General features: G+C 36.8%; 1 protein-coding gene across 2 annotated transcripts; it reads left to right on the forward strand.

The window, feature by feature from the left end:
- Positions 1–27,629: 27,629 nt before the first annotated feature.
- ETAA1 (ETAA1 activator of ATR kinase) lies at positions 27,630–46,335 on the forward strand. Of its 2 annotated transcripts, none has more exons than XM_043468916.1 (6): positions 27,630–27,972; positions 29,153–29,281; positions 29,549–29,625; positions 37,922–38,034; positions 38,296–40,331; positions 45,389–46,335. In XM_043468916.1, the coding sequence occupies exons 1-6, from the start codon at positions 27,750–27,752 to the stop codon at positions 45,514–45,516; spliced, it is 2,706 nt and encodes a 901-aa protein (XP_043324851.1). In that variant the 5' UTR covers positions 27,630–27,749; the 3' UTR covers positions 45,517–46,335. The 2 variants fall into 2 exon arrangements, with proteins under 2 accessions (XP_043324851.1, XP_043324853.1); XM_043468918.1 differs by having other exon boundaries at positions 27,630–27,960.
- The last annotated feature ends 25,754 nt before the right edge of the window (positions 46,336–72,089 follow it).

The following is a 72,089-nucleotide window of genomic DNA, read 5'->3' on the forward strand; positions in this document are numbered from 1 at the left end:
ATCTCTTTGGAAGAGTGTGGTGGACAGACTTAAAAATGGCCCTCATAACCCCTGCCTCCTGGTATCGGTGCTTTGACTGAATCCCTTCCCTTGAATACGGTGGGATCTGTGACCTGCTTCTCACCAACGATCTGCAGCAAAAGTGACTCCATGTAGACCGTTAAACAGTATAGCACCCATCTTGCCATAGTCTTTCTTTCTCCTGTTAGAGACTCTCTTTCTCTTTCCCTTTCTCTCTCTTCTTCCTGGGTTTGAAGAGGCAGGTTGCCATGAATCCTTTAGCCCCCAGGTACCAGACACTTCCAACAACCTTGGAAGTTAGTAAATGGACATTCTCTAACTGACTCACAGCCCTGGCTGACACCTTGATTGCAGCCATGTAAGACCCTAAGCAAAGGACCCAAATAAACAGCCCTGATTTCTGACTTAGAGAAATTATGGGCTAATAAGTATGTGTTGTTTTAAGCCACTAATGTTGCAGTGATTTATTATGCAGTATAGAACACTAATACAAAAAAACAAATGTCAAGTCTACTTTATTGTTTTTTTCTCTTGAAATCATACATAAGAAATCTTTACCTAACTCAAAGTCACAAACATTTCCTCTTGTGTTTTCTTAAAGATGTTTTAGAGGTTCAGTTCCTACATTTAAATGTATAAGGGTCTAAGCTTATTTTTTGAAATGTGTGAATATCCAGTTGTCAATAATATCTAGTTTGCAACAAATGATTGTGAAGAATCTCTTTTCCTCCATTAAAAAGCTTTGGCACTTTTGTTGAAAATCAATTAATTATAAATTTAGGAGTTTATTCCTATTTTGTTGATTCATTTTCTTGTCCTTACCCAATACTCCACTGTCTTGATTACCATAGGTTTATAATGAGTTTTATAATCAGGTATTCTAAGTCCTCCAAATTTGTTCTTCATTTTAAAATTTTCATTGGTTACTTTGTGTTTCCATAAAATTTTATAAGTATCTTGTCAGTTTCTACAAAAAAATAAAGTCTTCTGGGATTTTGATAGAGATTTGCTTGAATCTAAGAATTACCATCTTATCAATATTGAGGCTTGCAGTCTAGAACATAAAATGTCTCTCCATTTACTTCAATTTTCATTTCTCAGCAGTCCCTTGCAGGTTTCTGTAAATAAGATTTTCCTTTTGTTACATTTACTCTAAATATATTTTTCTTCTTGACGCTCTCAGTAATGGACTTTCATGTTCCAATTCTTCATTGACAGAATACAAAAAAATAATTATTTTGGCATATTTATCTTGAATACTGTGATCTTGAACTCATCTATTATTAGTCCTAATATTTTATTTTAATATTTCTTAGGAGTTTCTACATTCAGGATCATGTTGTCCTCAGAAAACATAGTTTCGCTTCTTCCTTTTGCTTTTTTATGTGCTTTTAATTTCTTTGTCTTTTACTGTACTGTCTAGAGTCTCCAGTACAATGGTGAACAGAACTGGTGAGAGTGGATGTCTTTGCCTTACTCTTCATCTTAAAGACAAAGCAATTTAGTATAATGTTAGCTGTGGATTTCTGTACGTGCCCTTTTTCACATAGAAAAACTTCCCTGCTATTGCCAACTTGAGAGTTTTTATCGTTCATGGGAACTGAATATTTTTCAAAAAATTTTATCTGTTTTTCTTGAGATGATCATGTAGTTTTTAATCCCCTTTTTTTATTAATATGGTATGGTGCATGCATGCATGCTATGTCACTTCAGTCATATCTGACTCTTTGCGACACTATGAACTATAGCTCGCCAGGCTCCTCTGTCCATAGGAATCTCCAAGCAAGAATACCAGAGTGGGTTGCCATCCCCCTCTCCAGGGGATCTTCCCAACCCAGGGATCAAACCAGCAGTTCCTGCACTGCAGGCAAATTCTTTACCACTGAGCCACTGGGAAAGCCTAATATGGTATGGTACATTGATTTATTTTCAGATGTTAAAACAACCTTGTATTTCTGTGATAAGTAGATCTGTTAGTCATGTTATACCTTTTTTATATGCTGTTGGATTTCATTTGTTAGGTTTTAGAGGGGAGGGCGTTTGAGAATTTTCCATCTATATTCACATTAGATATTGATCTATAGTTTTATTTTCTCTTGAGATATCTTTATATGGCTTTGGTATCAGGATAATACTAGCCTCATAGCACTGGAAAGTACCCCCTTTTCCTCTAATTTCTGAATATCTATTTTTCTGGCAGAATTTGTAAAGTGTTTATATTATTTCTTTTCTTGAGCTTTTATTTATTTTTAGCACATATTTTATTGAAGTAAGTTGACTTACAATGTTTCAGGTGCACAGCAAGGTGATCCGATATATTATTTTTCAGTTTATATTCTTTTTCACATATATTATTTTTCAGATTAGTTTCCATTATAGGTTAGTACAAGATATTGACTAGAGTTCCCTGAGCTCTACAGTAAACTTTTGCTGCTTGTTGCATATATATATATTTTTAATTAGAATTTAAAAATTTAACAGAGTTCACTAGAGAAGGTATCTAGGCCTAGACTTTTCTTTGAGGATTTTTAATTACTAACTCAATTTCTTTACCTGTCATTCTGTTCAGATCTTCTACAGCTTCTTTAGTTTGTTTTAGTAGTTTGTGTCTTTCTGGGAAATTTTCTGCTTTATCTAAGTTTTCTAATTCTTTTGACATAATACTGTTGACAGGGTATCCTTACAATTCTTTTAATTTGTGTCATCTTTCTTTATCTTGGTTAAACTAGATCAGGAGTCAATATAGTATATATGGCTTAGGAGTGAGTTGATGATTGGCCCGTTATTTCATTCAAACACCTAGGGTCAGTCTGGCTGACACCCTGCTCAGTGATCTGTTTGTGGGTTAGGAGTAAATCCAGATTTCAATCATTTGGCATCTTTGATGTTACCTTTACACTTGGTCATGCTCTTTCAAGTATTCTCCATGTAAATGTGTGCCCTCCTGGTCAGCCAGTGATGTCTGAGGACCTTTGTTAGCTCTTCCAGAGCTGTCTTATTTTTTTGGAATCCGCTGCTAAATTTCTGGTTAGTTTGTAGGTCTGCCACTCACTCCAACCAGGGTCACAACCTCAGGCTTGGATTACAAGGTTGTGGCCTAGATCATTTTCTTCCTATCCAGGCTACTACTATCAGTGGCATAACTTTACTGTGTATGAGTTGTTTTGCCCTTCCCTCCAAGTCAAATCAGCCCTTCAACAGGAAAGCTGCTGCCTTCATGGCTTGCCCAACCTGGTACAAAGTGAAGTAAAGTGAAGTCACTCAGTCATGTCCAACTCTTTGTGACCCCATGGACTGTAGCCTACCATGCTCCTCTGTCCATGGGATTTTCCAGGCAAGAGTACTGGAGTGGGTTGCCATTTCCTTCTCCAGAGGACCTTCCCAACCCAGGGATTGAACCCAGGTCTCCCACATTGTAGGCAGACACTTTACCATCTGAGCTACCAGGGAAGTCAACCTGGTACAAACACCATGCCAAATGAACTAAAGGATGGGATGGGAATAGTTCCAGGCAAGAATGGAACAGACTTCCATTGCTGTTACCTGAAATTCAACAATTTTTTTTTTAGTAATAAATAATTCTCAATTTGTTGTTTGCCTTTGATTTTCAGAACCCTCAAATTTCTTTGGGAAAAAAATTGATGAGTTTTACAGTTATTTTGAGGGCTTCCCTGGTGGCTCAGCAGTAAGACCTGAGTTCGATCCCCGGGTCAGGAAGATTCCTTGGAGAAGGGCATGGCAAGCCACTCTAGTACTCTTGCCTAGAGAATCCCATGGACAGAGAAGCCTAGCAGGCTGCAGTCCGTAGGGTCACACAAAGTCAGACGCAACTAAACAGCATAGTTATTTTGAGGAAGATAGGATTTACCAGCCTTATTCAGTTCAGTTCAGTTCAGTTCAGTCACTCAGTCGTGTCCGACTCCCAGCCTTATTACTTTCCCATAATTGGAAATTCTTGCCCAGACCACCTGGCGTCCCAGATATCTGTTCATTTTCACTTATTTAGTTTTTCCCTATATGTATTGCTAATTGTCCATACACTGCCAATAGTCAGAAACCTTTCACCAGAAAGAAATCTCCCCTTTTGATCTTTTATTTTCGGAAACCTCCATTCTGAAAATTTTCATTCTAATTTCGTCTAGAGTAAATATTAATTGCACCATTAATATCACTTTTTAATTATCATAGGGATTCCCTTTACTCATCTCCTGATTTAGTTTATCTATCTAAACAGAATTAAAAGTCTGTCAGAATCTTAAGGTTATCTCTTTTTTGGTTTTTTCTCTTGCTTTGGTGGAACATGACTTCCCATAGAGCATTTTCTTTTTTTTTTTTTTTCCCTGTTAAAAATATTACTCTTTTATAAAGAATGGTGATGGCACTCCTCAACATGCTTGCTTCTGTTGTAACATTGCTTTAAGCTATACTCCCTCAGACTATTGTTTAGTTGGGTGGAATTTTTATTGTTGTTTTGCTTAGTGGGCAATTCAATTTGAAATAAATAGCCTAACTGTTAGTGAAAATAGAGAGAGGGGAAAGGAGAAAAACACCCAGAAATAGAGTCCTTTTTTTTGCCAGTGATTTTTAAAATTAAAGTTACATTCTTTTGTATAAAAAAAAAATTCACTTATTCTGGCCTCAAGGTGATTTCAAGACCAAAGCAAAGAGTACCCAAGGAAACACGTTACATTCTCATTAGAGAAACATGAGGATTAAAAGATATTAATAGAAACAAAAAAAATTTCCATCTTAACAACACATCAGTATAGAACCTTGCCTAAAATGGAATTCCAATATACAAAGACTAGAACTTTACCAAAACTTAGATTAGTTCTAACACATATTGTTGGTCAGCAGCATCTTCCAAATTTGCTTCACTCAAATCCCATCAAAAGAAAAGATGATTCTCACAGCTATGGAGGCCACAGTAGAGCCATATGCCCTGAAAATGATGGGACTGATTGTGTCTTGGAGAAAGGGGAACAGGATGAGGAAGTGCCATTGGCAAATAATCTTATCCACTCCAGAATTACTTGTGAATGCTTCAGAATTGCTTCTCCTGTATCCAAGGAGGACGTGGATGAATTGACAGTTATTCTCTTTAAATTCAGGATGCAATTTGATCCTGAAATCACTCAGTAGCCATCTCCTGGTTTTTACCGAGAACATCCACAATGATGTCACTCAAGAAAAATTCCTAGCTTATGAACACCTCTGAAAACTAACAGCTACCAGCAGCTTTGAAATGGTAAAAACATGTATTTGCTGAACAAAACTTCAATTGGATGGACCACCTGAGCTACTAAGATGCAGATGGAGTGCCTGCAATGATTAACAACACATTTATTTTTACATCTACAGTGAAGATGGAATTTGTACACACAGTACCAAGGGTCATTATGAGCTTCATTGGATGAACTGGCACTAAGGGGCTATATACATTCTATATGAAGATTGTCTTCTGAGATGAGAGTCATTTTATCCATGTTAGGGATAAATTTACTACTTTTTCAAGATATTTTGTCAAAAACTGAAAAGTGAGACGGTAGGTGTTGCAAGAGGGCATCAGAGAGCAGACACACTTAAACCATTATCACAGAAAACTAGCCAGTCTGATCACAGGACCACAGCCTTGTCCAACTCAATGAAACTAAGTCATGCCATGTGGAGCTACCCGAGATGGATGGGTCATGGTGGCGAGGTCTGACAAAATGTGGTCCAGTGGAGAAGGGAATGGCAAACCACTTCAGTATTCTTGCCTTGAGAATCCCATGAACAGTATGAAAAGGCAAAATGATAGGATACTGAAAGAGGAACTCCCCAGTTAGGTAGGTGCCCAATATGCTACTGGAGATCAGTGGAGAAATAACTCCAAAAAATGAAGGGATGGCGCCAAAGCAAAAACAGTACTCAGTTGTGGATGTGACTGGTGATAGAAGCAAGGTCCGATGCTGTAAAGAGCAATATTGCATAGGAACCTGGAATGTTAGGTCCATGAATCAAGGCAAATTGGAAGTGGTCAAACAGGAGATGGCAAGAGTGAATGTTGACATTCTAGGAATCAGCAAACTAAAATGGACTGGAATGGGTGAATTGAACTCAGATGACCATTATATCTACTACTGTGGGCAGGAATCCCTCAGAAGAAATGAAGTAGCCATCATGGTCAACAGAAGAGTCTGAAATGCAGTACTTGGATGCAATCTCAAAATGACAGAAATATCTGTGTTCATTTCCAAGGCAAACCATTCAATAACACGGTGATCCAAGCCTATACCCCAACCAGTAACGCTGAAGAAGCTGAAGTTGAACAGTGCTATGAAGACCTACAAGACCTTTTAGAACTAACACCCAAAAAAGATGTCCTTTTCATTATAGGGGACTGGAATTTAAAAGTAGGAAGTCAAGAAACACCTGGAGTAGCAGGCACATTTGGCCTTGGAGTATGGAACAAAGCAGGGCAAAGACTAATAGAGTTTTGCCAAGAGAACGCACTGGTCATAGCAAACACCCTCTTCCAACAACACAAGAGAAGACTCTACACATGGACATCACCAGATAGTTAACAACGAAATCAGATTGATTATATTCTTTGCAGCCAAAGATGCAGAAGTTCTATACAGTCAGCAAAAACAAGACCAGGAGCTGACTGTGGCTCAGATCATGAACTCCTTATTGCCAAATTCAGACTTAAAATTGAAGAAAGTAGGGAAAACCACTAAACCATTCATGTATCACATAAATCAAATCCCCTATGATTATACAGTGGAAGTGACAAATAGATTTAAGAGACTAGATCTGACAGACAGAGAGCCTGATGAACTATGGACTGAGGTTCCTGACATTGTACAAGAGACAGGGATCAAGACCATCTCCATGGAAAAGAAATGCAAAAAGGCAAAATGGCTGTCTGAGGAGGGCTTACAAACAGCTGTGAAAAGAAGAGAAGTAAAAAGCAAAGGAGAAAAGGAAAGGTATTCCCATTTGAATGCAGAGCTCCAAAGAATAGCAAGGAGAGATAAGAAAGCCTTCCTCAGCAATCAATGCAAAGAAATAGAGGAAAACAATAGAATGGGAAATACTAGAGATCTCTTCAAGAAAATTAGAGATACCAAGGGAACATTTCATACAAAGATGGGTTTGATAAAGGACAGAAATGGTATGGACCGAAGAGAAGCAGAAGATATTAAGAAGAGGTGGCAAGAATACACAGAAGAACTGTACAAAAAGGATCTTCAGGACCCAGATAATCACAACGGTGTGATCACTCACCTAGAGCCAGACATCCTGGAATGTGAAGTTAAGTGGGCCTTAAAAAGCATCACTATGAACAAAGCTAGTGGAGGTGATGGAATTCCAGCTGAGCTATTTCAGATCCTGAAAGATGATGCTGTGAAAGTGCTGCACTCAATATGCCAGCAAATTTGGAAAACTCAGCAGTGGCCACAGGACTGGAAAAGGTCAGTTTTCATTCCAATCCCAAAGAAAGGCAATGCCAAAGAATGCTCAAACTACTCCACAATTGCACTCATCTCACACGCTAGCAAAGTAATGGTCAAAATTCTCCAAGCCAGGCTTCAGCAATACGTGAACCGTGAACTTCCAGATGTTCAAGCTGGTTTTAGAAAAGTCAGAGGAACCAGAGATCAAATTGCCAGCATCTGCTGGATCATCGAAAAAGCAAGAGAGTTCCAGAAAAACGTCTATTTCTGCTTTATTGACTATGCCAAAGCCTTTGACTGTGTGGACCACAGAATTTTATGTGGAAAATTCTGAAAGAGATGGGAATACCAGACCACCTGACCTGCCTCTTGAGAAACCTGTATGCAGGTCAGGAAGCAACAGTTAGAACTGGACATGGAACAACAGACTGGTTCTAAATAGGAAAAGGAGGACGTCAAGGCTGTATATTGTTACCCTGCTTATTTAACTTATATGCAGAGTACATCATGAGAAACGCTGGGCTGGAAGAAGCATAAGCTAGAATCAAGATTGCCGGGAGAAATATCAGTAGCCTCAGATATGCAGATGACACCACCCTTATGGCAGAAAGTGAAGAGGAACTAAAAAGCCTCTTGATGAAAGTGAAAGAGAAGAGTGAAAAAGTTGGCTTAAAGCTTGGTATTCAGAAAACTAAGATCATGGCATCTGGTCCCATCACTTCATGGCAAATAGATGGGGAGACAGTGGAAACAGTGGCTGACTTTATTTTTTTGGGCTCCAAAATCACTGCAGATGGTGATTGCAGCCATGAAATTAAAAGACACTCCTTGGAAGGAAAGTTAAGACCAACCTAGATAGCATATTAAAAAGCAGAAACATTACTTTGCCAACAAAGGTCTATCTAGTCAAGGCTATGGTTTTTCCAGTGGTCATATATGGATGTGAGAGTTGGACTGTGAAGAAAGCTGAGTGCCAAAAAATTGATGCTTTTGAACTATGGTGTTGGAGAAGACTCTTGAGAGTCCCTTGGACTTCAAGGAGATCCAACCAGTCCATCCTAAAGGAGATCAGTCCTGGGTATTCATTGGAAGGACTGATGATGAAACTGAAACTCCAGTACTTTGGCCACCTCATGCAAAGAGTTGACTCATTGGAAAAGACCCTGATGCTGGAAGGGATTGGGGGTAGGAGGAGAAGGGGCAACAGGATGAGATGATTGGATGGCATCACCGACTCAATGGACATGGGTTTGAGTAAACTCCAGGAGTTGGTGATGGACAGGGAAGCCTGGCATTCTGCGATTCATGGGGTCTCAAAGAGTCGGACATGACTGAGCGACTGAACTGAACTGAACTGACTGAAGATATAATATTTCTTTTTTTTTTAATATTTCTTAATTACACAAAAGTTCAAAAAATAAAAAAAAAAAGTTCATTAGGTTTCACAGAAAATTCTTAAAATGCTTTTTTGAAGGCTGGACACATTTATTGATTTTGATGATGCAGTATTTGTCTGCTTTTATTTACATTTTAAAGCAAAAAACACTCTCAGAACCATCTAAAGAGAAATTTGTTTTGGTCTGGCTCATGTGGAAGATAACTTGGGGCCCTATAAATGAGGTAAACTTTTCCGTTTAAGACTAGTCGATTTGTACAGCTTTGAAGTCTTAAGCAACCTGTAAGTCAACAGGGCCCTTAACACTCACATATTTACAAAGTCTTGGATTAGGCACAAGATGGGTGGTGAAGGGACCAAAGCCTGCCTGGCCTCCATATTTAAGTCAATTTTTCCCATCTTATTCAATCTTTTAATACTATTTATCTCTTCATAATATTCACCATGATTATACCTTAACATTTTTAATGGTCCTTTTGATGGAACAACTTGACTACAATCTCCAATTATTCAATGTCAGTGGTGCTGTGGACATATTTTGTAGATGTGATTCAAGTTCATAATCAGTTAGTTGATTTAAAGTAGGGAGATTATCCTGGATGATCTGGGTGGACCTGATTCATGGAGCTGAAAGACTTGAAAAGGAAAGCTGAGGTTTCCCTATAGAAGAAGAAATTTCTATGTGTGGATAACAGCTTCAGCCCATGCCTGAGAGACCAGCCTGTTCTTTCTGAAAGCCTGCCCTACAAATTTCAGACTTGGCTTAGTAGACCACACAATCAAGTAAGCCAACTCCTTGTAAGAAATGTCTTAATATATATCTTCTACTGGTTCTATTTCTCTGGTCAAACCTTGATTCTTATAACATTGTTGTGTGATTCTTTAGAAAATATGTTTTACTTTCTGAACTATTTATTACTTGCCAGCTATGGTATTTCATGGTATGGAATAATGCCTAGGTCACAAAACTCACTCAAAAAAAAAAAACAAACTGCTGAATGAGTAATTACAGATTGATAGATTTTTGTAGTTTTAACTGAAGTATATAACCCCTAAATAGAATTGGAAGCAGGATTATATCTTCCAAATCTCTAGAAAAAATACATAGTTCATCCAGTAGGAGGTAAATAACAAAAAGAACAAGAAGCATAAACTTAGAAAAATATAAAAAATTTCAAAAGTAGATCAAAAAGATTAATTGTAACAATTAATGGATACTGATCAAAAATTCTTTATTAAGAAAAAGAAAATACTTAGATTTAGTTTTATAAAAATCCAACTAACTGTTGCTTATAAGAAAAATGTATAAAACAAAATTTTTAAAAGCTTTCAGAGACTGATACGGGCAACAACATTTCCAACTACTGTTAAAAAAAAGCAGAGGCAGTGATATTAATATTGACAAGAAAATTCTCAGAAGGAAAAAGAAAAGCATATATGGGATAAAGAGGATAAATTTACATGATTAAAAGATATAAAAATTGGGAATTATGGGTCAACTCATAAAAATATTAAAAATCCATATTGATAAAAGTAGAAAAAATGGAAATTACTTTAGTGAAATCCTTTATAAGCCATTATAAATTCATAAAACATCAGTTCAGTTCAGTCGTTCAGACATGTCCAACTCTTTGTGACCCCACAGACTGCAGCATTCCAGACTTCCCTGTCCATCACTAACTCCCGGAGCTTGTACAAAACATCAAATAGGTTTAACTGATGACAAATTAATTTAAGAAGGATACATTTTATATAACATATATTTTGATCTATGTCATATAATACTTTCTTTAAAGTGTCTTTGAAAGATATAATTTCTTCATTTTCTAGAAATAAAGGAAACTTCAAAAAATGGATATTTTCCTGGCCGCTTCCTTTAATCATGATGAAATAAGGCATAAAAAAGTACAAAACCACTAAAAATATCAAAAAATGAGACAAACATTTCTAACCCTTTGAGAATTAAAATAATTTCTCTTCAATAACCTTTGGCTAAAAAGAAAAACAAATACAAAATGAAATAGCATACAAAAAGGTACGACACTCAATCAAAAACTACATTGAAAAATAGGTAGAATCAAAAGTTTGTTTTGATTTTTTTTAATAGCAAATTAAATAGAGAAAATGCACTAATCATTTACTTTAAGTAAGTTAGTGTTAGTCACTCAGTTGTGTCCGACTGTGCAATCCCATGGACAATAGCCCACCATTCTCCTCTCTCCAGGCAAGAATACTGGATTGGGTTGCCATTCCCTTCTTCAGGGGATCTTCCTGACTAGGGATCTAATCTGGGTCTCCTGCATTACAGGCAGATTCTTTAGAAAAGGGGCTTTCCTAGTGGCTGGCTTCCCTGGTGGCTCAGATAGTAAAGCATCTGCCTGTAATGCAGAAAACCTGGATTCGATCCCTGGGTCAGGAAGATCCCCAGAAAAGGAAATGGCAACCAACACCATACTGTTGCCAGGAAAATTCCATGGACGGAGGTGCCTGGTAAGCTACAGTCAATGGGATCGCAAAGAGTCATATACGACTGAGCAACTTCACTTCTTTAGAAGAGAAACAACTACAGTAATATTTTAAGGAAACTAGAGAATAGAAATTAATGATGGTTACGTTAAGATAGTGAATTAGAAAACAACAAAAAAAGAAGATAAATAAAGGCAAGGTCTGATTTCTCTGAGAAAAACAATTATAATTCTTTAATAAATCTAATAAAAAGAGATTGTGTCAAATATGGACATAATTTGGACATATTATTGGACATATTATGCTCAATTCTACAAATAAAATTAATAATCCTTAATGACAAAGAAGAAATTGGAAATCTTAGCTTTAAGGAAAATTTTAGATATCTTCCTCCCAAAACTATAGACTCAGACAGTGGATATCTCTATTTACTTTATGGATAAATTATTTTAATCTTCTAAGAAATTAATAATTCCCACACAATGTAAACTATTCTACAACATAACAAAATATGGAAATATTTCCCCATGTATGAAATAAATTAAGAATTAGTTTGGGGAATAAGAGACTTGTAATTTCCTAGCTAGGTGATCTTCAGTGATTGCTCTCAAACGCAGTTTCCTAATAAAATGAAAATGGGCATTTCCCAGGTGGCGCAGTAGTAAAGAATCTGCCTGCCAATGCAGGAGATGCAAGAGATGTGGGTTTGATCCCTGAGTCAGGAAGATCCCCTGGAGAAGGAAATGGCAACCCATGCCAGCATTTTTGCCTGGAAATTTCCATGGACAGAGGAGTCTTGCAGGCTATAGTCCATGGGGTCACGAAGATTCGAATATGACTGAACATACAGCACACATATACATAAAATAAAAAATAGTTATGGTACAAACTTCATAAATTGTCTGTGAAATTTAAAGGGGATAATTCATGTTAGTTTCAACTTAGCAGATTCCCAGGGACACAGTGTAAACTCTATAAAGTTTTTTCAGCTAGAATAATCCTGATACAAAAACTCATTAAATATAACACTAAAGTCAACAACACACCAATTTAGTTAATGAGAAATGATGGACAAATCTAAATAAAATATATGCAATGAAATTTAATAACCTATTAGAGAATAATAGTGGATAAAGAAATGGCAACCCACTCCAGTATTCTTGCCTGGGAAATCCCATGGACAGAAGAGCCTGGCAGGCTACAGTCCATGGAGTCGAAAAGAATCAGAAACAATTCAGAGACTACCTAACAACAAGAGGATAATCGAACATAAATACAATGACAATTTAGTGTTAGGACATATGATCCTGCAATGAATCTAGCTACATTGATGCACCAAATAAGAAAAGCATATTATCACATAAAAATCCTATGCCTGATAGTATCTTACAAGGGAAGAAGGAAAATAAGATATCTAATATGATAAAAGAAAGCTGAGTGCCAAAAAATTGATGCTTTTGAACTATGGTGTTAGAGAAGACTCTTGAGAGTCCCTTGGACTGCAAGCAGATCCAACCAGTCCATCCTAAAGGAGATCAGTCCTCGATGTTCATTGGAAGGACTGATGCCGAAGCTGAAACTCCAGTACTTTGGCTACCTCACGTGAAGAGTTGACTCATTGGAAAAGACCCCAATGCTGGGAGGGATTGGGGGCAGGAGGAGAAGGGGACGACAGAGGATGAGATGGCTGGATGGCATCACCGACTCGATGGACATGAGTTTGAGTAAACTCCGGGAGTTGGTGATGGACAGGGAGGCCTGGTGTGCTGCGATTCATGGGGTCACAAAGAGTTGGACACGACTGAGCGACTGAAATGAATATGATAAAGCCAACAGCTTCTTAATGATAGAACACTAGAAACATTGCCACTGAAATCACAAAGTACACACAAAAGGCAAAGAGCCAATTTCCCAAGATATTTTGAAACCAAGGTTCTAGGCCTAGGTGGCTTAGCTCTAGACAGACTTTCAGTTCCCTATTCATTGATATTCATCAAGCCCTTACTCATTTAAACCAGTCATTCTGGGTGTGATCTCTAGAGCAGCAGCATCAGTATCACCTGTAAACTTGTTAGAAATCTGAATTCTTGGACACTTCCCCAGACCTATTGAATCAAAAACTCTGGAGGAGATGCCCAACACCAAGTTTTAACAACCCCTCTAGGGGATTTAAGCCACTGTCTTTGATGGCTGTCTTAAATTCAAATGCAATTCCAACTAAAAATACATTCTGCTGATGAGTATGCTGAGAAAATTCACTAATCTCCCAGGGAAAAAAAATTAAGTTAGATATTCACTTAGTACACAAAATTGAATTTCACATAGATTTGAGATTATATAACATCAGAAAAAAAACATATAGAGCATTATAGGTCATGAATGAGAATAATAAGCATAAGAATAGATAGCACGTTAGGACTGAAGGGTCTAGTTGTTAAGAATGGGCCCCCAAGGCATCTTACATAAAATTATATAACAGAATAAGACATTTGTGATGTTTTCAATAATTACTGTACTTAAAAAACTGCTCCATGAAATGGCTATTGTTTCTCCCCAATTTCCTTAAGTTGGAAGTTTAACCAACCAAATTTCACTCTGGACCTCACCAAGGCTTCTAAACTCATAGGCTCCTCCTATGTTTTGTGGCTTTGTGCCTTTAGAAACGTATCCAGAATAATAAATAGTCCGGGGCCTCACATAAATGGGACTCTTTTACTAAGTGAATTCAGAAACCATCTCATTCTCTCTTTGGCTATTGAGTTTCCCATCCTGCCTTATTCTCTGTCCTTTTTCAAGTGGGCATCTCCAGTTTAAGTCACCATTTACCCTCTTGTCTTTCAGTATTCAAACTTCACCTCTTTAGCTTTAATCTCTTCTGATTTGGCTTTTCCCTAGCCCAACAGAGTAGCAGGGATCAAGCCCTAAACCTTCCGTGCAAGTGGTGTTCTGGTTAATGGTTAACAACCAGCTCCTTCTGATAGATATGGCCAGAAGGCACACACTACATTTATCATAAATTTCTAATGATATGAAGGATATTTCATGTCATAATTTTGTTAAACTTTTGTATCCAAGCCAGCGTAAGATTTTGGTTGAGGAGCAAAAGGAGAGGTCTGACCTGAATGTTGATTGATATATTCCTTTACATTAATGAGAAAGTAGAACAATAAAGATCTATTTAGGAATTTCAATAGTTTCCCAATGATCTGAGTGATTTATTTGCTCCATCAGAGAATTTTTTTTAATTCTGGGAAAATATTCCCTCAATTTTTGTGCTAATCATACATTATTGGTCACAGTGAAAGCATTCTTTGAAATGCAATCTATATTTTGTCCATTACTTTCTAAGGTCTAGATGATCAACAAACAGTAAATCAAGTTTTGATTTGCAGTTTGATTATCAGTTTCTTTGGGGTGAGCTTTTCTATCATGGCTGCTTTCAAGCTGACAAGGTGACATCACAGAATGTAGAGTTGAAAAGAAAGAAATAATGATGGTAGCAGATCAGGGCATTGCATTTCCACTATATAGACACAGTGGGCACAAACAAACTCAAAAGCACAGATTAAATAATTATCAATGGTGAATTCTGACTATTAACTTTGTTTTTACTATAATTTAATAGATGTTTACATAAATTACTTTTTAATCATGGCTTTCAAAATTCCTGAAATGTTATTTTCATGAGCAAACCACTGGCTCCATTTCCCCTGCATCTCCCCAGAAAAGTGTTTTTCAGCATTATTTGTACATCCATAAAGAAGACTGAGAAACATATACATTCATTAGTAGCCTGCATATCTTTCATCTCACTAATGTGTTCATCCAAGAAGAAGACAAATACTGCAGAGCATCAGGGAAGCATCTTAGAAATTTGGATCATTGGTAGCATAAGCCCAAATCTGTTCAAGCAGCAGGCTCATTTCAGAAGCTTAGGCTTTGGCCCTCATTTTCAGCCTGCACACTTGGAAGAGGCCAGTGTTCATGAAGGGCGTCCATGGCAGGAGTTTATTGAAGGGTTGCTGAACTTCAGGCAAGGTAATCTTGGAAGCCTGGTGGTTGTGTGGAATAAGAAGCCAAAAAGACTTCTCCCCATTTTGACTGTGGCTGTACTGTTATTCTTACACATAGAACTAGATTCTGGTCAAGTAGGGACAATAGCAAAGAATAATAATTATGTAGTGAGTACTTGTTCTGTCCTAAATATCATGCTAAATGCTATATATACATCATCTTTATAACCCTTAAAACAACCTTGGGTGGTAAGAATTATTATTCCCACTTACAGCCAGAAACCTGAGAGACAGAGCAATTAAAGAATTTGTCCCAGGATCACCCAGACAAGTGATAAACTAGGATGTGAACCAGCTGTGTACCTCCAAAGCCAATGCTTTGTAAACCACCTCCTTGGGCTTCCTTGGTGGCATTCCAGGTAAAGAATCCACCTGCAACGCAGGAGATGCAGGTTCAATCTCTGGAATCAGGAAGATCCCTGGAAAAGGAAATGGCAACCCACTCCAGTATTCTTGCCTGGGAAATCCCATGGGCAGAGGAGCCCCGTGGGCTACAGTCCATAGGGTTGCAAAGAGTCAGACGCAAATTAGTAACTAGATAACAACAACCAAATCCTCAGTCTGGAGATCCAGGGCTTTTGAGACCCATTAATAACAATGCGGACACTGTTCATTCATTCTTCAACATTCCTCGTTAATCCATTAACCAGATATACTTAGTATATTCTTGTTTTCAGCTGATATTGTTAATAGCATCCATTTCCACTGACAGGGATGTCCTAACTTGGGGGTTAATTTATATGTCTCTATATATACAGAAGAACGTGTTCTGTGTACTAGTAGGAACAGAGGTTGTATCTCTGCCCTGATTCCAGTGGACCCAAGATGGCAGCAGCACAAAACCTGCCTCAGTTCTTTTCTTTTCCACCTTACCAAATTGAGTCTGCAGAGCCACCTCTCCAAGGGCCCTACACTTTCATGTGCATGTATAAAGAGAAAAAATCAAATTTTCCAAATACAATTTCAGTAATTAGAATGTGCGGTTGTGCCCCTTTGACCTCTGAGATTACCTTCACTGAATCCCACTACCTACAACTATATCATCCTAAAACTACATCATCAAATTGAATGAGCACTTCCCCTCACCCCAGCTGACTTCCTATGGAAACCTAGTTCTGACAGTCACAGATGTATTTCAGAGCAACTTTTCTCCATGTCATGCTTGAAAAACACACATTTTCACTCCTAGGAAACTCAGTGGATACCTGGGAAAGGGGCAATCCCTCAAGAGGAATAAGATTACCTAATGCTTCTGAGATATGAAGTCAACCATACCCAGCTTGGGCTTCCCTCGTGGCTCAGCTGGTAAAAGAATCCACCTGCAATGCAGGAGACCTGGGTTCAATCCCCAGGTTGGGAAGATCCCCTGGAGAAGGGAAATGCTACCCATTCCAGTATTCTGGCCTGGAGAATTCCATGGACCGTATAGTCCATGAGGTTGCAAAGACTTGGACACGACTGAGCTACTTTCACTTTCACTTTCACTTTCTTGTTCCGTTTACAACAGTGTTCTTAGATTATTAAAGATGACTCCCCCAAGGACAGAAGATGAAGTGAAATTTGGAAAACTTTCCATGGAAACATAAAAAAAAATATTGTGGAGAAGCAGGCAAAAATAAAGGTATTTTAATTAATTATTTGTAGATTAGCTGTTAACTATAGTTAAAGCATGTGTAACCTGAAGACTTCCTTTTTGTGAATGTATCAAGTGAGCCCTAAGCTTAAAAAGATATGAACACAAATAATCCACTTAAAATTTTTTTCATCCATTCATTTATTTATTTCTGGCTGTGCTGGGTGTTCACTGCTGCACAGCCTCTCCCTAGTTGAGGTGAACAGGGGCTAGTTTCTCGCTACGGCGCGCAGGGTTCTCATTGCAGCGGCTTCTCTTGCTGCGGATCACAGGCTCCAGAGCGTACGGACTTGAGTAGTTATGGCTGCTGCGCTCCAGAGCGCAAGCTCAGTCCTTGTGGTATATGGGCTTAGTTGCTCCGAGGCATGTGGTATCTTCTCGGACCAGGGATTGAACCTGTGTTTCCTGCATTGGCAGGTGTATTCTTTACCACTGAGCCAGCAGGGAAGCCCCCAAAATCCACTTTTAAATCTTGAATATTACACAATCTCTTTCTCTGTAGATGAAGAGTATCTTAAGAAAAATTATTTATCAAATTAATAACACATGTTTTCACAATTTTAAATATGTTCTGTGTAATCAATTAAATTAAGATCTTCAAACATGGGCTAGTTCTTTTGATTTAAATGAAAGAAACAATCTATACGCTATATAACAGTAAAGTTTTTTGGCCTTTACCATCAGGAAAACTACATTTTTCTGGTTTTAAAATTACTTAGTACTGATTTTTCTTATAAGGATCACACAAAAAATAAATAAATAAACCCTCCAGAAAATATCAGCCTAAATAGAAAACCCATTTCTTTCCCAACATTGCCTGGAGCAGTAACCCAGGTAAACATACTTGTGTGTGTGTGTGTGTGCGTGTGTGTGTGTGTGTGTGTGTGATATATGTTATGCTGTGGATTTTCCTGGAAGGTTTTTTCATTCCTTTCTTGCTAATACTGTTTCAATTATTAAATATTAATGAAATCAAGGAACTAATCCTTATGGATTATACCTTAAACACAGGGGATGGTTCACAATGATTTGAAGTTGCAATCTAACACTTAAAGAGACTAAAGAATACAACTATGGTCAAGTAACAAAATAGATATTGCCAAAAAATATTTAAACTACCTACTATGGCATATTTCTTTTTTGCTATCAATTGTTATTTGCATTGGGTTGTAATAAATGCAACATTTCTTTACCAGTATGGTCTTATTGAAAAATTATGGATTATATTATTTTGCCGAGTGAGGACTTGTGGTTTACTTTTACATCTTGACATCAATAGTAAAGAAAAACTTTATATAAGATTATTTGAAATCTCCTATTCTTATTAAAGTTTATTTCTAAAGTATGAAAAAAATTGTTATAAATAATATTCAGATAATTTTTCATAACTTTTCCTAAAACTATACCTCAAAATATTTTAGAACATGAGGCAGAAGGGCATATGAAATGACGTTAACAGATCACTGAATAATATTGATTGTAACCTTCCATAACTGTTAGCACTGTACCAAGAAGTGGAAGTGTTAGTCACTCAGTCGTGTCCAACTCTTTGCAACCCCACATGGCCTACCAGGCTCCTCTGTCCATGGGATTTTCCAGATAAGAATACTAGAGCATGTTGCCATTTCCTTCTCCAGGAGATCTTCCTGACCCTGGGATTGAACCCGGGTGTCCTGCACTGCAGGCAGATTCTTTACCGTCTGAGCCACCAGGGAAGCCCAGCATATAATTCTGGCCCTGCCACGACAGGGGTGGGCAAATCACTACCCATCGACCAAATGTAGCCTGGGACCTGTTTTGGTATGGTTCTCTACCTAGAATGGTTTTCAAAGAGTAAACAAGTCCCCAAAGAACATACAACTAAGATAGTATATGGCCTGCCAAAGCCTAAAATATTTACCATGTGGCCTTTTACAGGATTTTCTCTGGTCTAGAAGGTCACAAATTTGTGAGGGAAATGGGATTCACATATGTCCAATAATTACTGAGAAACATAAATTATATAGAATAGACTGAAAGGTAAATGGGAAATTCAGAGAGAAGACATTCATCATTGTGGATCAAAATTAGTAGGCAAATTCCCTACAGATAATCACCTCTGAAACGTAACTGTGATCATGAATGACCTGGGGATCTTGTCAACATGCAGATTCTGATTCAGCAGGTCTGGGGACAGGTTCTGCATTTCTAACAAGCTCCCTGGTGATACCTGGTTGCTCTTCCACACCTTATATTTTAAATAATGTGCGCTTTGAGGTCAGCAAGGGTTTGGAAAAGCCTAGTATAGCAGGTAAAGGGGCCTGCCTGTTGATGTACTTAGAAGCCATGGTAACAGGCTTAGAAAAATAGTTCAACGGCAGAATAAATGTACCTGTGTTTTCCCTAAGTTTCTTGCCTATGAGATGACAACCCCCAGGGTTCACTTTCCTCTAACACTGTTACCCAGATTATTGATACTAGACCAAAGCTACATTCATATGAAATATGCCAATCATTTTTTCCAGTAGTCTGAAAGACAGGAAAAACCCTGTTGAAAGGAAAATTTTCTTAAACTGGGAACTGAATCAACATCAGTAGAGTTAGTTTTGTAATATAGACTTCGCAATTTAACTACCTTCTTGTCTATCCTTTCACATTCAAACTGATCTAAAGGTTATTTAAAATTTTAATACGTTTTCAATATTGTAATTCCATCCCTACACAATCAAAAGCCATTTTCAGCTCTAACCAGAAGATTCTGTATAAATAACCATTCACCAAAAGAAACATTTGCATCTAGGACATTGCAAGTATCTCTAAGCATGCACTTGGCCAGACTAACTTAAACAGTGTTAACAGTAGTAAAAATATTAAGCCTTTATTTTTCATTGTGAAATAAAGAACTTTGTAATAGTCTCAGATACAGTTTAGGAGTGTTTTAAATTTATGGTGTCAGAGTGAATGATGCAGATCCCAATGCTTGAAGAAGAATGAAGGGCAGTCTTTAAAATCAGGGCATCCTCCTGGTACCCAAAAGTGTGAAAACACATGGATGGCAACTAAATTTCATTACAGCCAGGAGAAAAGAACGTTATTAACCCAGAATAAGACATTTGGGGGCAGTTCAGATTTCCCCCCCTAAGGTTTCTCTTAAAGAAATAGAGAAAAAAAAATATCATTTAAAATTACCTTTATGACACCCACAGACATTATTCCTGGGTAGATACAGACCCAGTGGGGGGCTGGTACCTGCAGTAATGGATGGGTTGAATTCAGTGACTGGTACTGCTAAGTGGTACCTGCAGAAAGCATTGTGTACAAATATAAGGCCCACTCCAGTATCTGAGTAACTTGCTCTGCTTTCTTCTACCAGTTTCCCCAGACTGACCTCCATACTGGTCACTCAGAAAGGGTCTCCTCCTCAGGTTGAGCTCCCTTACACAGCATCTTTCTAATTTCTTAGCCCTAGTAAGTTGCCCCAGGCTTTCTTTTCCTACAACATTTAAACAGCTTGGTTTCATTTTTTAAGTCTGTAACCTATGTATAAGACCCTCTGAGTCCACTTCTGAGAGCAATCACTGAATTGAGAGGCTTAAAACTGATGAAAAGTTTGAAAAAATAGGCAAGATGAGGAAGGTTACCTAAAGTGGAAAAAGGAGCACGAGACATAAGGAAGTCAGTGGTATGCTCTAACCAACTCAGAGGAGCTCTCAAGAGCTAAGTATTAAATTTTCAGGAATTTTGTGAGCTGATTGTTAAACTCAACCATTAATCACAGGTGAATTATCAATATATAAACTTATGCATTACAAACAAAAGTAATACAAAGGAGGACAGGAATCTTTTGGGGGTGATGGCTGTATTTATTATCTTCATTGTGGGGAAGATTTCAGGAAGCACGTTGAGTACTATAGAGTGATTGCTGAAACATTTATATCTTATTTATTCCATTATAAAATTTTAGGTAAGATTTATCATAAGCCCATTCTTAGTAATTAAACTCATCATTTCTCTTAATTTTCTTTATATTCTTTATTTTCTTTTCTATTCTAGAAAGTGATAGAACTTTGGAATCTCTATTTTGGAGAACAAAAGCATGAGTTTTCCTACTCAATGAGATTTGTCACTTTATCATGTCACATTCAAAGCTCCTGATGACTATAGATTCTTCGTGGCACAGTTGGGAACCTCTCCATCATAATAATTCAGAGGTAGAAGCTAGGACAGCTAGTGCATGGTTGATCCAAAATTTGAGTCCAGCAAGGAAAATGTACTGACCAGTTGAGAGGTAAGGAAATTGAAGAAACTGGTAAAAACAGAGGTGATCCTGGATTATGGGCAGGAAAGACAACAAATATGGTCCATATTTTCTAAACTTTTGGGTATTTATAAAATAGTGAGCCAAGAAAAGTTTTTAAAAAATGATTTCAAATGACAGACAGTACCCACTATAATTTGTCTCAGGTTCAAATGAATCACTAAAATGTTTTAGCTCTCAAGTCCATCTTTAAATGGATTCTGCTACATTCTATTTTGAACTTTTTGAAATAATATTTCTTTAACTTATTATTTTTGAAAAAAAATTGCTCAAATAATTTATAATTAAGCATGATTTTGCAAAGTTTACAGCAACCATCTTGTGCTTAAGAATGATTTTGGTTAACAGCAGTTAAAAGCATTCTGTAGCAAGTATTTCTTTGTTCCTGATTTGTGCCTTCTAATAAAAACTAAGAAACAATTAGGCCATAATCTTAAATCCCAAGCTTTGCTTTAGTTTAGTATTTGTGGCTATAAGGAATACAAATTTACTGGCATTAGCTAGCTCAAGGAAAGGAAGTTTGCTGTAAGGGCTTACACTGAAAAAGAAAAGGCCATGATTAGAATTACAATGGGACCTGGCCTTAGGGACCCTGGAACTAAATGGTTGTTCTGTTTCCAGCAACTAAAATCTAAAATATTCATCCAATGATCTTGTCAGGTAACATCACTTATTTCGGTTCCACTATTAGAAGACTGGGCTTCCCGCTTAGCTCAATCAGTAAAGAATCTGCCTGCAATGCAGGAGACCCGGGTTCGATTCCTGGGTTGGGAGGATCCCTGGGAGAAGGAAATGGCTACTTACTCCAGTATTCTTGCCTGGAGAATCCCATGCTGGCATGCTACGGTCCACGGGGTCCCAAGAGTTGGACACGACCTAGCAACTAAATCACCACCATTAGAAGACTTCTTCAGAGTTTCTACACTCTTCCCCTCCCACCAACCATCCTCCCATGGTTTTGCACTGGGCCTGCTAGTAAATTCTTTAAATCTCCAAGAGGAAATATGATTATATCAATGTATCTTTTTGTGACAGTCAGAAGTGGAGAGTCAATCTATGGGTTGGTTCCCAAAGTCAAGAACCCATCTCTACTCGAATAAGGGATCACCTGTGCAGCAGATCACCTAGGCTCTCCGTGGAGCAGGTCCCTCAGAAGAGGGATAGTTGTGGATGTGACTTTAATTACAATTGCCAACAAGGACCTACTGTACAGCACAGGGAACTATACTCAATATCTTGTAATAATGTATAATGGAAAAGAATCTAAAAATTGAAACTAACACAACATTGTAAATCAACTATACTTCAATGAAAAAAAATTAACTATTTAATTAATTAAAAAAAAAAAAAACACCCAGAACTCATCCAGGTGCATTTTGGGGTATATTTAAGAAATACAGTAACAACACTATTTAAAAAATTCTCTAGTCATTCTGTTGCCTGTTCAGATTCTGTCAACTGTATTATGATAGATTTGGAGCTGGGGCAGAGTTCTGTACACATACTGTGCTACATAATAGCACATTATGATTTTTATTATTATTATTAAAGTCTTTATTGGATTTGTTACAATAATGTTTCTGTTTTATGTTTTTTGGATTTTTTAGCAGGAAGCACATGGGATCTTAGCCCCCTAACCAGAGATTGAACCCCTACTCCCTACATAGGAAGGCAAGATTCTAACCACTGGATGGTCAATGAAGTTCCTATTATTTTTTGCTTCAAACAAAGACCTTCCACAATTGGCCATTGATCCTGACAATATCATTGTAATGTAAGTGACAAGGCAATCACTTCACTATAAAAAAGCTTCTTAACAACAGACTCTCAATGCCTCAAATTTTTGCTTAATAATCACTGTTAAACTTATGGATAATGTATGCAGGTAAAATAAAATAATGTATGCAGTTTTTAGTTGCACTAAAACGCACTTATATGTACATGTTATTCAAATGCCTAGAAATGCTATTTTGGCCTTTTGGATCACATTACATTCAGATGTCTACAAGATTTACCTTTTATTAAAATATTTTATCCAGAAGTTAGTTGTACTGTAATTCACTTGGAGCTATATTCAGGAAACACATTTATTTTGAACTACATTTAGAACTGGAACAGATTGTGTGAATTAAGTAACTTTAAAACTAAAACTTATGATAGTTTCCTACCACATAATGATTATAGATTATAGCCATCCTGGGGCTACTAAGGTAAGAACATATGTCTGTTTTTTGAGCTTGAGTTGTTCCTTTTTATAAGAGTTACTTGGGCATTATAGAATTTGGACAGTTATGGGAAATTATTCATTGCTATTTTATTTTCAGTATTAATATGCTTTAAAGAATTACCACATAGTTATTGCTCCAATAGGCATTATTAAATTCTTCAAATACCTTCAACTATTTTCTCAGTATGAGTTAGGTATTTTTAGGATAAGTTTAGTCTTAGATAGCTATGATGCCATTTATTTAAGAAAGTATTATAATGGACATTTGAGGTTTTAAAATTTTGCTTCTGGAATTCTTGGTCAGTTGAGAGGTAAGAGAGACCCCAGAAAATAATTGAAATAGTCCTATTACTTTAAACAATTGGAGGTTCAGGAAATTAATTTGAATTTTAAGAGATGCGACCTTCCAAGCAGTCATATCCAGTTATATATAAATAAATAATATAAAACTAAATAATGGTTTTAAAATATGTAGATTACAAATAATTGTGGTGAGACAGGAAGGAAGGGAGTGGGGCAGAACTGTCAAAGAATGACATAGAATACTACAAAAACTGATTAGGCCCAAGATGGTGAAAGATCTGACTTCCAGTTGATCTTGAACCTCATTACAGACTCATTGTAATACATGGGCAAGCTAAAGAACACCAATGCCATGACAAGTGCCATGATAATTCCCAGGCTGACCATAAAAGGCCAAAAAGTGAGTGGTGGCCCAACTCCTGGAAATCCGCTCCTCCTCCCTCAAATAGTTAGAATACTCCCACTCATTAACCTATGAAATTATCTAGCTGAGATGATCTGGTTTCTGCCAGTGAAATGTGGAACTCTAAATAAACCTGCTTTCACTTTATTAATACTTTGGCTCTTGAATTCTTTCCTGCTCCAAGTCAAGGACACTCACTTACTGGCCCATACCAGGAACGTGCTCCAGACCTGGGACGAGACCAGGAATGTGACTGTTCTCTGGCTCCCTCTTTCCCTGCAAAAATGGCAACAGAAATATTAGTAGAAAGTAAAGTACTGAGGAAAAAGAAAAGAACTATTTCGCCACAATGTTTTACATAATTGATAGTACCTTAGATTTAGTTCTAGGATTCCTGTCAGCCAAACTGAAGAACAAAAATAGTAAATTACAAAAAAGAAATATAAACCATTTTTTCAGTAGAAATAAAGATTTTTGCATTACATTAAAATTTTAAAACATTTTTATTGATAAATATGTATTCAGAAAAGTACATAAAATGACATGTTCAGCTCAATGAATTATCACAAAATCAACTACTAGAACAAGACAATGAACAAAAGTATTGGATACTCTCCTTCCATCTTGGCTTCTAATCATTGCCCCTTTTCTCCTCCCCAAAGTAACATTATTCTGACTATTATGGTCATCACTTCCTTGATTGTTCTTTATAATTTTATCACTTAAGCTTATATCTCTATACAATATGGTCTAATTTTGCCTGTTGGAATTTATGTAAATGGAGTTACATCGTATTCTTGGGGAGGAAGGAGTGGGGAGTCTGGCTTCTTTTGCTGAAGTTTATGAGATATGTTTTTCTTGTTACAAGGAGCTATAGTTTTTCATTTTCATTACTATGCAGCATTCTGTTGAGTAAATATAGCTCAATATATTTACCCACTCTACTGTTGAAGGGTATTTGGTTGGCTTCCAGCTTAGGGTAATTTTGGATTTAATTGCTAAAAGCATTCTTATAAAATGTATCTTGATGCACAAGTATGTGGAGTGGGATTGCTAGATCAAAAACTGTTTTCCAAGTTGCTAAACCAAGTTATGCCATCACCAGCAGTACTGTGACAGTTTCCATTGGCTGGGGCCTCTGGCTCTCCATTCTCTCACATGATGCAACCAAGGTAGTGACTATGGTCTCATCAGTTACTTCCTTGTTACCTCCATTGTCACTCTTTTTAATGTTAGCGATTCTGATGGGTGTAGAAGAATATCATGTGCATGCATGCTCAGTAGCTTTAGTGGTGTCCAACTGCTTGTGACCCCATGAACTGTAGCCCGCCAAGTTCCTCTATCCATAGAGATTCTCCAGACAAGAATACTGGAGTGGGTTGCTGTGCTCTCCTCCTGAGAAGAGTATCTAATCCTCGTTTTAATTTTCATCTTCCTCATTACAAATGAGGTTGAGCACCTTTATACAAGTTTGTTGAACACTTTGATTTTCTTTTGCAGAGCCTGCTAAAATATCTGACCCACTTTTCTTAATGGTGGTCAAACATTTCCTTAGTGATTTATATCTGTTCTTGGTATGTTTTATATATGAGCCCTTAATTTTGCATATTGTAATATTTCCTCCCATGAAGTGATGGGACCAGATGCCATGATCTTAGTTTTCTGAATGTTGAGCTTTAAGCCACCTTTTTCACTCGTCTCCTTCACTTTCATCAAGAGGCTTTTTAGTTCCTCTTCACTTTCTGCCATAAAAGTGGTGTCATCTGCATATCTGAGGTTATTGATATTTCTCCTGGCAATCTTGATTCCAGCTTGTGCTTCTTCCAGTCCAGCGTTTCTCATGACGTACTCTGCATATAAGTTAAATAAGCAGGGTAACAATATACAGCCTTGACGTCCTCCTTTTCCTATTTGGAACCAGTCTGTTGTTCCATGTCCATTTCTAACTGTTGCTTCCTCACCTGCATACAGGTTTCTCAAGAGACAGGTCAGGTGGTCTGGTATTCCCATCTCTTTCAGAATTTTCCACAGTTTATTGTGATCCACACAGTCAAAGGCTTTGGCATAGTCAGTAAAGCAGAAATAGATGTTTTTCTGGAACTCTCTTGCTTTTTTGATGATCCAGCAGATATTGGCAATTTGATCTCTGGTTCCTCTGACTTTTCTAAAACCAGCTTGAACATCTAGGAGTTCACGGTTCACATATTGCTGAAGCCTGGCTTGGAGAATTTTGAGCATTACTTAACTGGAAAGTTATAACCAACCTGGATACCATATTTAAAAGCAGAGACACTACTCTGCCAACAAAGGTCCGTCTAGTCAAGGCTATGGTTTTTCCAGTGGTCATGTATGGATGTGAGAGTTGGACGGTGAAGAAAGCTTAGTGCCAAAAAATTGATGCTTTTGAACTGTGGTGTTGGAGAAGACTCTTGAGAGTCCCTTGGACTGCAAGAAGATACAACAAGTCCATCCTAAAGGAGATCAGTCCTGGGTGTTCACTGGAAGGACTGATGCTGAAGTTGAAACTCCAATACTTTTGCCACCTCATGCGAAGAGCTGACTCATTGGAAAAGACCCTGATGCTGGGAGAGATTGGGGGCAGAGAAGGGGATGACAGAGGATGTGATGGCTGGATGGCAGCACCAACTCGATGGACATGAGTTTGGGTAAACTCCGGGAGTTGGTGATGGACAGGGAGGCCTGGCGTGCTGCAGCTCATGGGGTTGCAAAGAGTCGGACACTACTGAGCGACTGAACTGAACTGAATATCTTTTCCCAATCTGTGACTTGTTTTTCATTGTCTTTAATGTTGTCTTTGGTTAGGCAGAAGTCCTCAGTTATGAATTTAATGTAGCCATATTTTAAATTATTTTCTTTACAGTTGGTGACCTTTTTGTTCCATTTAAAACGTTTTGTTAACATTTATTACTAATCTATTGGAACACAATTGATCCTCGAATATTGACTTTGTATCAGCAACTCTCTTAATTTATGAATTTAATAACTTTTCCTACGTGTTTTGATTTTCTATGCACATTCATCTATGGAAGAAGTTTTGTCTTCCTTGCTAATCTATTCCGGTATTTCCTCTTTTTCCAAAAATTAAAACCCATAATAATCTGAACCCGAGTAATGTGTTATTCTAGTTGTAAACTCAATAAAAAAAGTGCCAAAGGATTCTTTCCACCTCGCATGCTCTCGCTCTGCGCCTCTGTGGCCAGACCAACACCCCTTAAATCATTTCCAATGCGGACGAATCCGAGCAGAACAGAGCAGGCTCGGACGCGGGCTGCGGCGGCGCGCCTCCGCACCCTGGTAGCCCCGCCCCTCGTCCCGACGCAGCCAATCAGCGCCCTCCTCTTACGAGCGTTCCTCAGACCAAAATGGTGGCGGCCGTTGGCTTGGCGTCCCGCTTTTAGTTCCATTGCTCTACTGCTCCCGTTGCAAAATGTGAAAGGAAACGCTGCCGGTGGAGGGGGTTCTGGGCCATGAGTCGGCGAAGGAAACACGGGGACAGCCCTGGCCTGAAGCAAACGCCGCGCAAAGGGATGGCGACTGAAGAATGCCGTTCGGTGGTCGAATCGGGAAAGAGGAGGCTGAGGGCGGCCCGCTGCTCGGGGCCTCAAGGGCCAGGAGAGAGGCCTCCCCGGCCCTTGCCGCAGCAAGAGCAGCCTCCAGTAGCCGCTTCGTGCAGTAAAAGTAATCCCGAGGGTGAGACATGGGCAGTGGGGGCCTCCCTGGGCCTCAGCGCCTCAGCGCCTGAGCTTCAGAGCCCCGGGTGGGGGTGGAGTCTGAAATCGTGTTTTCTTTCCCTGGGCTTCTCCCTCAAGAGTTCAAAATTAACCAGACTATACTCGCGCACGACTTTCATCCCCGAGTATGAGCACTGCCCGGTTAGGCTTGACCACCACTTATCACCCCTGCCACAGGAATTAAGTTGTGGGGTTTACCTCAGGGAGGAACGCTGATTCCTAGGCTGCTTCTCCAAGCATCAGCAGTGGCAGAGCGAGGAGAAATAATACCTTTTGCCTTCAGGTTATGCCTAGAGGGATGATTTCACCTTAAACTGTTTGCCCTGACCAGATTTTATTGAAGGGGACATATGAAATACAGTTATCTATATTCTCAAGATCTTGGTGATGCTTTACCTTGTGAATAAACCGGAAGTTCCTTTGTATAAAGTTCCTCAAAGTAGGAAACTATGGGCCCCTAAGTATATCATTCTGATCACTTTTTGGTGTTTCATTTTTTAAAAAGATTTCTGATGAATCCTGATAGGAATTGAAATTCATAAGAGCTGTTTTCTAGAGCATGTTCTTAAATAGAGCTTTTTACCTTGTTTGTAGTTTACTTTGACAAAACAATTGCAGAATAAACAAAAAGTGGTACTTGTCAGAACTTAACTAAGAAATGGCTCACTATAGTTTTTTGAAGTAATTGGTTGGGTATGGTTGGCCAAAGGAGGCCAAACACAGACTTTTTCTGAAGTTTCTGTTGAAGCGTTTTTGATATTTGAAATGTATTTTTCTGAAATTTCTGTTGAAACGTTGTTCATTTTTGAAATGTATTTGTAAATTACAGGTGGTTCCAAAAGACTCCCGAGTTCCAGTGGAGTGGCTAGCTTATACAGTATTGTCCTATCCATTTATAGAACTATTAGAACTATTAGATTGTACTTACTATTTACAATGTCAAGTTTGTAAAGTACTACTGGAATTTTTATGTGAAACATGTTTCAGTTGTGGATAAAGTAGTACAGTCATCACTGGGAGAAAATTTTATAATTGGAACATAAAATGTAATTTAGCTGAGGTATTTAACATTGGGGTGTTATGAAGTCAAGTAATCCTTTAGAATGCAATAATCGTTATTTTGATCTTGTTTTATATAGAAAGATATGAGACACCAAAGAGAATGCTGCAAATGGATTTATTGTCATCTGCCTTCAGTTCTCCTAATGATCCAGATGGACAGAATGATATCTTTTGGGATCAAAATTCTCCAATGACAAAACAGCTAGGTAATTTGTCATTAACAGTTTTATCTGGGTGAATATTTGATTAATGATTAGGATTTAACCTTAGAATTTCAGTCAGGTGTTCACATCAGGAACTTTTATACAGCTGAAGTTTTTCCAAAATCTTAAGTGATTTTGTTGCTGTGATAGGCATGTGATGTCAGAGTGCTTAGTGATTTAAGCCATGCTAATTGTTTTCTAAGAAGTGACTGATATTTTTACAAATTATATTTTTGTTTATAATTTATATGAATTTCTTTGTTTCTGTAGGTAAAGGAAGAAAAAAGCAGCTTTACACCACAGATAGTGATGAGATCTCACATATTGTTAATCGTATTGCTCCTCAGGTAAATATGAGTAATTTTATAGTGTATTACAGAACAGTGAAACGTATGGCAGTAAGTTTTGTTTATAGTTCATTTATGTGAAAAATATCTTGTCTTATTCAATTCTCTTCTCCAAAAACAGAGCAACACATTACTTTTACCTTTTCTACCACTGAAATGCAGTTTTGAAAAAAGGAACATAATGTAAAGTTGCAAACATATATTTTCCTAGCATATATATTATTTTTTAGAAATGATTTTTAACTAGAGCCTTGTTTTTATTTTGTTTTTAATTTATTTAATAATATGTGGTTATTATTTTTCATGTTAATAAGAGAATACAATTAGACAATAAAAATTTGAAATTCAAAATCTTTTATTATTATTATTTTAACTGTCTGTAGTAGTCTTTTCCCAGTTGAAACTCCCTTTCTTAATACTTGTTAACTTAAAATATCATCAGGAAACATTCAGTTCAGTTCAGTTCAGTCACTCAGTCATGTCCGACTCTTTGGACCCCATGAATCGCAGAACGCCAGGCCTCTCTGTCCATTACCAACTCCCGGAGTTTACTCAAACTCATGTCCATCGAGTCGGTGATGCCATCCAGCCATCTCATCCTCTGTCGATCCCTTCTCCTCCTGCCCCGAGTCCCTCCCAGCATCAAGGTCTTTTCCAATCAGTCAACTCTTCATATGAGGTGGCAAAAGTTGGAATTTCAACTTCAGCATCAGTCCTTCCAATGAACACCCAGGACTGATCTCCTTTAATGGACTGGTTGGATCTTCCTGCAGTCCAAGGGACACTCAAGAGTCTTCTCCAACACCACAGTTCAAAAGCATCAGTTCTTCGGCGCTCAGCTTTCTTTATAGTCCAACTCTCACATCCATACATGACCACTGGAAAAACCGTAGCCTTGACTAGACGGACCTTTATTGACAAAGTAACGTCTCTGGTTTTTAATATGCTATCTAAGTTGGTCATAACTTTCCTTCCAAGGAGTAAGCATCTTTTAATTTCATGGCTGCAGTCACCATCTGTAGTGATTTTGGAGCCCAAAAAAATAAAGTCAGCCACTGTTTCCACTGTCTCCCCATCTATTTGCCATGAAGTGATGCGACCAGATGCCATGATCTTAGTTTTCTGAATACTAAGCTTTAAGCCAACTTTTTCACTCTCCTCTTTCACTTTCATCAAGAGGCTCTTTAATTCCTCTTCACTTCTTGCCATAAGGATGGTGTCATCTGCATATCTGAGGTTATTGATATTTCTCCTGGCAATCTTGATTCCAGCTTGTGCTTCTTCCAGCCCAGCGTTTCTCATGATGTACTCTGCATATAAGTTAAATAAGCAGGGTGACAATATACAGCCTTGACGTCCTCCTTTTCCTATTTGGAACCAGTCTGTTGTTCCATGTCCATTTCTAACTGTTGCTTCCTGACATGCATATAGGATTCTCAAGAGGCAGCTCAGGTGGTCTGGTATTCCCATCTCTTTTAGAATTTTCCATAGTTTATTGTGATCCACACAGTCAAAGGCTTTGGCATAGTCAGTAAAGCAGAAATAGATGTTTTTCTGGAACTCTCTTTTTCGTTGATCCAGTAGATGTTGGCAATTTGATCTCTGGTTCCTCTGCTTTTTCTAAAACCAGCTTGAACATCTAGAAGTTCACAGTTCACGTATTGTTAAAACCTGGCTTGGTGTATTTTGAGCATTACTTTACTAGAATGTGAGATGAGTGCAATTGTGCAGTAGTTTGAGCATTCTTTGGCATTGCCTTTCTTAGGGATTGGAATGAAAAACTGACCTTTTCCAGTCCTGTGGCCACTGCTGAGTTTTCCAAATGTGTTGGCTTATTGAGTGCAGCACTTTCACAGCATCATCTTTCAGGATTTGAAATAGCTCAGCTGGAATTCCATCACCTCCACTAGCTTTGTTTGTAGTGATGCTTTCTAAGGCCCACTTGACTTCACATTCCAGGATGTCTGGATCTAGGTGAGTGATAACACCAGCGTGATTATCTGGGTCATGAAGATCTTTTTTATACAGTTCTTCCGTGTATTCTTGCCACCTCTTCTTATTAATATCTTCTGCTTCTCTTAGGTCCATACCATTTCTGTCCTTTATCGAACCCATCTTTACATGAAATGTTCCCTTGGTATCTCATTTTCTTGAAGAGATCTCTAGTCTTTCCCATTCTATTGTTTTCCTCTATTTCTTTGCATTGATTGCTGAGGAAGGCTTTCTTATCTCTCCTTGCTATTCTTTGGAACTCTGCATTCAAATGGGAACACCTTTCCTTTTCTCCTTTGCTTTTCACTTCTTTTCACAGCTATTTGTAAGGCCTCCTCAGACAACCATTTTGCTTTTTTGCATTTCTTTTTCTTGAGGATAGTCTTGATCTCTGTCTCCTGTACAGTGTCACAAACCTCCATCCATAGTTCATCAGGCACTCTGTCAGATCTAATCCCTTAAATCTATTTGTCACTCCCACTGTATAATCATAAGGGATTTGATTTAGATCATACCTGATTGGTCTAGTGGTTTTCCCTACTTTCTTCAATTTTAAGTCTGAATTTGGCAATAAGGAGTTCATAATCTGAGCCACAGTCAGCTCCTGGTCTTGTTTTTGCTGACTGTATAGAGCTTCTCCATCTTTGGCTGCAAACAATATAATCAGTCTGATTTCGGTGTTGACCATCTGGTGATGTCCATGTGTAGAGTCTTCTCTTGTGTTGTTGGAAGAGGGTGTTTGCTATGACCAGTGCATTCTCTTGGCAAAACTCTGTTGGCCTTTGCCCTGCTTCATTCTGTACTCCCAAGGCCAAATTTGCCTGTTACTCCAGGAAAAAAATTGGATTTGGATTTAGTACTAAGTCTGCCTTCTGTGGCAACCCCTAAGCAAGTCACTTGCTTAGGTGGCATAGTGGTAAAGAAACTGTTTGCCGGTGCAAGAGACGCAGGAGACATGGGTTCAGTCCCTGGGTCAGGAAGATCCCTTGGAGTGGGAAATGACAACCCCCTCCTGTATTTTTGCCTTGAAAATTCCACGGACATAGGAGCCTGGTGGCTACTGTCCATGAGGTCTCAAAGAGTTGGACTTGACTGAGCATACACACATATACAAGCAAGTCATTTAAACTATCCGAACTTTAGTTCATTTAGTTGTTAAAATAGAATTATTACTTGTCTTACTCTCTTTTTTGTGTTATTGTGATGATTGAATTAGATTAAAATTGTTTGTAAACTATAGACTACTACAAATACTAGGTATATTAAAATTACGTATGATAAACTATTTGCTGTAAAAGAACTGTTTTCAAAAGTTTCTTCTTTATTTCAGCTCTTGTGATGCTTGAGTAATAGGTCACTCTCTGCTCTGGATCTCTTTCTTTTTTTTCTTATTTAGCAACATTTAAATCCAGAAAACATCCAAATTTTGTTTAGTGTCTTCACAGGAAGTATGGTATTTTCCTCGATGTGGCCTCACATAGTGACTATGTTGACCATAAACAATACATGGCACTGGCCCAAAGTGGTTACAGGGATCACCATCATACAGGTGGAGGAGACAGGAAATAAAGTTTTTCTTAGTGGCTATAAAACATCCAAAATTACAACTACCACAGTCAAAAGAGCTCTGTTACTACTAGCTCTACTTTCCATCTTTGGCATGTTGTAGACATACATTTTACATAGAGTTCATTAATTAAATAGCATTTATGCCATATATTACTTGCTACATAAGTTAACAATAGATCTTCATTAAATTGTTGATTTTACCTGAAAGAAGCATAATAAAATGTGTTTGGGCTGGTCAGGCTAAATAGTGATAAAAAGGTAAGTAAATTATTGGACTCTTTACTTAAGTGGGCTGGAAATAATTGCTCACATAAAGAAATGGCAGCAGTATGCAAGTGATAACTTGTGTATAAGAAAAAATACAGTTAAACTAGTTGCTTTGAAATGTTACCCCTTTCAAGTGAGCACTTTTAAAGCATATAAATCTTCAGTAATATCAAGGTCTGTTTAGGAACTTTTCGTGTTCCAGAATGGCATAGGTGAGTTACCCTCTTTAAATAATTATTTAAATCACCTTGATAGTTCCGGAGATATATTTTAAAATTTTTACTTTTATTTTAATTGATGGGGCTCCTGGTGGCTCAGTGGTAAAGAATCCGCCTGCCAATTCAAGAGACATGGATTCAATCCCTGGGTTGGGAACATCCTGTGGAGTAGAAAATGGCAACGAACTCCAGTTTCCTTGCCTGGGAAATCCCATGGACAGGGGAGCCAGGTGGGCTGCAGTCCATTGAGTCACAAAGAGCTGGACACGACTCGGGGACTAAAAAACAAACAGCAATAATTCCAGAGATGACATTTGTTAAAATTTGCGTTTTTATTCTAATTGATCAGTCATTTTACTTTCTTCAGGGATACTTTTCACACAGTGTTGTTTGTTTGAAGATGTTATATATTTTTCCATCATTTTTATACAACTCTGCATAGTATACTCTAGAATTAAATGAACTAATGTGCTTAGATGCACTTTACAGCACTGGATTGTACTGTGTAATTATTAATGAGGAATTTTTAAAAATGTAACATTTACAAATAATAAAAAACCATATATAGGACCCATCTATTTATATAACTGGATATATAAAGTTATTATACTTTTTTTTTCCATTTATTTTTATTAGTTGGAGGCTAATTACTTTACAGTATTGTAGTGGGTTTTGTCATACATTGACATGAATCAGCCATGGATTTACATGTATTCCCCATCCCGATCCCCCCTCCCACCTCCCTCTCCACCCGATTCCTCTGGGTCTTCCCAGTGCACCAGGCCCGAGCACTTGTCTCATGCATCCCACCTGGGCTGGTGATCTGTTTCACCATAGATATATACAGTTTCAATGCTGTTCTCTCGAAACATCCCACCCTCGCCTTCTCCCACAGAGTCCAAAAGTCTGTTCTGTACATCTGTGTCTCTTTTTCTGTTTTGCATATAGGGTTATCATTACCATCTTTCTAAATTCCATATATATGTTAGTATGCTGTAATGTTCTTTATCTTTCTGGCTTACTTCACTCTGTATAATGGGCTCCAGTTTCATCCATCTCATTAGAACTGATTCAAATGAATTCTTTTTAATGGCTGAGTAATATTCCATGGTGTATATGTACCACAGCTTCCTTATCCATTCATCTGCTGATGGGCATCTAGGTTGCTTCCATGTCCTGGCTATTATAAACAGTGCTGCGATGAACATTGGGGTGCATGTGTCTCTTTCAGATCTGGTTTCCTCAGTGTGTATGCCCAGAAGTGGTGTTGCTGAGTCATGTGGCAGTTCTGTTTCCAGTTTTTTTAAGAAATCTCCACACTGTTCTCCATAGCGGCTGTACTAGTTTGCATTCCCACCAACAGTGTAAGAGGGTTCCCTTTTCTCCACACCCTCTCCAGCATTTATTGCTTGTAGACTTTTGGATAGCAGCCATCCTGACTGGTGTGTAATGGTACCTCATTGTGGTTTTGATTTGCATTTCTCTAATAATGAGTGATGTTGAGCATCTTTTCATGTGTTTGTTAGCCATCTGTATGTCTTCTTTGGAGAAATGTCTGTTTAGTTCTTTGGCCCATTTTTTGATTGGGTCATTTATTTTTCTGGAATTGAGCTGCAGGAGTTGCTTGTATATTTTTGAGATTAATCCTTTGTCTGTTTCTTCATTTGCTATTATTTTCTCCCAATCTGAGGTCTGTCTTTTCCTTTGTTGTGCAAAAGCTTTTAAGTTTCATTAGGTCCCATTTGTTTATTTTTGCTTTTATTTCCAATATTCTGGGAGGTGGGTCATAGAGGATCTTGCTGTGATTTATGTCGGAGAGTGTTTTGCCTATGTTCTCCTCTAGGAGTTTTATAGTTTCTGGTCTTACATTTAGATCTTTAATCCATTTTGAGTTTATTTTTGTGTATGTTGTTAGAAAGTGTTCTAGTTTCATTCTTGTACAAGTGGTTGACCAGTTTTCCCAGCACCACTTGTTAAAGAGCTTGTCTTTTTTCCATTGTATATCCTTGCCTCCTTTGTTGAAGATAAGGTGTCCATAGGTTCGTGGATTTATCTCTGGGCTTTCTATTCTGTTCCATTGATCTATATTTCTGTCTTTGTGCCAGTACCATACTGTCTTGATGACTGTGGCTTTGTAGTAGAGTCTGAAGTCAGGCAAGTTGATTCCTCCAGTTCCAATCTTCTTTCTCAAGATTACTTTGGCTATTCGAGGTTTTTTGTATTTCCATACAAATTGTGAAATTATTTGTTCTAGTTCTGTGAAAAATACCGTTGGTAGCTTAGTAGGGATTGCATTGAATCTGTAGATTGCTTTGGGTAGTATAGCCTTTTTGACAATATTGATTCTTCCAATCCATGAACACGGTATGTTTCTCCATCTGTTTGTGTCCTCTTTGATTTCTTTCATCAGTGTTTTATAGTTTTCTATGTATAGGTCTTTTGTTTCTTTAGGTAGATATACTCCTAAGTATTTTATTCTTTTTGGTTGCAATGGTGAATGGTATTGTTTCCTTAATTTCTCTTTCTGTTTTCTCATTGTTAGTGTATAGGAATGCAAGGGATTTCTGTGTGTTAATTTTATATCCTGCGACTTTACTATATTCATTGATTAGCTCTAGTAATTTTCTGGTAGAGTCTTTAGGGTTTTCTATGTAGAGGATCATGTCATCTGAAAACAGCGAGAGTTTCATTTCTTCTTTTCCTATCTGGATTCGTTTTACTTCTTTTTCTGCTCTGATTGCTGTGGCCAAAACTTCCCAAACTATGTTGAATAGTAGTGGTGAGAGTGGGCACCCTTGTTTTAATCTCTAAAAACGGAGTGAATTTAAAATTACTTGGTAGATGGACCCAAAAAAATCCATAATTAAATCATTAAGAATGTTATCTTCCCAAATTCAAGATTGTTGAAACAAAAGGGAAGCTATGTATTGAGTCTAAAATCAAAATTATTGCTTTTCTTGAGTATCTGCAAAGCTGAAAACTGCTAGATTCAATTGGACATCTAAGGAAGCTACTTTTTGATTGATTGATGATTTTGAAGTACCAAGTTGTAGGCAACTTATCACCTAACTTTCTAGTGTATAAACATGAATTGACATCTTTATGCTCAGCACTTTGCTAGATGCTTAGTCACCGTAGGAGCCGTCCTTGCCTTCAAGTAATCTGTAATCTAGTGATTATTTGTGTGACAGTTGCTTGTTTATATTCATTCCAGGTACTATAAAAACAGAGTAGAAAATGATTAACTTTTTAATTTGTTGGTTTGGTTTGTAACTAATACATAAATTCATTCTCTAATTTTGTGCATAATCAAGTGACTAAAAGGTATAAAAGAAACATGTAGGATTAAAATGGCTTTTTTCTAGCCTTAATACTGGTTAAAACTTCTTTACCCACTTTCTCTACTTAATTTTGTTTTTCTCCCTACCTCATTCACAGCATCTTGCTGTGAATTCTAATTCTAATCTTGTCATTATCTCTAACTTGGTCCTGACTTAATGCTAAATTTTCTTAGTTCTATCTAAGTGTTGTCAATTCACGTCAACATGGATTGTCCAACTTAGATAAACATTATAATGGCAATAGGGAAAATTTGTAGGTTGAGGTAATACAGAAAGAACTCCATATTTATCTCTCTTATTCCTAATTCTAATAATTCCTGCTGCACAGTTTGTTTCTAGTACTAATGTTTATTTTTATCAATATCTTATGACAACTGAAATAAGTTGATCAGTTTTCTTGTGATAAAAATGTGTACTTTTATTATTGAATATGTATTTCTCTTCTGCAATGGCTTCCACAGTGGCTCAGATGGTAAAGAATCTGCCCGCAATCAATGCAGGAGACCTGGGTTTGATCCCTGGATCAGGAAGGTCCCCTGGAGAAAGGAATGGCTATCCACTCCTGTGTTTTTGCCTGGAAAATTCCATGGACAGAGGAGTGTGGCAGGCTACAGTCCATGGGGTTGCAAAGAGTCAGACATGACTGAGCAACTAACGTGCATATCTAATTAAATTCTTAAAAACTTTTTTTTTGAGTGTTTTCATTCCCTAAAGCAAGTGTAGATCACTTCTTGCAACTTGTTATTGCCATCCTCCAGCTTTTCATTGTTTTGAAGTTTGTTTAGTTGCTGTCACCTTACCAGAATTTATTCCTTTAATGAAATAATTCTACATAATTAAAGTGAGTTTTGTTTTGGTTAGTTGTTTTTGTACTTTCACATCTCTTTTTTTTTTGCCTTTCTGCCAAAGGATGAGAAACCAACAACAGACTCCATGCTGGGCATGTGGATTGGTGACACTGCTATTCCTTGCACTCCTAGTGTAGCAAAAGGAAAATCAAGAGCAAAACTCAGCTGCACAAAGTAAGTTTAAACTTTTCAGTTTTTCTGACATTCAGTGAAGTAAATATTTTTAGTATTTTGTTTTGTGTGTATTTTAGTATTTCGCTTTGTGTGTATGTCAAAATGGTTATGTTAGTATCCTTAACTTTGACATGTAAAGTTTTGAACTTATTTATAATGTCAGGATGTGTTAAAATTTGTGCATTTTAAAATAATGTTAAATAACAGTTGAGTATGACTTTTAGAATATCTACATAATTTTTTAAATATTTGTTTTAATAGGTTAAAATCACAAAATCAAGAGGAAGAACTTATGAAATTAGCTAAGCAATTTGATAAAAATATGGAAGAGCTGGATGTGATTCAAGAGCAAGATAAGAGAAATCATGATCTTATCCAGATGATTTCAGAAGCAGAGACTTCACATAATTACAGAGATGGTGTACAGATGCAGTTACTGTGTGATATAGTTCCTGAAATAGATAAGGCTATAATAAAGAAGTCAGTGAAAGAGAACACCAAGATATCTGTGGTAAATGATCAAACCAGCAGTCAGAAGCCATTTGACCAAAATGCTGAAGCAGCCTTTATTGCCATGTTTGATGGTTCTACTCAGAAATGTAGTGGACAGTTAAGCCAAGATTTGTCAGATGCTTTCTTGAAAACCAGTAATACTATCTTTGGAAAGAAAAACACTTTGAAAGAGGAGAAAATCATTACTAATGAAACTGTGGTCACTGAAAATCTGCCAAGTAAAACCCTAGGATCACTTTCTCATCAAGTCAATAATCCTGGAATGACAAAATCATATGTGACTTTCTATACTAAGGAACCAGGAACTTTTAATAAGCACATTGATACTTTTACTACCAGTGATTTTGAGGATGATTGGGAAAACTTACTAAGTAATGAACCTTTTGTTATGCAGAATATTGAAATGTCTGAGCTGTTCCCTGCTCCTGAAACAGTCCAAATTGCTGATCAAAAGGAAATTTGTTCCTTTAACAGTAAAGAGGATAAAAGTAAGTCAGGAATGAATACAAGTCTAGATGCCAAGTTAAGAGATTCAGAAATTTTACAAGGTCTTCCTTCAAATACATGGAACAGTGAATTAACAGATGCTGAAAAATATAGATTTTCACCAAAGCCAAATGATAAACCAAATAAATTATCAGCCACTGGAAATAAAATGAAATTGGAGAAATCTTTGAATATAGTTGATCAAGACAAAATTCAAGACTGTGCAGTTGCATCTAATCTGACAAAAGTAAATGAAAATACTCATACTAAATTTAATTCTAAAATAAATGCTTCTGAAAAGAAATCTGCTTTGAAACCAGGATGTTCTAATAAGTCCATTTTTAATCAGTCTTTGAAAGTGCCTGCTAATGTCCAGCCTTTCAGCTCAGCAACTTTGGGCAATACAACCAGTGTTTGTAACCCAAATCAGACTAATGGATCGAAGTTAGGTTCTTTCTTTGATGATTGGAATGATCCATCATTTACCAGTGAAATTAAAGCGTGTTATCAGTTAGAGAGTAGCTGGGAAGCAGATGATGTAGATGATGATATATTATACCAGGCATGTGATGATATTGAAAGACTAACTCAGGAGCAAGATATTAGAGTTGACAGCAAGACATCAGAAAGTGTACTTGGGATCAATAATAGTTCTAAACATGGAGCCAAAAATGTGTTTACTACACCTAAACAAGGAAGTCAATTGATGCAGTCAGAGCTCCTGAATCTGAACAGCATTTCAGCACAGACATCTTCATTGACAAATAGCTTACAAATAAATAAATCGGTGAAGATGGAGAGAGGGGAAATGTATGGAAATTCTCCGGGTTTTTTAGGTGCCACGACAAATTTGAGTATATACTCTAAGAACTCAGACTGTCAGATCAGTAATCTGCATGTCTCTTGGAACAACACTGATGTACCAAAACAAGTGAATAGTTCTAAATCAGTTCTTACAGAAAGTTCAGGTTTGAATGTGAGTTCACATCATATGAGTACAGAAATTGCTGCTTCTAAGAAGAGATTGAGTACCCTACATCTATCCAGTAGCACCATAACAGGTGAAACTCAGAGAAACTTTAACAGAGCAGCTAGATTGTCTAAGTACGTGCTTGAAAGGATGAAAAATTGTCCGATGCTTTCCCCGTATAATAACAGTTCTGTAACAGGAAGTACTTCTGATACCAGCATCACACAGGGTTTGGAGAAAAATAAAGCTGTCAACCCATTACCTGGGAAGGCTGTTCAACAGCAGTCTTCAGTGAAATTTTCTGAACCTTTGAGACAACCTTCAAAAGGTATGTATGAAATAGTGTTCTTTGAAAAATAGCCAGACTGGTTCTTTGTTGTATTGAATTTGCGTGACATATGTTAAAGACTATTCTGCGATGATTAACTAGAAGTCTTAAAGTGATTCTTACAAATAATGATGCTGGAATATACAAACACTGGGTGGTTTGTGATTTTAAAAGACTGCACTGAATTCTTTGCCAACGTGTAATACAGTGACTATTATAGTTGCCAATCAGTAAGTATGTATTGAGTCTTTTCTGAATTATTTCCTGGAAAATTTTACTTATGCATATATGTATTACTGTATGAGATTCCTTGTGTTCACTGAAATACCTCACTGTTTTAAAATTTGAGTAATTGTCTATTTTTAGCAGAACGATATGTGAAGATTTAGAGCATTCTAATTAAATGCCTTTGCTAGAATACTATCTGATATAAAGCTGTTAGTTATGATGGTTAGAGTTGTTATTTACTTATTTAGTACATCTTGTCATCTTTGATTCTTTCCAGTTTTTCTTTCCCCCAATTCTCCTATCTCTCAAGTTCCATTGTTTTTACTTCAAAAGATGTATCTCAAAACTGTCCATTTTTCTCACTCTCTGCTGTACCACCCTTATGCAAGCCAACGTTTCCTGACTGGACTGCTGCAGTTCTACCTGTTCCCTCCCATTTCAGTCTCCAAACAGCAGAATCATCTTTTAAAACAAGGTTAAAAAAAAAATAAAAAGCAAGTAGGCATATTTGGCATTCCTCTGCTTGAAGACAACCTTCAGGCACTGCTCACCATACTTCAAATAAAATCTTAATTTACACCCTGATCTGCAGGCCTGGACTGTCTCTTTAACCTGCCTGTTCTCTTTTTTTCTTGCCTTACCTACTAGACTTCAGCTACACCAGCTGTATTTGAGTTCCTCAAACAGAATAGATTCTTCTCTAGTTCAGGAACTTTGCTATTCCCAGCTAACCCTGCTGCCTTCAACAGTCTATAAGTGCTTTCCTGTTGTTTTCAGTCATCTCTCTTTTATTTCCTTAATTTCTTTTGTCACAGTTTGCAATCAGATATTGATTACCATCTGTCTCATCAGTGAACCTAGGCCTACCGTAGCAGCTGCAATTTAGAAGATGTTTAGTAAATATTTGAGTGAACATTATACAATATAATCTGAAAAGTCTGTCATTCACTGACACTGTAATAATTTTTAAAAGGGAATATTTCTGGCATAACTGTCTGTGTTTCTTAATGCCCAGTACTTTTCAGCAGAAACCTTGTACCCCCACATGCATACACCAGATCTACTAGCTGGTTTCCATTTATCTCTTAAACACAGTGTATTTCTAACTACTCAGAATGATTTTGGTTCACTTTCTCAGTTTTGCCAGTAGCCTGTGCTAACTTGTTTTACACCATTTACTATGCTGGCTTGTAATTATTGATTTTTTTAATCAGTCTCCCTCACTTGAGGCTAACATTAGGAATTTTACCTATTTTGTAGATCAATGTTAATATGGTAATGGAGTTTTTAGTTTCTTTTAATATTAGATTGTTTTCTGTTTAGATTCTAAATGATGCTTTTGTTGGCATTATCACTACAGCTTTCCTGTTAAGTGATTCCTCACTTTTAAAAAATTTGCAGCAGTAATAGGTAGTTGTTTAAAAATAAAGAGTATAGGTTAATTTGACATAAAAAGGTAAGTCCTCTATTTCTCCTTTTCTCCAAAGATTTTTCAGGGAAAGCCCCTGTTAATAGCATTTTCTGCAAGTATATAAAGGTAGGGGTGAAGGGTAGTATGTGTCTATCTATACATTTCTTTAAATAGATATAATTATATAGCAAAGACTATTTGGCAGCTTGATTTTGCTTTCATTTAATGTAACTGTCTTTTTCCTGATAGTCCATAGAGATTGGCTTTAGTCCTTTGAATCTCTGCATAGTATGTAGTTGTGTGACTGATACCATAATTTATCTGTTTCTCTATTGATGGAGGTTTAGTTTGATTGCAGTTTTTTGCATTACAAGCAGTCCAGTCTGCCAGTGAATATTCTGCATAAATTTGCACATGCTCATGAGATTGTATCTGTTTGAAAATTGATACAAGATTCAAAATATTTTAAATGTTGATGGAGATTTTTAAATCTTACCCTAATTACATCAATTTATACTTTTATTAATACTGACAATGAATATGCTACATTTCACCCAAACTAGATATTTTGAAACTTTAAAATTGTTGTCAGTTTATAGTAGTTTCAAATATTTAAGTTTATATTTAAGTAAGTACAGTTAATTGAGTCATTCTTCGAGTGTGAATTTACTTAATTATAGTTGTAATTCCATTAAAGACTAGTCTCTCTAGAATATGTGAGTTTCTCCAAAACTCTTGTCTACTGTCTTATCAGCATTTTTTTTTAATGGGTAGAGTCTTTCAGTTTACTTTATAGGTTTTCTGTTAAGTTTATTGATAGTACCTAATATTCTAATTAACATTAACCTTGTTGACCTTTTCTGTTGTTTTCATTTCCTTTTACTTTGGTGTATGAAGCTGCTCTGCAGCAAATACCTTTAGGGCAGTGGGGGAGCTTCTGACTACCTCATTGTTTTAAGCTAGATTTGGCTAATTGTGGCCTATCCAAATCCAGCCTGTATAGCCTGTTTTTTGTACAGCCAGCATATTAAGGTGATTTTCACTTTTTATATGGTTGAAAAAAATCAAAAGAACAATAATACTTAATGCCTTTTGAAAACTATGTGGAATTCATGTTTCATTGTCCATAAACAAAGTTTTATTTGAACACAGCCACATCATTTATTTACATGTATTGTCTATGGCTGTTTTCATGCTGCAGTGACAAAGCTGAATAGTTGCCACAGGAGATCCTATGCCTCTTAAAGGTTAACATATTTTTGGGTCTTTTACTGAAAAAAAGTACTTCTCTGGTGGCTCAGTGATAAAGAATCTGCCTGCCAATGCAGGAGACATAGGTTGGATCCCTGGGTTGGGAAGATCCCCTGAAGAAGGAACTGGCAACACACTCCAGTATTCTTGCCTGGGAAATCCCATGGATAGCGGATCCTGGAAGATTATAGTCCACAGTGTTGCAAGAGTCAGACTTGGCTTAGTGACTAGACAACAACTGGGGGGAAAAAAGTGTTTGACCCCTGCTTCAGGATTAAGATTTGAAAGAGCCATTTTTGTTTTGTTCCTTGACAATAGTTGGAGCCCCTTGCTATGTATTTTTATTGAAGAAATGAATGACTCTTCCAAAATCAAATTTTCCCTATGTGACTTTATTGTATCTTTTGAAATTAATTGGTAGAATACCACATAACCAACTGAGGTGCCAGTTTTAGGGAGCTATGTTCTATTCTGCCATGGATTGTTAACCTATTTTCCTTCTAAATTTATAGTCAACTGAATGTAAATTGTGTGTGTGTTCTGAATTTCTTGTGTTTCTCAGCTTTCAGACTAAAATAATAAATTAGTCAAACTAATTTAAAAGTATGTTGTATCATTCTATAAGAAAAAATAGCTGCATTCTGTAAGATAATTGATTCAGAGAGCAAAAGGCAACAGAATCACCTGGGAAGTTTGAGATATATATCTTTTACTCTGAGCACCCTCCCGCATTTCTGATTGTACTGGGGATGGAAGGAGAGAGTGATGATATACTTTGGGTAAATATCTACCTTGATTAACAAGAGAAATGTCTTATAGCAACTATATTCTGAATCTCTGTAGATGTCATTGTAGATATTATTTCTCTTGTTAACAGTACTACTGATTCTTATTTACTTCTTTAGAGGGTAAATTTTACAACATACACAGTTTTACCAATACACAGTCACTTAAATATGTATATGGATGATGGTCTTGATTTTAGAACATTAAATGAAAAAATGTTGGCTAAAATTTTGAAGTCTGATTCTTAGTAGCATTACATAGATAATCTAATATTTTAGCTCAGAGTGACTTAACTGTGGAATTCATTTTATTAGAACTCAGAATTTTGATAGAGGCAGAATTGGTTGTGTTAAATTTAAGACACATTGTTCATTTCATAGTATGTTTATCTGAAGTATACACTAAAGTATGTTACATAAAAATATATCAGAATGCTTCACATTTTGTAAAAAGATTTCATATTGAAAATTTTATGCAGACATTCTGCTCCTTGAAATAATTTTCCAATGTTTATAGAAAATATGTCTTCCATCTAAAAATGCAATATTTGACAGTGAATTTTATGTTTATTGACATGATAGGTTTCACTCTATTACTCCAAAGTATTTTTCCTAAATAGCTGAAATAAAAATCTTGGAGATCTATAGAGGAAAAAAATGTAGGAGTAGGAATATTAACATCAGTTATCTTACAGTAAAAATATACTATTTGAAGTATTATTAATATCTAATTCATTTTATTTTGACTACTTTTCTATTATCTATATAACATTTAAAATTCCAATTTGTTTTTAAAATATATTCATTTATTGGTTATATGAGTTAGGTGTCATTCATAAGAATTATTTGCTGGGTAGTCAAAATGTAGAGTTTTTAATCAATTTTATCACCCTGTGAGAAGAGTACATCAAACAGATTGATCAGTTCTTGATTTCATTTTGGCCTGGAGCCTTGTACTGCATCTGCATTTGTAGTCTTATACTTAATAGCTTAGGATGGGCCCCCCTGATGGCTATGTGGTAAAGAATCCTGCCAATGCTAGAGACACAGGAGATGCAGGCTCAGTCCCTGGGTCAGGAAGATCCCCTGGAGAAGTAAATAGCAACCCACTCCAGTATTCTTGCCTGGGAAACCCCATAGACAGAGCCTGACAGGCTACAGTCCATGGGGTCACAAGAGTCCCACAGGACTTAGCAACTAAACGGCAGCAACGTGGTTGAGTAACAAAACCAAAGACAGATTCTTGACCATCTGAGTCACCAGGGAGGCCAGTAACAAGACCAGTGTGGCAGATCTGGGTAATAAGACAGTAGAAATTAAAACTCATTCAGAATGATTTTATAGTCTTTAAAACTAATGTCTGTATTTGGTTTCATTTGTAGAAGAAGAAGAGAAAAATAGAAAGTATTCTCCAGAAGAAATTCAGAGAAAAAGACAAGCAGCGCTGGTTCGAAGAATGGCCAAAGTGCAGGCATCATCTGTAAAGAAAGACAGCTCCCACTTAACTTGATTTCTTTAATGAAATGTTACTTGGGAGATAACAAAGACAGTTGATAACTATCTATGATAGGAAATGTTTTTCTTGATTTCTCCATGAGAAATTTAATGCTGAGTTATAAAGCATGGACTTCTACTGTATTTAATAAATCAGTGTTTATGTGGTCAATGAAACCTTTCCTTGGAGATGTATATTGAAGTTAATTGCTTATAAGTTTTGGAAGTTCAGGAAAGTTAGCAGTTATGTAGTAGAATTATGCAGAGGAAAGTAGTTTTATTTTTAAATACTGTGATTACAGAGAGTCATCCCAAAACTCCTTAATTTTTTATTGTTAATAAGTGTTTTCCTAATACAAAACTTAAGCCTACTAAGTTAATGGAGTTTTTTGTTGTTGTTTTCAGTAACTGTTCCTTAAAGTTTTTATACATTTCTGAATTTTAATTAGTACTTTCATATTCTTAGGAACATGGTTGGTAGGAAATAAAGGACTTCACTTTATTTGTAAGAAATTACTCTTTTCAATTCCTAGTCTGTAATAGATGTGAATTTAAAATTTTCTAAAATGTAATGCATTTTGGAAACTTCACACCATTTTTAGGGAAGATCCTGATTTAAGAACTTTAGAAAAAAGAATGTGGATTGGCTGTATAAGTAGTGTAGCATCATTAACATTTAGAACTGTCAGAAACTTTAGAGATCACCTGGTCTAATTTCATTGTATAAGTGAGAGATGAATACTCTTATTCTGAAAGTCACAGGCAAGTTCCTGCTTGGATTAAAAAGGTTTCATTCTAAAAAAAATTAAAAAAATAAAAGTTTCATTCTAATGAATACTTAGTCAAATGGTATCATTTGCTTCAAAGTATTAATTAGTACATAAAATACCTTGTTTGTGGGAGCATTAATTGTAGTATAAAACTAAAAGTAAAATGTATTAAGAGACCGATAAGAATGCTGATTGTTTCTTATATTAAAGAATCAGGATATAAAAATCTCTTCAATTTTCCTATAACTACGTAATTTTCCCTTGACTAATTCACTGACTTTGCTTATTCTCCTCTATTACCTGTTTTTGTCTGAGATTTTCTAAGCCAGAAGTAAAAAACAGTCTAAGATGAGGGCATAAGGATGGTAAGAATGCTTTGTTTATCCCAAGTGGCTTTAGGAGACGTGACGAAAATTACAGATGTGACATACCTGTGAGGGTGTTCACCATTATTTTGACCTGTACAGAGATACTTCATTTTTTAAGTTGTATTTTCATATATAACACATTCTATGTAATGTGTATTTTTTGTCTAAGACTCTTATTAGAAAGAACATAAATACAGGTAATTATTCTATGTAAGAGAATGAAGAGCTGAGAATCTTACCTTTTTCTAAAATAACTTCACTGTGTTCTTACTATCCTTTGGTATCTATCTCTGCTTTTGTTTATTTACGATCCTCCCACCCACCACTTGATTTCTCTAGAATGCCTTTAGCCTATTCTGTCCAGTTGTGAAAACTCAGCCCAGTAAGTTTCCGTTTCTTTGACACTTGTACCCTACCATCTTTATTTCCCTTGTGGCTTGGCTGGTAAAGAATCCACCTGCAATGCTTGGATTAAATCCACCTGGATTTAATCCCTGGTTTGGGAAGATCCCTAGAGAAGGGAAAGGCTACCCACTCCAGTATTCTGGCCTAGAGAATTCCATGGACTGGTGTCTCAAAGATTCGGACATGACTGAGCGACTTCACTTTCATCCTTACTGGAATTGATTTCTCGGTTCATTGTGGTACTTATTTCTTATATCTTTTGTAGAACAATTCTATATGCATTCTAGTAATATTTCTAAAACTTCTTAGTTTGCATCTCTTCCATAATCTTATGTTCTCAATAGAGCCTATGCTGCTGTTTACTTAACAGTTTCTTTAAAGTGACCACTTTTCTCTTTAAAGGCAAACTTAGAGTACTTATGGAGTTGTAAGAGTGGCTCACCAAATCCAAGCCTGAGAATGCTTTTCACCCTCTCCTTTTCTATCATACTGATTCCTCTTCTTTAGCTATTGTTGGAAATGGTAGAAGTTGAGGCACCCGTTACTGAGCATATGAAGGACTGTTTAGATAGTGTCTCTAGCTTGGCTTTTTCCAGTCTGTAGGGGTCTGTTTTCACACAAGGAAAGGGCAGCTGGTAGGCCTGGCGGTTCTAGTCCATCTCGAGCCCTGCTGCTATTTTTGCATCTCAGGTTGGCTGCAGAAAAACCAATGCTAAGAATGCCATTATTGCAGGAAAATCTACGAAGAGAGCCTGTCTGTCATTATTCATTCTTGCTGTAGTCAACTCGGTTCCGAGGAAAACTTGGATTGCTTCTTACATACAGTGTTACGCATGCATGTACCACACCTTGGGAAACACTACCTATATGGTTATACTCTATTATCACTAAGTTTAAAGTTCTTAAGGACAGAGGCATCTTATTTGTCTATCCAATATTTAGTGGCTGATATTCAGTGGTATTTATTAAATGTTGAATGAATTTAAATGGATTCTGATGGCAGAGATTCTGTCTTGCCACACTTAGAGCATGTTGGCTCTGATTCCTCGAACTTCAGAACTGGAATATGTTTCTAGAAACAGTTTAAATTTAGCCTAACACTGATTCATATAAGTGATAATTTATCTGGAGTATGATTGTAGTTTTCAGTTCTTGCTCCGATGTAGTGATCGTAATTACTTGTGAGACTCAAAAACAAAGCAACAAACTTAGTCTTTATGCCTTCCTTTAGACTTCATAAATGAGTACATTAGGGGTAGATTTTTATGTTTGCTTTTAAAGTCCATTGAATACTCTGGTTTCTCTTCAGATCGTATAAATCTTTCGCCTTTTAAAGTCCATTGACTGAAATCAACAGGATAGAGAAGAAGGCATAATTACTAAATTGATATAACAGTTGCTAAATGTTTTATTTACCATGAATGCTTTTAAGAAATTTACATTTAAAGGCCATTTTACAAATAGGGAAACTGAAATAAACATAAGTGACTTTCTCAAGGTCATACAGTTGGATGTTGGAGCTGGAGTTTGAACTCAAGCAGTGTAATTCCAAATATTATGAAATTAACCACTGAATATACTGTCATTCATGGCAACTTCATAAAAACCAGTGGTTTATGGAAATTACCTGAATGTATAGGAAAGAATTGTAACATTTCAAGCATATGTGCCAAAACACTCACTAGAATTCTATAGCTTAATTATATAGCTCAGGAGAATTTTCTTCCAGTCTCAATTGCTGTTACAGATGACTCCTGTACTTTATGTGTATGTGAGAGGTGAGTTGGTATTGATTATATGAATACATATATACGTATATGAATATACTTTTTTCATGCAACTATTAGAGAAATTCATAAAATGTATAGCTATTTTAAATATCTTCATTTTACTTCACTATTTCAGTAATTTCTGGGTGTTCTAGTTTTAAATTTACTGGGGAAAACTTAATTGCTTAATCTAAGATGTAATGGCATACTCCAGCTTTCTAGTAAAACTTTGATCCAAGTAGTAAAGTTAAGGTTTCTGGTTAGATGCCCACTGTATAGAATAGTGGTATTCTGCATTTAATTTGTTGTAATACATTGTTACAGTTGAAATACTGGGTTGACCAGAAAGTTTGTTTGGGTTTTTCTGTATGCTGTTAGAGGAAAACCCAAACAAACTTTTTGGCCAAGCCAATATGTGAAGAGTCTCATGTCTCACAGATATATAGTTAGATAAAGCAACACTGAAATCTTTCATATAATTGTAGATACTCTCTTTTGATGTTATTCAAAAAACTCGAGAAGTGGTATTTTATTAAAAGTTAGCTGTTATTTCTGTTTCTAGCTGTGATGGAAAACGAGGACTGCTTGTTCCTGCTGGAAGAATCAAATAAAAAAATAGACTACATGCAGAAGTGGACTTCAAGACCTTAGGCCTCAGACTGAGGAAAATTGGGAAACAAACAAATAGAACCCTATAATTTTCCCAGCTTACTGATTTGAGGGAACTTCCAAGTCATGAAACAAGGAAGGGGAACAGAGGAAGAGCCAGGTAGGCTCCCTGAGTTAAGGAAAGGGAGCTAAGTGTCTTAGGAAGACCAAGATAGATTTCATGAGGCAGAGGACCAGCCAGGAGACAACACAGAACTCCAGATACCTATAAATGGTCACTTTGAGAATTAAACACAGTCCTGATCAGCATAAGTATGTGAGGAAGCAGACTGGAGAAAAGCATTTGAAAGGATTGGAGGACTAGTGTGGGTCTGGTAACTGCCCATTCTCAGCAACCACAGTTGAATGGGTAGCCCTTGACTCTTAATAGGGAATAATTACCCTATTAGTACTGCTCTGGCTCCACCCAATAAATCAAATGTGAGATTGAAAAGGATCAAACCATTCTCAAGTAACTGTCCCACAGCAAAGCTCAAAAGTTTATGAAAATCAAAAAAATACTCAACATCTATGAGATGAAATTAACAATGGCTGTCATCAAGTAAAAGATCAGTAGGCATGCAAAGAAGCAAGAAAACATGACCCATAAGAAACAATAATCAATTGAAACCAACCTAGGCCTTACACAGATTTTAGAATTAGCAGGTAAGGGTATTAGAAAGGTAAAACTGTTAACATGCTCAAAAAATTTAGAAACATGTAGGGTATTAAGGCCAAAATCAAGCTTACAGAGGTGAAAACTATAATTTCCAAGTTGAAAAATACACTAGATGGGATGAATGGTGCATTAGGCATTGCAGAAGAAAAGATTAGTAAATTACATATTAACAGGAACTACTCAGAATGGAGGAGGGGGAATAAAAGCACGAAGGAATTCTAGAACAGCTTCAAGTATCCAGCTGCTGCTGTTGCTGTTAAGTCGCCAAGTTGTGTCCACCTCTGACCACATGACTGTCTATGGGATTTCCCAGCAAGAATACTGGAATGGGGGTTGCCATTTCCTTCTCCAGGGGATCTTCTGACCGAGGGATTGATCCTGGATCTCCTGCATTGGCAGGCAGATTCTTTTCCACTGAGCCACCAGGGAAGCCCTATTCAGAATACATAAATTACTCTTAAAACTCAACCCTAAAACAGGGAACAACTCAATAAAAAAGAGGAGAGAGCAAAGATTTGAAGACAGAATTCATCAATATATACAGATACCATGTAAGCACATGAAAAGATCATTAGGAAATGAAAATTGAAACTACAGTGAGGTACCACCATATACATATCAGAATGTTTAAAAAGACTATGTCAAGTGTTAGTAACACCTGGAGAGATTAGAACTCTCATATGCTGCTGAGAGCAATGTAAACTGATCGAAAAACCATTGAGGAAACAATTTTATGATTTATATGAAACTAGTAAAGAAAAGGGGTTTCCCTGGTGCCTCAGACGGTGAAGAATTTGCCTGCATTATAGGAGACCGACGTTGGATCCCTGAGTCAGAAGAATCCCCTGGAAGAACTGAATAGTCATTTACTCCAGTATTCTTGCCTGGAAAATTCTATGGACAGAGGAGCCTGGGGTGCTACAGTCCATACAACTGAGAGACTAACACTAGTAAAACTACTGATTTGTGGCAGAAAGCAAATCGGTAACTGCTTGAGGAGGGAAGATCAAGAAGAATGGATGGAAAGAATTTTTTGAGATGATGGATATGTTTACTGTTTGATTTTGGTGACATTTTCATGACTATATATACTTCAAAACATTATATAAATGTGTATAAGTCAATTTTACCTCAAAACTGCCTTATTAAAAATAAAATTATTGGTAATTGGATATTCACAATAACTGAAACATGGAAGTAACACAAGTGTCCACTGATGGAATATTATTCAGCCTCAAAAAGGAAGGAAATTCTGACATATTTCCTTCAACATGAATGACCGTGAAGGACATTGTGCTAAGTGAAACAAGCAAGTTGCAAAAAGACAAATACTGTATGGTTCTACTTACATGAAAGTATTTCTAATTATGAAATAGTTTAGTCAAAATCATAGAGGCAGTCCTGATTATTGCAAACTATATTATTATATGAAGTTACAGTAATCAAAAAACTATGATACTGCCACAAAAACAGACACATCATTGGAATAGAATTTGGAGCCCCCAAATAAACCCACACTTACATGGTCAATTAATCTACAACAAAGGAGGCAAGAATATACAACAGGAAATAGGCCATCTCTTTAATAAATGGTATTAGAAAAACTGGACGGCTACGTGCAAAAGGATCAAACTACTTCCTCACACTATGAAAGTGAAAGTGAAGTCGCTAAGCTGAATACAACTCTTTCCACCCCATGGACTGTAGCCTACCAGGCTCCTCCGTCCATGGGATTTTCCAGGTAAGAATCCTGGAGTGGGTTGCCATTTCCTTCTCCAGGAGATCTTTCCGACCCAGGGATTGAACCTGGGTCTCCTGCATTGTAGGCAGACATTACCGTCTGAGCCACCAGGGAAATCCTCACACTATACACAAAAACAAACTCAAAATAGATTAAAGACTGATGTATTGATAAGACTTGAAATGATAGAATTCTTAAAACATAGGCAGTACACTCTTTGACATCAGTCTTAGCAATAATATTTTTTGAATATGTCTCTGCAAACAAAAGGAAGAGTAAACAAATGAGACATCAAACTAAAAAGCTTTTGCACGATGAAGGAAACGGTCAACGTAATGAAAGTCATCCTTCTAAAAGCTAGAAGATACTTGTAATCACTATATCTGATAAGGAGTTAATATCCAAAATATACAAAGAACTCGTAAAATTCAACATCCAAAAAAGAGACCCGATTTTAAAAATGGGTGGAGGACCTGAATAATCTTTTCCCAAAGAAGACATATAGAAAGCCAAGAGACACAAGATGCTCAACACCGCTAATCGGAGAAATGAAAATCAAAACCACAGTGAGATACCATCTCACACCTGTCAGAAAGGCAGACAAAAAGAGCACAGATGACAAATGTTGGCTGGAATGTGGAGAATAGGAAATCTTGCACTGTTGGTGGGAATGTAAATTGGTGCATCCACTATAGAGAACAGTATGGAGAGAGACCTCAAAAAATTAAAAATACAACTACCAGCCAATTTGGCTATTTCACTCCTGGATGTGTATCTGGAGAAAATGAAAACCCTATAATTCAAAAAGATATATGCACTCCAGTGTTCACTGCAGCATAATTTACAATAACCAAGATATAGGAGCAACCTAAGTTCCTATCAACAGATGAATAGAAAATGAGAGGTGGTATATCTATAGATACAAAATATTATATAGACATATAATATTCCATTGTATGGAATAGAATATTACTCAGTCCATAAAAATCAAATCTTGCCAAGAAATCAAAATCTTGCCATTTGTACATTAGCTAGTAAAATAAATTAGAAAAAAATATTGAACTTTCACTCACATATGATTCTGCATCCAATCTAAAAACCAAAACAAAATAAAAATGGACACATAGATACAGAAAACAAGTGGTTGCCAAAAGAGAGGGGTGAGGGAGTGGGTGAAATAGGTAAAGGGGACTCAGAGATGCAAACCTTCAGTTACATAATAAATAAGTCATGGGGATGTGGTATACAGCATGAGGAGCATGATCAATAATATTGTGATAACTTTGTATGTGGATACATGGTCACTAGATTTATCATTGTGATCAATTTCATAACATGCAGATGTTAAATCATTATATAGTATACTTGAAACTTAATACTGTACTTCAACTGTATTTTAATTTTTTTTTCTTTTTTTCTGCTTTTATTTATTTTTTTCATTTATTTTTATTAGTTGGAAGCTAATTGCTTTACAATATTTTAGTGGTTTTTGCCATACATTGACATGAATCAGCCATGGATTTACATGTGTTCCCCATCCTGAACCCCCCTCCCACCTCCCTCCCTTTTTAACAAAATCATGGAAACAAAGTTGAAAGGTGGTTGCCAAGGACTGGAAGTAGGAGGGAATAGGTAGTTATTGTTTAATGGGTTTACGGTTGCAGTTTTATAAGATAATAAGCGTTCTGGAAATTGATGGTTGTTTTTGGTGAGAAAACAGCTACAGTATTTTCAGTCATTGCCTAGGCATTTAACAGTATGATAATTCTGCTCACATCCAAAATGTGGATAGTTAGATAAGGATCTGAGCTTAAAATTCTCACAAGTTCCTGGTTTACTTTCCCCTGGACACCTTTTAATATAGCCGCTAAGAGTTGGTCCAGCAAAAGTGACCTTCACCACAGCCACCTTACAGTAATGGTGCTTGCTCTCTGTCTCTTGCTCGTCGTGATGGGGGTCAGAGGATTCCCCTCCCCACAGCTCCTTGCACTCTGCCCTCATTTCTGGGATTTGCAAGTAAAAAATCTTGTGACCTCACCTCCTTTGTGTGAGTGTGTTGAAACCATGCCTTCCACCAAAGGACCCTGGGGTTTTTACTTCCCCTGTGTACCTGTGTCTCCTCATTCAGCAAGTCATAATCTGCATATATTTAATTCACTGTGCAACATTACAACTGCATTTTATACCATGAAACTTACCTCTTAAAATGGTTTAGATGATAGATTTTAAGTTATGTGTAATTTACATAACTTAAAATATGAAAGTTAAGTAAATAAAATGAGTTGCAATGTAGAATCTGAAGCCAAATTAGTGAAATATCTGTAGTATATTAAATCAATTGTTTTATATTGTACTTTAAACAGATCTTTTATAGTATGTGTAGTATCAGTTTATGTGTAGTATCAGTTCAGTTCAGTCGCTCAGTCATGTCCGACTCTTTGTGACACCATGAACCGCAGTACGCCAGGCTTCCCTGTCCATCACCAACTCCCAGAGTCCACCCAAACCCATGTCCATTGAGTCGGTGATGCCATCCAACCATCTCATCCTCTGTTGTCCTCTTCTTCTCCTGCCCTCAATCTTTCCCAGCATCAGGGTCTTTTCAAAGGAGTCCGCTCTTTGCATCAGGTGGCCAAAGTATTGGAGTTTCAGCTACAACATCAGTCCCTCCAATGAATATTCAGGACTGATTTCCCTTATGATGGACTGGTTGAATCTCCTTGCAGTCCAAGGGACTCTCAAGAGTCTTCTCCAACACCACAGTTCAAAAGCATCAATTCTTCGGCACTCAGTTTTCCTTATAGTCCAACACTCACATCCGTACATGACCACTGGAAAAACCGTAGCCTTGACTAGACGGACGTTTGTTGATGAAGTAATGTCTCTGCCTTTCAATATGCTGTCTAGGTTGGTCATAACTTTCCTTCCAAGGAATAAGCGTCTTTTAATTTCATGGCTGCAATCACCATCTGCAGTGATTTTGGAGCCCAGAAAAATAGTCAGCCACTGTTTCCAATGTTTCCCCATCTATTTGCCATGAAATGATGGGACCAGATGCCATGATCTTAGTTTTCTGAATGTTGAGCTTTAAGCCAACTTTTTCACTCTCCTCTTTCACTTTCATCAAGAGGTTCTTTAGTTCTTCACTTTCTGCCATAAGGGTGGTATCATCTGCATATCTGAGGTTGATATTTCCCCCAGCAATCTTGATTCCAGCTTGTGCTTCTTCCAGCCCAGCGTTTCTCATGATGTACTCTGCATATAAGTTAAATAAGCAGGGTGACAATATACAGCCTTGATGTACTCCTTTCCCTATTTGGAACCAGTCTGTTGTTCCATGTCCAGTTCTAACTCTTGCTTCCTGACCTGCAAACAGGTTTCTCAAGAGGCAGGTCAGGTGGTCTGGTATTCCCATCTCTTTCAGAATTTTCCACAGTTTATTGTGATCCACACAGTCAAAGGCTTTGACATAGTCAATAAAGCAGAAATAGATGTTTTTCTGGAACTCTCTTGCTTTTTCCAGTGGATGTTGGCAATTTGATCTCTGGTTCCTCTGCCTTTTCTGAAACCAGTTTGAACATCTGGAAGTTCACAGTTCACGTATTGCTGAAGCCTGGCTTGGAGAATTTTAAGCATTACTTTACTAGCGTGTGAGATGAGTACAATTGTGCGGTAGTTTGAGCATTCTTTGACATTGCCTTTCTTTGGGATTGGAATGAAAACTGACCTTTTCTAGTCCTGGGCCCACTGCTGAGTTTTCCAAGTTTGCTGGCATATTGAGTTCAACACTTTCACAGCATCATCTTTTAGGATTTGAAATAGTTCAACTGGAATTCCATCACCTCCACTAGCTTTGTTCATAGTGATGCTTCCTAAGACCCACTTGACTTCACATTCCAGGATGTCTGGCTCTAGGTGAGTGATCACACCATCATTATTATCTCAGTCGTAAAGATCTTTTTTGTGCAGTCCTTCTGTGCCACCTCTTCTTAATATCTTCTGCTTTTGTTAGGTCCCTACCATTTCTGTCCTTTATCGAGCCCATCTTTGCATGAAATGTTCCCTTGGTATCTCTAATTTTCTTGAAGAGATCTCTAGTCTTTCCCATTCTGTTGTTTTCCTCTATTTCTTTGCATTGATCGCCGAGGAAGGCTTTCTTATCTCTCCTTGCTATTCTTTGGAACTCTGCATTCAAATCAGTATATCATCATGGAATGGTCACTTGGAAAACACTGGTTCACTGAGTTATGCACATGTTCAAAATGCTGGCACATCATTACATAAACACTTTTCTGTACTATTGCCACTAATCTCAAGAAATGTCTTCCATGTGTCAAAAAGCTGCCGAACTCATGGTGGCTGATACCAGTTTTCCAAGATTCTAAATTTTGCTTAGAAGATTGAATTTTATCACTGACAACAAAAATAATGACCATTGTTTTCCTCAAAGTAATGAGCTACCTTTGTTCTTTTTTGAGACAGTGTCTGCTAAATACTTTTGTCCGAATAAACATACTTTGTCATTTGTCCAAGTGAAAATGGTATTCCTTGTAAAAAAGAAACTTATTCAGCTCATATCACTGGTTGAGGAAATGTTACACATGGATATGCAGTCACACTACTTCTTGTATACTTCCCATTTGGTCCCACAGAATAAAGAAGACATATACTCCAGTTGAAATTTGATACAATTAATAATTATTGCTTCATTACAGGCATTAGGGTTTAGTGTGTGGTGGCTCAGATGGTAAAAGCGTCTGCCTACAATGCAGGAGACCCGGGTTTGATCCCTGGGTCAGGAAAATCCCCTGGAGAAGGAAATGGCAACCCACTCCGGTACTCTTGCCTGGAATATTCAATGAATGGAGGAGCCTAGTGGGCTACAGTCCATGGGGTGGAAAAGAGTTGGACATGACTGAGCGATTTCACTACTTCACTTTCACTTTCATTTTTACAGGCATTCAGTGAAATGTTTTCTGTTTTGTTTTTAATTGCAAATGAATGGCAGTGACAAATAAGATGAGTACTGGTATATTTTGGTGCTCAGTTCAGTAGCTCAGTTGTGTCCAACTCTTTGTGACCCCATGGACTGCAGCACGCTGGGCTTCCATGTCCATCACCAACTCCCAGAGCTTACTCAAACTCATGTCCATCGAGTTGGTAATGTCATCCCACCATCTCATCCTCTGTTGTCCCCTTCCTCCCACCTTCAATCTTTCCCAGCATCAGAGTCTTTTCAAATGAGTCAGTTCTTTGCATCAGGTGGCCAAAGTATTGGAGTTCCAGCTTCAGCATCAGTCCTTCCAATGAATATTCAGGACTGATTTCCTTTAGGATGAACTGGTTGGATCTCTTTGCAGTCCAAGGGACTCTCAAGAGTCTTCTCCAACACCACAGTTCAAAAGCGTCAATTCTTCTGCGCTCAGCTTTCTTTATAGTCCAACTCTCACATCCATACATGACTACTGGAAAAACCATAGTTTTAACTAGATGGACCTCTGGCAAAGTAATGTCTCTGCTTTTTAATATGCTGCTAGGTTGGTCAGAGCTTTTCTTCCAAGGAGCAAGCATCTTTTAATTTCATGGCTGCAGTCATCATCTGCAGTGATTTTGGAGCCCAAAAAAATAAAGTCAGCCACTGTTTCCACTGTCTCCCCATCTATTTGCCATGAAGTGATGGGGCCAGATGCCATTGATCTTAGTTTTCTGAATGTTGAGCTTTAAGCCAACTTTTTCACTCTCATCTTTCGCTTTCATCAAGAGGCTCTTTAGTTCTTCTTTGCTTTCTGCCATAAGTGTGGTGTCACCTGCATATCTGAGGTTATTGATATTTCTCCTGGCAATCTTAATTCCAGCTTGTGCTTCATCTAGTCCAGCATTTCTCATGATGTACTCGTCATATAAGTTAAATGAGCAGGGTGACAATATACAGCCTTGACATACTCCTTTCCTGACTTGGAAGCATCTGTTGTGCCTTGTCCAGTTCTGACTGTTGCTTCTTGACCTGCATACATATTTCTCAGGAGTCAGGTCAAGTGGTCTGGTATTCCCATCTCTTGAAGAATTTTCCACAGTTTGTTGTGATTCCACACAGTCAAAGTCTTTGGCATAGTCAATAAAGCAGAAGTAGATGTTTTTCTGGACCTCTCTTGCTTTTTTTGATGATCCAACAGATGTTGGCAATTTGATCTCTGGTTCCTCTGCCTTTTCTAAATCCAGCATCTGGAAGATCACAGTTCACGTATTGTTGCAGCCTGGCTTGGAGAATTTTGAGCATTATTTTACTAGCGTGTGAGATAAGTGCAATTGTGGGGTAGTTTGAGCTTTCTTTGGCATTGCCTTTCTTTGGGATTAGAGTGAAAACTGACCTTTTCCAGTCCTGTGACCACTGTTGAATTTTCTAAATTTGCTGGCATATTGAGTGCAGCACTTTCACAACATCATCTTTTTGGATTTGAAGTAACTCAACTGAAATTCCATCACCTCCACTAGCTTTGTTCATAGTGATGCTTTCTAAGGCCCACTTGACTTCACATTCCAGGATGTCTGGCTCTAGGTGAGTGATCACACCATCATGGTTATCTGAGTCATGAAGATCTTTTTTGCATAGTTCTTCTATGTATTCTTTCCACCTCTTCTTAATAGCTTCTACTTCTGTTAGGTCCCTACCATTTCTGTCCTTTATTGTGCCCATCTTTGCATGAAATGTTCCCTTGGTACCTCTAATTTTCTTGAAGAAATTTCTAGTCTTTCCCACACTATTGTTTTCCTCTATTTCTTTGCATTGATCACTGAGGAAGGTGTTCTTATCTCTCCTTGCTATTCTTTGGAACTCTACATTCAAATGGGTATATCATTTACTCTTTTGATATTACTACAGTGCTAGTAGTTTTATCTACTTTTGCTTTCAAATCACTAGTGTAAATGCAAACACAGTGAAAAAGGAAATAATGTCTTACTACTGTTATGAAAACAATTTTGACTTCACAGACCCTCTGAAAAGGTCTCTTGGGGACCCCATGGTATCTGAAGACCACACTTTGAGAACCATTACTACAGAGCATACCATGCCATTATTAGAAGCAATAGACCAGATTACATTCAGCAGTAGGAATAAGCATTAGTGGTTCTAGGAGGTGGGATGAGAAGATAAACACCTGTTACATAATACTCTATGAAAGTGAAGTCTCTCAGTCTTGTCCGACTCTTTGCAACCCCGTGGACTATAGCCTACCAGGCTCCTCTGTCCATGGGGTTTTCCAGGCAACCCACTCCAGTGTGTTGCATTTCCTTCTACAGGGGATATTCCCAATCCAGGGATCAAACCCAGGTCTCCCACACTGCAGGCAGATTCTCTACCAGCTGAGCCACCAGGGAAGCCCATAATATACTATGGGTACATTAAACATATATATGCACATAAATAATATGGGTTTAAAGAAACATTAAAGGATGCATATCAAACATTAGAATGGCTACTATGGGATTAAGAAACATTGTTTTCAGCAATAGTAATTGCTAGGCCAATTTTTAGGTTTTTAGTATATCAGGCCAATTTGGGGTTTTTCCATTACGGTTTAAGGAGAATTGAAATAGTTGTAGTAGTTCCTAAATATTGATGAAAATCTGGCAATGGAAGAGAACACTTAAGAACAAAAAAAAAAATTAGGAAGAAGTAAGAAATGAGCTATGGGAATGTGAGTCAAAATGCAAAATCCTAAGTATATATTTTTCTTCCTCTCGTTGGGTAGCAGCATTAATGAAGTCTAATGGGTTTTATTCTTTTTACTGTTATTGTTACATGTTTTCAAATATGAGAGACTTCTGTGCTCAGTTCATTCTTTTTGATTACAGACCCAGAGTCTACTGCTTTGTAGCACATACCCAAACTTCATTTTTGAGGGGAATTTTGTCTATTCCCAGCTTATTTGAACTGTGATCCTTTATCATACAATGAGAGCCTGAGTGGCAGAACTCCAGAACTCTTTACTTGATAACATAGCTTATATTTGGATCAAATGGATTGATGGTGAGTGATGGATTAGCTCTTCTCACTACTGTCTTCAATCTACAATTAGAGAAAGGGAATGCCCAGAGATCCTGGAAGTTCCTAACAGCTAATACAAAAGCTTTCAAAGAATATGCTTTTAAAAACTGTCTGATGATTGAATAAATCCTTAGCTCTAATCCTTTCTTTAATATGAAGTCTTACTTCAAACAGTCTTCCCGGAGACCCTGGTTCAATTCCTGGGTCAGGGAAATCACCTGGAGGAAGGCATGGCAACCCACTCCAGTGTTCTTGCCTGGAGAATCCCCACAGACAAAAGGAGCTTAGGGAGGCTACAGTCCATGGGGTTGCAAAGAGTTGGACATGACTGAGTGACTAAATTCAGCAGCTTACTTCGAAAGTTTTTTTACCCATAGATAGTTCTGGTTTCTAATATTTTTGCATCCTTTTTACTTCCCTGAACCCTCTCACAACATTAAGTCTTTCCAGATGGAGCACTCCAGGTTGAAGTATCATAAATCTTAATATCATAAATATCAATGTACTAGCTACAGAAGGCAGACTTAGTGCATTGGCAGGAGTAAGCTACATTTGAGTAATTACTATTTTTCAGGTACTCTTGCTATGTGCTTTGCAAGTTTAATGCCATTTAATTGTCACAGTTGCACAGTGACATTATTTCCAGGTCAGAAATGAGGTGATAAGTGCTCAATTTTACTTCCTGAGCTATACTTAGTTTTATACTCAGTTTTAAGACCAATTCAGGCCACTCCAAATCTCATGCTTTTTACACAGTAATTGTTTTCTACTTCATTTTTTTCATAGTCACTATTATTATTCTCTTAAAATTCATCCATTCTTTCACTGTTATTTGTTTATGGTGTTGGTCAGGACTTCTATTTTTTTTTTTCAATACAGCTGGACTATCATATTAAAAGGGATGAAAATTTTAAATGTTTAATAGAAAGTGTTTTTTTCTTTGGTATAAAAAATTTAGTAATATTTTCTAAGTGCAAATATAGACAACACTGTTTAAGTGCCGAGGATATCCTGGACCATTTATCATACCTCTAAGCCTGGGAATATTCCCTGTAGGACAGTGAAACAGATGGAAAAAACTCTTTGACACTGTTTAGTTACCTCAGGTTTCTTTGTGATTTAATGCAATTTTAGCTCCCAAAGACATGCAAGAAATAAAGAAGTTAAAGGAAGGAACAATGACTATGAACTTTAAAACAGGGTGTGTTCATATGATAAGACATTTAAGAATATTGAAAAATAAAATTTAGTCTTAAAAATACCACCTAATTACTTGCCTAACTCCCTAGCATTGTAATTGCTTTTGTTTTCAGCAAGTAGTATTTAAACCACATTCAGGGAAAGGAAGTAAGGGACCTAGTGAAATATGTGAAGTATTTGAGTAAAGTATATTAAATTTAGAGAAAATATACATTTTAATATGCATTTTATAGGTTTGAGATATGAGACATGCAAATCATTGTCTCCATATCCCAGTACATAGAGAGGAAAATTTAAGCCCAGGGGACACTAGTGCAATAAACTCCTGGGAAGAGAAACTCCCCATCTCTAAGCAGTAATTATTGCCAAAACTGTTGAAATGACATTTCTAGAAGTTGTTCAGAAAGAGAGCCATAGTTCCAGGCTCTCTAGACAGTTTCAGCACTTATAAATATATCCTTCACCGATGAGCTTGTTCAAAAATTCATCAAGCTGTTTTAATTACAATTTAAATTACAATTGCTTTAAATTACAATTGCAATGATATTTGTCCACAAAGTGTGGTAGTGCACTTAGACACTCAAAGGTTTATGTTAATCACTACATCATTTAGTTCTGCCACTGCACTTTTTCTGATGTTGAAAGTGTTATCAGTGTCACAGGAAGAAAATAGCACATTTTTGAGGGGTAGAAAGCTGAGCAAGTATAGCTTACTTTTATTTATAACACGGTGTTTGTAGAGAAAAAAAATTTTCAGGTAGAAGCACTTGATTAGTTATTTGACTATTAAGTATTTTAAAATAAAAAATAGACAAAAATATGAACTAATTTTTTAATGTGTTAAATTTTATTTTTGTGAATTGTGACCTATACTTGAAACAAAATCTAATTTGATATTGTATCTGCTTCCATTACTGACCTATTCTGTTTTCTTCTGTTCAGTTCAGTTCAGTCACTCAGTCATGTCTGACTCTTTGCAACCCCATGAACCGCAGCACGCCAGGCCTCCCTGTCCATCAGCAACTCTCAGAGTCCACCCAAACCCATGTCCATTGAGTCGGTGATGCCATCCAGCCATCTCATCCTCTGTTGTCCCCTTCTTCTCCTGCCCTCAATCTTTCCCAGCATCAGGATCTTTTCAAATGAGTCAGCTCTTTGCATCAGGAGGCCAAAGTATTGGTGTTTCATCTTCAACATCACTCATTCCAGTGAACACCCAGGACAGATCTCCTTTAGGATGGACTGGTTGGATCTCCATGCAGTCCAAGGGACTCTCAAGAGTCTTCTCCAACACCACAGTTCAAAAGCATCAATTCTTCGGCGCTCAGCTCTCTTTATATTCTAACTCTCATATCCATTGGAGAAAGTGGCAACCCACTCCAGTACCCTTGCCTGGAAAATCCCATGGATGGAGGAGCCTGGTAGGCTACAGTCCATGGGGTTTCAAAGAGGCAGACATTACTGAGCGACTTCACTCACATCCATACATGACCACTGGAAAAACCATAACCTTGACTAGATGGACCTTTGCTGACAAAGTAATGTCTCTGCTTTTTAATATGCTGTCTAGGATGGTTATAACTTTCCTTCCAAGGAGCAAGTGTCTTTTAATTTCATGGCTGCAGTCACCATCTGCTGTGATTTTGAAGCCCCCAAAAATAAAGTCAGCCACTCTTTCCACTGTTTTCCCATCTATTTGCCGTGAAGTGATGGAACCAGATGCCATGATCTTAGTTTTCTGAATACTAAGCTTTAAGCCAACTTTTTTACTCTCCTCATTCACTTTCATCAAGAGGCTCTTTAGTTCTTCTTCACTTTCTGCCATAAGTGTGGTGTCATCTGCCTATCTGAGGTCATTGATATTTCCCCCGGCGATCTTGATTCCAGCTTGTGCTTCTTCCAGCCCAGCGTTTCTCATGATGTACTCTGCATAGAAGTTAAATAAGCAGGGTGACAATATACAGCCTTGATGTACTCCTTTCCCAATTTGGAACCATCTGTTGTCCCATGTCCAATTCTAACTGTTGCTTCCTGAACTGCATACAGGTTTCTCAGGAGGCAGGTCAGGTTTTCTTAGGTATATCCTTAGTATTTTCCTGCCTCAGACTTCTGATATACACAAAGGGAATTGCATTTATTACCCACTTAATTAGTACTTTCATTTGTACCTTTTATTGTAGGGTCATTTTTTAAAACTGCTAATTGCTAGCACTTATTGGGCACTTGCATATGCATTTTACGTGTATTATTTCATTTAATTAAAGGAAGAAGATATCGCTGCATTTTGTGGACAAGGAAATACAGAAACCTAAGGAAATATAAAGTGGTTAGCTAGTTAAAGATCACATAGCTCATACATGGTAGAGCCAAAATACAAACCAGTCTGACACATGTGTTCACTCTCTTAATCACTAGTATGTGATACCCATATCTTACGGATGAAAAAACTGAGACTCAAGGTAATATTCAAATCTAGAACCAGTGCTAGAATCCAGACTTTCTCAGTCTCATCCCATTAATTCTGCTCTGGATCATGCTGTTGGTCTGAACCTCTTTTCTGTTAGAGTTAAGAAATTTAAAACTTGCTTACATATCTATAATATTCTCAAATCTTCACCTGCTCGTCTATTTTTTTCAATTGATAAATAATAGATCTTTTTTATTTTGTTTCTAAAAACCTTATTCACTGTTCAGAAAGTTAAATACAACTATCTATCATAACTGCAAAGGAAAAGAGTAAATGGAGCATTTTTAATGTAGCATAGAATAAGATGGGAATAAAATACAGCAAGCAATCTATACAACAAGACAATAGAAAAAAGGATAGATTAAGTAAAATTTAAAATAATTATGCAAACTAGCTGAAGAACATATTTCTCTTTTAAGAGGATAATTCATGCTTGTTCAAGATAATTTTAAAAATATAGAAAAACATTACCACAAAAAAACCATCAAAAGTATAAAAAATACATTTAGGAAATTTTCTTGGGATTTACTGTAAGATTACTATTATGTATTCATACTATATAAATTAAAGTCCATATAAATGTCATTTTAAATTGCAACATAATATTCCGTTGAGTGAATTATCATTATTTAACACTCCCCCTTTGAACATTCATGTAGATTTGTTTTTCCACTTTTTAATTTTTTTAAAAATTTTTATTTTTTTAATTAAAATTTTAAATTTAATTTTTAAATTATTTTTTAAATTTATTATTTTTTTAATTTTTATACTTTTTAAAAATTTTTTTAAATTAAATTATACAGTAACACATACAGGAGACTTGGAACATACAGAATGAGGTTACATGTAGTTCCAATACATAATACAATTATTTTTTTAAGTGGATAAATCAAGATTTTTAGTTGGAGTTTCATTATCAAACTCTCAAAAATTAATAGATGAATACACAGAGAAGTATAAGGATAATGCTGCTGCTGCTGCAGCTTAGTTTCTGTAGTTGTTTCCAGAGGATATAGTAGACCTGAAAAGCTCTGTGAACCAATTCAACATAATTAAAATTTACACAATTTTCACACAACAGTAGACAAAATTCTACAAGTTCCCATAGACTGTAAACTAGGAGACACTGGAACATATCCAGGGACACAAAAGAAGGTGCCAAAACTTGATGGTTTAAGAGTCTATTTTTAATACATTTGATTAAAAGATGCAATAAGTAATAGAAATTATTTGGCTATATTCAAAATTCTAAAATACAATGTCCATGTTCCTAAACACTATCTAAAATAATATTTTATTAATTTCTTTTCACCCATAATATTATATTTTAATAAATTATGTTACTTTTAGTAAACCCATGACTAAAATGTTTTCTTTAGTCTTTCATAGCAATTCTATTGGCATACTTTATTCAATGACATTTCCTATCCATACCTAAAACTGTTCATAAATTCATAATAAAACTCAAAACAATGAAAGTTTCCAGAATTATATTTTCAGTATTATTTATTTTTAAAATCAGCAAACATTTATTAAAAACTTTGTGTGATCAAATACTGTTTGGGGTATTTTGACAATGATCTTCAGCAGTTTGACTATGATAACTCTAGGCTTGATTTCATTCATATTTACCCTGTTTCAGATTCTCTGAGGTGCTTATATAGTAAATCTACCTTTAAGCAAAATTGGAAAGGCTTTACTCATTACTTCTTCATATTTTTTTCTTCTTTTTGTCTTTCTTTTTTCTTCTGAAACTCTAACACTCTTGTGACACTGTACTACAAGTACTTGAGGCCCTTTATACTTTATTTCAACTTTTTTTCCTCTCTTATTCAAATTAAATATTTTTTATTGACCTATCTTCAAGGTAACTGAACTATTTTACTGTCATCTTCATATAGCTATTTAATCTATTGTATAAATTTTTTAAATTTCAGATATTGTATTTTTTAACTTTAAAATTCCCACTTGTTTCTTTTTTTAATAATTTTCTGATAATTTTCCTATAATTTTATTCACTGCAAGCACATTTTCATTTATATAACTGAGCTTGGTTTTAAGTGCCACTTTAAAACCCTTGATGATTATTGTAATGTATTGACCATTTTATATTAATAATTGGCCTCTGTGGATTATCTTTTCCCTGGATATTAAGTTTCATTTCCTGGGTTTTCATACATCTAAAATTTTAGATTGTATCCTGGAAAATGTGTTGATTATGTATTTGGTTATATTTCTTTGAATAGTCAAGATGTTTTTGTTTTAGCAGAGAGTCTGTTTCGATAGACTCAGACAGCAACCTCTGTCTGGGCTGGGTTGCATCTCAGGTCTTTCTCAGTTTACACTCCTTCAATAAGCTCAGTTCACTGTGTGGTTCTAGGAACAGCCAGAAATTTGGGCAGAGTTTAATGATGCTGTGAAAGTGCTGCACTCAATATGGACATGGGTTTGGGTGGACTCCGGGAGTTGGTGATGGACAGGGAGGTCTGGCGTGCTGTGATTCATGGGGTCGCAAAGCGTCAGACATGACTAAGTGACTGAACTTAACTTATACACAGAACTTTGGCTTTGCCCTATCTGGCTCTCTCCTTTCTGATATTCTCTTTCTGGAAACTTTTCTTGCCTTGTCTCCTTCCCTTTGTTCCTCTGCACAGAAAAATGACAGACTTTTTCTCAGAATTTTAACTACTTTTCACTGTGCTACCTCTGTGTATGACCTCAGAGTGAAGTTTCAAATAGAGAAAATTAATCTTTTGAAGATTGTTGCCTCCGACTTTTGGTTTCCCTCTTAAATCTGTCTACTTTTTCCTTTCTCAGCTCTTTAGAAACTTTAGGTGGTTGAACTTCTAATTTTGTCCAGAGTTTTTAGTTGTTTTACCTATGGACATGAGGGGAAGGAGAGGATCTGTTTGTTAGAAGCTATGTTTGTGTTGGAGGAAGAACTGCCAACTTTAGATATTTTGAATAGAAAGTGATAGTGTATAGATTTTGCTCACAAGAAGCTCTCAATCTGGGTATAATAAATGCGTCATAGATCACAAGACCACATAAAACACCAACCATCTAGATACAGAAATCTTTATTTTAACATCCAAACTAGTTAGGAGACCAGAGTTCTACTGCTGGTCTTGTCATTACTTAATCGCCTAAGTAAATTTCTCTGGACATCTGTTTATTCACTATGAAAAAAAGAGGTTAAAATTAAATATCTAAGATACTCTCAAGGTTCTATGATTCGAAAAGAAGTAGGTTCATTTTAGGTCATATGTTTATGTGTTACTATTTCTAATATATTTTGAAATTATAATGATTCACTTCAATACCAAAGTTTTAATTAAAAGTTTTTATTATATAGCTTCATATAACAGATGGTTCCTGGAAAGATTATATAAATTAATATTAAATAATATTACCAGTGCATAATGGATGACCATCATTTATAGGAATTGTGTTGATTATTTTCTTTTAAAGATCATTTTTGTTAAGATAATTTTGGTTTTATATTGATATAAATGTAAATTCCCACAGAAACACTGGTTACAGATACATGCTTTGTGTTAGAAATATCCACATAATTGATTGCCATGATTTGAGATACCAATGACCTGTAAGCTTTGTTGTATAGAATTATTGGTTTTGACCAGTGGACTATTTTTGTTGAATAAAGTACCTTATAATTTTAATTAATTAGCATATATATATAAAAAACTTTAAAATTTTAAAACATTTTCAGTCTATTATAAGCTAAAAGGTTATATAGACATTGTTAATCATTTTAAATACATTTTAAATTAAATTATTACTTATTTCATTATTGCTTAGTTTATTAATATTTGCTTATTCTCTCATTTCAATTCTATACTGATTTTACAATTATTGATATGAACCAAGTAGTCACAGGTTTGCTTCAATGTAATGTAATTCCTTCTTTATACAAATTCAGTCCATTTCAATATATAGATTTTTATTTATCTCACAGTGGAGGTTTTTTTCTTCTTCTGTTGTTCTCAGCAACTCCAATATGTTATCAAATTTGGCTTCTTTTTTTTTTTTCTTAGTGAGTAAATAAAACTTATTTTCAAGACATTCATAGCAGGGTCTTGTAGCTGTTAGAAAAAAATTTTTATTGTGTCCTTTTTTTGTAATTTGGTATATATAATCTTGTTAGGATTATATTCGTTGTCTTAACACCACCCTTAATTTTTTTTTCCCTTATAAAGCATCTAGGAAATATGTGTGAAAGTTGAAGTCCAAAAAATTTAACAACCAACTTGCAAAGAGGTTCTGTTTTCAAACTTTCAGTTCAGTTCAGTCGCTCAGTCGTGTCCAGCTCTTTGAAACCCCATGAATTGCAGCACACCAGGCCTCCCTGTCCATCACCAATTCCCAGAGTTTACTCAAACACATGTCCATCGAGTCGGTGATGCCATCCAACCATCTCATCCTCTGTCGTACCCTTCTCCTCCTGCCCCCAATACCTCCCAGCATCAGGGTCTTTTCCAATGAGTCAACTCTTCGCATGAGGTGGCGAAAGTACTGGAGTTTCAGCTTCAGCATCAGTCCTTCCAATGAACACCCAGGACTGATCTTTAGGATGGACTGGTTGGATCTCCTTGCAGTCCAAGGGACTCTCAAGAGTCTTCTCCAACACCACATTTCAAAAGCATCAATTTTTCAGCGCTCAGCTCTCTTCACCGTCCAACTCTCAAATCCATACATGACCACTGGAAAAACCATAGCCTTGACTAGACGGACCTTTGTTGGCAAAGTAATGTCTCTGCTTTTTAATATGCTATCTAGGTTGGTCATAACTTTCCTTCCAAGGAGTAAGCGTCTTTTAATTTCATGGCTGCAGTCACCATCTGCAGTGATTTTGGAGCCCAAAAATAAAGTATGACACTGTTTCCACTGTTTCCCCATCTATTTGCCATGAAGTGATGGGACCAGATGCCATGATCTTAGTTTTCTGAATGTTGAGCTTTAAGCCAACTTTTTCACTCTCCTCTTTCACTTTCATCAAGAGGCTTTTTAATTCCTCTTCACTTTTTGCCATAAGGATGGTGTCATCTGCATATCTGAGGTTATTGATATTTCTCCTGGCAATCTTGATTCCAGCTTGTGCTTCTTCCAGCCCAGAATTTCTCATGATGTACACTGCATATAAGTTAAATAAGCAGGGTGACAATATACAGCCTTGACGTACTCCTTTCCCTATTTGGAACCAGTCTGTTGTTGCATGTCCATTTCTAACTGTTGCTTCCTGACCTGCATACAGGTTTCTCAAGAGGCAGCTCAGGTGGTCTGGTATTCCCATCTCTTTCAGAATTTTCCACAGTTTACTGTGATCCACACAGTCGAAGGCTTGGCATAGTCAATAAAGCAGAAATAGATGTTTTTCTGGAACTCTCTTGCTTTTTCAATGATCCAGCGGATGTTGGCCTTAGAGTTATCTAAACCCACTGATAGACTTCCCTGGTGGCTCAGATGGTAAAGAATCTGCCTGCAATGCAGGAGAAGCATGTTTGATCCCTGGGTGGGCAAGATCCCCTAGAGAAGGGAATGGCTACTGCATTCCAGTTGGTTTCCCAGGTGGTGCTAGTGCTAAATAATCTATCTGGCAATGCAAGAGACCTAAGAGATATGGGTTTGATCCCTGGGTCAGGAAATTTTCCCTGGAGGAGGGCATGACAACCCACTCCAGTGTTCTTCCCAGGAGAATCCCAAGGACAGAGGAGCCTGGCAACTATTACAGTCTATAGTGTTGCAAAGAGTAGAACACAACTGAAGCGACTTAGCATGCATGCTTAGCACCCACTCCAGTATTCTTACCTGGAGAATTCCATGGAAAACCCACTAATATTATCACATTCGTTATTCAATTTTCCAAAATATGGGCACAATATTTTAAAATATCCAAATCACTGCACAAACACCATTTTATAAGTATGGTGATGCTAACAAAACAGAACTGTAGGCATTTATAAGGTGAAAGTGAAAGTTGCTTTGTTGTGTCCGACTTTGCAACCCCACGGACTGTAGCCTGCCAAGCTCCTCTGTCCATGGAATTCGCCAGGTGAGAATACCAGGGTGGGTAGCCTATCCCTTCTCCAGGGGATCTTCCTGACCCCTGATCAACACCTGATTGAACTGGGGTCTCCTGCATTGCAGACAGATTCTTTACTGGCTGAGCTACAGAGGTGCAAAGACTATTGATGTGTGGTGTTACAAAATTTAGGTTTACAGCTGTATTCTGCATTAGGTTTGTTTCCAAAACAGCTGAATATTAGTTTAATGAAATCAACCATTTTACCTTATTAATATGTAAATTCTGTTATTCTTCTCATGCTTTAGGAATAGCTTGATCCAAGTGTTTAAATGAGGTCCTGTGGTCTGTCTATTTGTTTGTCACTCTATTTCTGTGTCCCTCTCTGTTGATTTCATCTTCAGCCAAGCTCTCTTTACATAGTGAGAAAAATGGATTGTAACATTTGTACTGTTACATGCCTTTTAATCTCAACCTCTTGGAAGAGACAGCCCCTCCCCCCTCCCCTCACCCCCTGCCCTGCCCAATTTTCATCTCAATCACTGAACAGAAGCTCTGGTTATCCCTGTTTAGTCACATGCAAACTTTGGGGCAGGGAAGTAGCTCCTTAATTGACAAATTTACCAGAATCATGTGACAGACAAGAGGGTGATTTCCAAAAAGGAGAAATGTGGTGCAGACAAAAAACCAACACAATTTTTTTCTTGAGTTGACCCTTGCCCACCCCTCTGTTGTTTATCCTTGTAGACTTACTATCCTTTGTTTTCTGAGATAGCAAAAAATAAGATAGTTATTTCAACACTTGACAAATATATAATGTTTCAAACACACTTGTCTCTTTTTAAAATGTTGGATGTAGTTTTTATATTTATATTTGAGAGAAGACAGAATACTGCTGATGAAAATGGTGGATTACTTTTGGAAAGTACTATTGAAATCTCACATAACTCTCATATTTTTGGTTCCAAGTTGGATATATTCCACATCGAAGAGAGCCAAATACTTTAAGCAAGTTATGGGATATAACATAGGAACAATAATATGTGTCTGGAAAAAGGTCTAAAATTCATGAGTTAAGCTTTAAATGACAACAGATAATCAATTCAAATGGTGTCATGTAACATTCAGAAAATATTTAAATGTGACCCCAAATTCACAATGAATGTTTACACATAGAACATCTACATTTTTCCTGCCATGTCAACCCTGGTTATCCGTCTATATACCATTTTCATTTTTCTGATGCTGGGCTCCTGATCAAGCTTCTGCTTCTCTACTGTGTCAGGAACTATAAATGTGTGAGTCATAATAGTACTTTGTGAACCAAGCTGAAAAAGTTAATCTAAAACTTAACCACAGAGATCATGGGTTTGAAACATATCCATCAGTTAGGTAAAGAGGACAAGATAAATATTGTTCTTCTTTAGGTAACCATGCTAAAGAGGGAACATGTGAGCAAAATTCTCCAAAGACCTATAGATAAGTTTTACCCATTATTGAAACTGTTTCTCCAAATAAACATTATTTAATATTAGAATCTTATAATAGAATTGTTAACTAATTAAATGATTGAAAATATAGACTTTGAATTACTCTAGAGAGTATGCTGTGCTATGCTTAGTCGCTCAGTTGTGTCCGACTCTGCAACCTGATGGACTAGAGCCAGCCAGGCTCCTTTGTCCATGGGGATTCTCCAGGCAAGAAAACTGAAGTGGGTTGCCATGCCCTCCTCCAGGGGATCTTCCCAACCCAGGGATCTAACCTAGCCTGATCAACCCATGGAATCATGAGAGATAACTGTTTTTAAGTCAATAATTTTTTGGTGTGTGTTGTATACAGCAGTAGATAACTAAAACAATTTATAAGAGCTGACTCATTGGGAAAGATCCTGATGCTGGGAAAGACTGGGGCAGCTGAAGAAGAGATGGTTAGATAGCATCACCTACTCAATGGACATGAATTTGAGCAAATTTTGGGAGACAGTGGAGTACAGAAAAACCTGGTGTGCTGCAGTTCATGAGGTTGCAAAGAGTGGGATATGCCTTAGTGACTGAACAACAACAACAAATATGTGTATTGATATCTGTATTAAATATTCATTAACTTTTAGTGATGTACTTTGATCTGTAGCTATTAAAGAGGAGGGAATTGAAAAATTTGAAAAAATTGAAAAATTTAAATTTCTTCTCTCTTTGCTCCTGCCCCTTCCATCTTTTATTAACTTTATTATACTTACTTTGCTAGGGAATGCAGTATGTATACTCCTTTGTAATTGTAACCCTACATATTTTTAAACTCTTCAATGTTAATAGAATTAATGCTTAACAATCTTTTTTTTTTCTTCCTATAGTTTTTCTTATTCTAGTAGATTACTTAGGATGAACTCAGGGGAGTAATATTTTTAAAGTTCTCATTGTTTTAGTATTTCCTGAGATCTTATGCATTGCTTTTT

The sequence above is a fragment of the Cervus canadensis genome, chromosome 5, assembly GCF_019320065.1.
Source record: "Cervus canadensis isolate Bull #8, Minnesota chromosome 5, ASM1932006v1, whole genome shotgun sequence".
Lineage (NCBI taxonomy): Eukaryota > Metazoa > Chordata > Mammalia > Artiodactyla > Cervidae > Cervus > Cervus canadensis.

Excerpts from the sequence above, each read along its gene's own strand:
- ETAA1 (XM_043468916.1), top strand. The coding sequence starts at position 27,750 with ATGAGTCGGCGAAGGAAACACGGGGACAGCCCTGGCCTGAAGCAAACG. Across the intron at positions 29,282-29,548 it reads TCCAATGACAAAACAGCTAG|GTAAAGGAAGAAAAAAGCAG; the intron begins GTAATTTGTCAT and ends TTGTTTCTGTAG. Across the intron at positions 29,626-37,921 it reads TTAATCGTATTGCTCCTCAG|GATGAGAAACCAACAACAGA; the intron begins GTAAATATGAGT and ends TTTCTGCCAAAG.